Here is a 72,089-nt window from a genome sequence, read left to right as displayed (position 1 = left end):
AAACGTGTGGAACTAGCCAGCGACATAACGAGTAAATGCAATTAACTTTTTAAACAAAAAACACAATGATGTCACCGGCCTCATGGGAATGCAAAGCGATAAGATAAACAAGCCATAAGCGCACTAAACACCGTTAAACATAAGTGCGAATCCTCGGGTAGATAAATGCGAACTAAAGTGTGAAGTCCGGGTCCTTTCTTCACACGTTCGGAGACAGAGAAGACGCACGGTTCGTGGCTTCGCACGCGACATCGCCTCACACGTGGAAAGAGATCGCCTCGGCGTTTTCGGAACCGTCAGCGACGCCGCAGGCACCCTGCTCTTCAGGAACGACGTCGCGCAAAACACTGAAGACACTGACACACGTGCGCGAGTCTAATATTTCTCAACTTTTGGCTGGAGTGACCGAAAACTGCCTCCTCTCCCGGCCATCTCTCAAGCGCAGCCTGCGCCTGCGGCCATGTTTTTAGCCGGGCTGTAGACCTTCCTCTGCAACAGGAACGAAAGTTCGATTCTCGTTCCTTCCTAATCCAAGAACCAGTTTCCGTTACAGGTTATTGTAACGCAAAAAAAATATACGTTAAACCTCTGAGAAACAAGAAAAAAAAAGGAACGTGTCGTTACGTCAACGATACATTTAGCTTTTTTATATAAAAATACTGTGCTGCTCAATTCTGAAACAACATAAAGTAAGGAACTTAAAGCTGACATCAAGCTACATATACTATATAAATTCTACACCAATGACAGATGGTCATGTATAGATAAACAATACTTATTTATATCTCCGAGTCTATTTTATTATTTTTTTTTCAGAAACCAACGGCCACATTACAAGCATATTTAACTGCAATTTGCGTGCTCGTCAATTTGAAATACCACACATGTGGCACTTTCCAAGACAAACTTGAAATCTGCCGTAAAAATACAGCGCTTGAAATATTGAAATATCCACCCACGTGCCAATATAACTAAATTTCTTGGACAGGAAACCATCTAAAGGGAAAAAAACTTAAGCGTTTAACGAGAGCTGATTCAATATCTCAATGCGAGTAGAAAAAAAAAAACAGTCCACGATACACATTTGCAGCTTATTGACGTCTCCTTTTCACTGATTGATTGATATGTGGGGTTTAACGTCACAAAACCACCATGTGATTTTGAGACGCCGTGGTGGAGGGCTCCGGAAATTTTGACCACCTGGGGTTCTTTAACGTGCACCCAAAGCTGAGCGCACGGGCCTACAGCATTTTCGCCTCCGTCGAAAACGCAGCCGCAGAAGCCGGGATTCGATCCCGCGACCCGCGGGTCAGCAGCCGAGTATCTTAGAGACCACCACGGGGAGCGTCTCCTGTTCACAGTCGACTGACATATTTCCGAGTATTTCTCTCTGTGTTTTTCTGTCTTCTTCCCGCTTTTTTTTATACATCTTGCTTTTTATCCGTCTCTGTAGTCATTGTCTCACCTTCTTTCTCTCCTTCTCTTTTCTGTCAGTCTCTCTCTCTCTCTCTGCCTCTTTTTATACTCGTGGTCTGATCTTTTACTTTCTACTCACCCTCACCACTCTTTCCCAACCCACTGCTATACTGTACAAAGCTCTTCCATGCTCCGCTAGCGCGCGCATGTTGTAAAGAAACGCATAACCAATAATCTCCTCGGCATCCCCCTACCTTAGAGTGGTCACACAGCTAAAAGCGACCCGGCTCCTAATGAAACTAACAGTGGCCATCGTAACCACACGAGCGAACGGAAAGGCAGCCACAATTATATTTGCATAGGTGAATCGCTTTTACATTCTCGCCACCTTTGTAGTGTATGGTTGTAAAATGCCGTTACGCGATATATTCGCTCTAGATACGAATGTTGATTCTTTAGTGCTGTGAGTTCGGGGTTGTGCCGCGATGCGAGTAGAACGAACATATCAGTTCTCTGTCTGCATTGAATTACTTGAAAGTGTCAGGCCTATGGTAAATAAATACCACGAAATAAAAAAAGTACAACTGGCTAACTCAGTGGTCACGACGCTCGCCTTGCGATCGCAGATAGGCGGTTTCGAACCTCGCCTCTCCGCCATTTTTTTTTCGCCAAGAATTTCTTTTCCTCCTTCCTTGTATCTCTTTCCATCACTCCCCTCCTTTACCCGTTGTCTCGCCCATTGGAGTTATTGCCTCCCACACCAGACAAATCAGCGCCCGTGTTCTGAGGGTGAATCAGAAGAGGAATAGAATGAAGAAAGCGTGTTCGGATTCATGATGACGATCATTCTCTTTCTCCGACAGACGGCGAACCTCGAGCAAATAGCAGTTGTGCTGTCGAAAATCAAGTGTTCCTTCCGCACGCGGTCTCGACGTCGCACGCATCCCTGCGCCTCTGACGGGCCTGCATTTCAAGTGAAAACCAGGACACGGACCATCACTTGCCTAACGCGGTTGGATATCCACCCTATTTTGCATGGTGTGCCTGCGCGCGCCTGTTCGATTCCGTGGAACGTTTAGAGAAGGAACACCGTTTCCCCCTGCCGTCTCGTCCTGAATGTGAGGCATTCCTTTTTGCCGTTTAGTCATAATTGTAACGAGTCACCGTTACAGCTCCACCGATCCTGAATGGCTTTCTTCTATAAAGCAACTTAATTGTTTCTGAAACGCCTTCCTTGGAACGCCGTTCCGTATACAACACTGGTTCTTGGTTATACCACGGCCGTTGGAATATGATTTTTTTTTAAAATCCAGCGGCTGATGTTATATATATTTACGGAGGCTTTATAGATGAGGATTCTCTCTTTTCAGAGCTGTTGCCCGGGAGCCCAAAAGCCGACGTCACACTCTCGGCAGTGCATTTTCGGGGGTGGAGAGGGTCCCGCATGTTGACAACAGCCCAGAGAGGACTATGGCGGCGCATAGGAAGCCTTCTGTAAAAATTTCTATAAGTACATCGGCGACGGACTTTACAGCGGACATTGTGCGAACGCGACGCAGGCTTTCTCCTCCCGCCAATCTCCTGTCACTATATTGAGCAAAATACACGTTTCAGCAGGCGCTGGAAAAGCGTTATGAATAACATGCATATCGGAAACCAGCGTTAGCCAACGATATTCGTGGGCGGCGCTCGAAAGGTCGCCGATACTTTGCAAGGAAGAGAAAAAGAAATTCTAAGGATAGTACGAGAGACCAAACGGTAAGTACATTAACGGCGGAGAAGATCATCATATATCAAACAGGAGATAAGTAAAACTGTCATTTCTTTAGAGCTTAGCTTAATTCTAATCCTCGTTTTTACAACGTGGCCTTCCCAAGCGAGACCGTTCGAACGAACGCACAGGCGAAGCCGTCGCTAGAGACAGGTGCGAAAGTTCTCACCAGCAATACCAAACTTCGTATATAGGTATACATATTTTAAATGAGCTTTAGTGCTACACGATAGCCACTGTACGGCCGACGCTTTGGCCACCATTAGGTGGGCGCCATTATGCATACTTAATTTCTCCCAGATGGAACATCGAAAACTGCTGCGAGCAAGCGTGTGCACATCGCAGGTCTGAAATACAGCGCGGCCACTCAGTGAAGCAGACGAGGTTTCAAAGAAACGGCAAGGTCAGTATCGTTCACTCGTTGTAACCCAGTTTTTTTTTTTTTTCGAAATTGATGCTGGCGTTTATTCCCTCACCACAAAAAATAATAATAAAGCTATTGGTTGGCTATAGTCGCCGCTTTCACTTAATTTCTGCAGGCGGTTACCTGTAGCCATAAAACGCGTACAACGCGACTTTCAGTGCGCAGCCACTTTCCCAAGCTATATAGTGACGAAGACAAGTACCAAGAACTCGCTTTATTAGAATATAGCTAGCCAGCTTTAACGGCGGCCGACAATCCAAAAATAGTGCGACTGGACGTTCTGTCGTTATATCAAAATCTGCTTGACCGAGTTTTGCAGTACCAACTGTGAATCAACGAACATAGCACAGCCAAACAACTTTTCCACGATAACATTAAAATTAGGCTGGGATAGAGCCTTGCTCTCGAAATGTTCATTTTCAAGCACTGCTTTTTTTTAAGTTGTGCTCTACAGTGAACATGCACAAACCACCATCCGTATAGGAAGGAATTACGAAGAAGGACAAGCAAGAAATAGCAGCGTTTCTCAGACCAAAATCCGTCAATCGCGAACAGTGAGCCAGCAAATGGTGCACGCCAGCACCGTATAGACTTATTTAATGTTCGCAAACAGCGGTATAGGCGCCGTCGACATTGCTGCTGCTTCGTTGACAGTTGTGACGTGATCGTAGAGGGCGGCGAAAAGCTTTGGGCTGGGCGGAGCCTACGCACCGCGACGTCGCCACAAGCGCCTCACTATGTCGACGGCGCCTACCACTGTTTACCAACATGGAATAGGTCTATACATTACGAAAAAACGCGCGTTGTACAGTTACGAAAAAGGGGGCGCGCTCCCGCATCACCGAAACGATCTGCACCCTCGATTCCCTACTGGCTGACCACTTCATCCCGGAGCAGCACGCAAATGCCACGCATAGAGATGTCTAAAGAAGCTCCGAGTAAATGTCCGCCAGACACACTTTGCGATGAATAGAGCCCACACACACACACGCACGCACGCACGCACACACGCACGCACGCACACACACACACACACACACACACACACGCACACACACACGCACACACACACACACACCATTCAGGCGAGGACGGCCGCCCTTCGTCTCCGCCATCACCACCGTTCAAAACCACACCACGGTGGGAAGCGCACAAGGGGTCGCGCCAAACTCAGACTCCTAGCTGAATAAAGTCGAGCACCACTCGACCGGCGCGCGCCCAAGCGAGCTCGCTGCGTAATTACGAATGCCCCCCCGCCAAGGGCACCGCGCGGCATGTTGCGTGCACTACCTTCGTAGCTAACTCCCGAGGATCAGCTCACGTAAACAACCACTAAGTATATATATTGGCAGCAAATATGTTGCACAAAATCAGAGACATTGCAGTATACCAAACCTGTCATGGCGTTTGCGCGAAAGAGTAGGAATCGGCGGCTGTAAAAACACGTCTGTGAGAAGCGTAAAAGAAGCGGTAAGCATAAGCAGAGCTACAGCACATCTTCCCGCAACAGGAAATACGCAAGTGCACAACGCGCTCCCGTTGTGCGCGTCGCCTACAACATACTGCACGGGAACGACACAGGAGGGCAAACAAGCCACGCGCCTGGCGCACTTACGGGTGACCTGCAACCTCGAACAGATTCTGGAAGAGATAAACGGGACCCTCTTGCAATACATTCCCGAACACCGGTGCCCTGTCGCTTTGAGAGGAAGTTTGCGAGGATCGAGTGCGCACACGTGTCGGAGGAGGGCGTCGCTGAGGGGGGGTCCGAGAAGAGGTCGCCAACGACGCGCACTGCGGGTCCCCAGAGGTTCCTGCAGGCACCCGACGGGGCTGGAGCAACAACCATCCGTGCGAGAATTGCAGGCGTGTCGCGGCGCTGCTACCGTTGCGGCGAGGAAGTGAAGACACAACAATACTGCGTGCCTCGACAGCGTTCGTTCTCATTAGGAAGCACCGCAGGGAGGGGAATAGGCTGTGTACTCACTGGTCCTACTGTTGATACCTTCCTTGACCTCGACCCTAAGCTGGCCCGTTAATGAACACAACTGTCAGTCGAAGGAGGGCCAAACGCGGGACCTGCACTCTTCCGAGCTGAGAGGTGTCTGTGTGTGTGTGGAGCGGGATGTGCAGAGTGGCACACACGTAAGTACACACGGAATTCAGTGGGGCTTGTAAAAGGAACCGCTAAGTACAACGGGCACCGGAGTATGAAACTAAAACAAAACAAAAAATCACGCCATTTATCCCACTGTGAAAACTGCCCTAAGTTGGGAGCAAAAGAAGATATAATGGGGGAAAAAAAAGAAAGACCTTTGCGAGTCATGATGCTATAGCAAGCAAGCATCGTCGCCATCACGCGCCATATCGACCGACATACGAGAACACATCTCCAAGTTAGGTACGGGATCATAGGGTGACACCACAATATTTAATTAACGGAGGTGGGGGGGGGGAGACTTATTTTACACGAAGCAAGAAGCTTTTGATTTTCATTTAACAAATGAAGTTTTAGAAAAGTAATAATTTACCGACAGGAGTCCCTTACGCGACGACGTTTAACCCGAAACTAAAAGCAAATGTGAATAGAAAACGCCAAAGGTTACAGCATCACTTTGAGCAGATTTGCGTTTAAACAACAACAACAAAAAAACAAAGAATACGGTACCGCCTAAGTTATTCAATGAATATTCTCGCTACACACTGCCTTTTCTCTTTTTCTTTTTTCTTTTTTTTTCTGCTTCGAGAGCAGACGCGCGACAACTGTTTCTAACGGCACTCGGAATCCGAAAGCAGCACTCACTAAAAGCGGCACCGCCCACCTCGATAACCTCAACCCGACAACGCGAAGCAACGGCACGAAAAAGAAAAACGGCCCGCAGCGGGCGCCCCAGCGGGGGCGCCGCGAACAAGCGTACGCAGCTGTCGGGTCCACTTTTGGCCGGCATAAATCTCCCGGCAAGCTCCATTGCCGCCGTCTTCTCAGCACCCACACTACACACGCCGAAAAGGGTCAGGACTCGAGTCACGGAGGCGCGTAAAAGGCTGGATCCGACTCGGTCCACTTTTTATTATTTTACTTTTCGTGTTTGTTTGTTTATCTTCGGAAATATATTTCACGCCAACCACTGCCGGCACGACACACAGGCACAGCGAATTCGCTTGCCCGCGGCGACATGCGAGCTTTGTACAGCACGGCGGTAACTTTGAGCAGCCCGGCAAGATGCACGCGATACGTCAGCCAGTCGAGCAAAACAAAAATGAGAGAGAGAGAAGAAAAACAATAACAGAAAGAGAAACCGAGGTAGAGGTACTCCACTGTCCATCCTTGACCACTGAAGTCGGCACAGCGCCTCTGAAGGCAATGGTCGGGCGTTTACATCAGCGACTGAGCGCGGAACACTTGGTAGCGAATCGTAGTCGCCTCGATCCGAAATAGAGATTCTTTGAAATCACTCACTGACTGATCCTGAAGCTGGACAACTGCATGTAAGTCGCAAAGGCACTAACGATCGAACGTCACGTTTTATCCATCTCGGCGTGGAGGTTACTCAAGTTGCACATCGGACTTGGAAACGATGAATATCGCCTGGATCGACCGGTAAGCGTGCCGTGCTCTTGTTGGGCGCTTGTATACTCTGCAGCAGATCACGGCGCAGGCAGTAAAGTGGCCAACTTTCGGCAGCTGTCGTCATTTTGTCCTGCTATGTCAACTCCAGCAGCTTGACCTCATTCAACACCCCAACGATTTCTTGTTTGCAAATGGTAGTCCAACTCTCTGGCTTTTTTTTTTCTTCAAATACAAACACGTGTGTCTCTGTATATGTACGTGTGTGCGTACGTGCTAGTGCACGATGTAAACGACAAAGTTGCCTCCGAAACATGATCGAGAGCACGTTCTGATTGATATGTCGGGTTTAACGTCCCAAAACCACCATATTATGAAAGACGCCGTAGTGGAGGGCTCCGGAAATTTCGACCACCTGGGGTTCTTTAACGTGCACTCAAATCTGAACACACGGGCCTGCAGCATTTCCGCCTCCATCGGAAATGCAGCCGCCGTTGCCGGGATTCGATCTCACGACCTGCAGGTCAGCAGCCGGGTACTTTAGCCGCTTACCACCACGGCGGGGCATCGAGAGCACGCTCAGCGGAAATATTGCAAGTTCTGTTTTAACTTCATAACCACTAAGTCCTCTTTTCACAAACTCTAGAAAGTACAGTCAGCGTTCGTTACCGACTGGTTGACACGCCTGGCGGAACAAGTAAACTGGGCGACAAAGCACTATACGCCTTGGCCAGCGACACTCTCAGCAAAGCCATACCCTTCGCTTTTTTTTTTTTCTTCGCACTACCGGCCCAAAGCGTCACCTTGGAGTGACAGCATACCGGTCGAGAATATTAGCTCGATACAGCACGCTGCTTGAGTTGGCCTTGGTGGAACAGCGGCTACGGTGCTAACCCGACGGTCTCGGATTCGACCCTGGTCGCGTGGGCCGCATTTTTACGGAAAATGCTAGAGGCCCGTGTGATATGGCCACATAAACACGATACTGTTGAAATTCCCGGAGCCCTCCACTACAGTGTGTTTCATTATCATTGGCACGCTGCCGTGGTTTTGTCGGCTCTGTATGCGCGCTTTGACACGGCGACCGCGTGATCTGACACCGCATAAATTTTGGAGGCGAAGCTCCTTACGCCATGGGTCATATGCCCCGTGTCGTCGTAGTAGCCAGTTGCATTGCATTGCATGTTAATAAAAACGGTGTCACAGCATATCCACGGAGTGAATAGTGACGAGTGAGGCGAAGCATCCGTCCTCCTGCTTCGCCCCACTCGTTATCATTCACCTCGTGAATATGCCGTGATTTTTTTGTAGTTGTTTAATCGTGTGGATTTGTGCCCCACGCCAAGTTTTTCATTCACCCATGGTTGACGCATCTACGAGTTCTAGCCGCGAGTCGGCGATACATGGTTGCAAGCAGAAAGCCCAGCAGATGAAGCAAGCTTTAGCCATGCAGCGACGATGCGTTAGCGAAAGAAAGTTCAGAGGAAGCGCACAATGGTAACAGTGAGAGGGCGGCGCGGGTCTATGAATAAAAGATGAAAGCGCGCGGTCACCGGACTCATCGTCAGGGGAACGGCAGCGAAAGAAGGCCGGGGATTGCGTGCGAGGCGCGCGCGCGGTTAGCGACAACGGGCGCTAATGCGCGGCGCTGCCGGCAATTAACGCCCTCGCGCGCTCCCCGTCGACATGGGTGCGTGAGAACGGTCGATTATCGCTCGGTAACGCGATAAGCACTGCGCCATGCCGTGATTGCGACGGTAGTCCACAGAGTGACTGCACTAACGGAATGCGCGGCTACCGAGTGCACAGAACTATAGTATATAGCATCTGAAGTTAGGCAACGCATTATGAAGTGCATTTACTCTCTCATTCCGTACGCATGTTGTCGCTACGGGCAAAGCGAACCTAGATATGATGCAACAGTGCTTTGCTCGGCTCACATCGGGGTAGATGAGACGGTTGACAGTCCCGATCAGGGTATACACGTAGCGACACAAACAGACATGTCTCACGGCCACACTTCCATCCTTCCGGTTCCCGAACGATGCAGTCTACCTCAAAAGCATGCGGACTACTCTGCAACTTGCGCATTTCTCTCTTTCTCTAGTTCAAAGAATCAGAAGTCAGCAACCTAGAAGTCCCTTAGAACCCTCTTGCTCCCCCTGTGGCTTCTCATCTGATGGCCAGCATGGAAGTTTCCACCTGAAATAATGCTTTTGCTAGTAACTTACGTTTCTAAACTGAAACTTTGAGACATGTGTGGCGAAATGAAAATGGCTTCTCTGCTAGCCTAACACATTACTGCAGATTCACCAAGGCTTTCTTTTTTTACCTGCAAAGCCCCCACCCCCAACCCACCCCAATTACAATTTGCCATGTGGCGCCCACCACGTGATTTTTCATGCAACTACACCATCCATCTAAAAACGTAGCAGACCCCTGCTGTGAAGTGTACGACACAAAAATGATGCGGTTTTGTATATCCTTAACAACTATAGACGCAAAGTGCTACGGTGGACGCATATAAGGATCGAAATTGGTGGGTCGCTTTATTCAACGTTTAATTACCTTCCATTGAGTCACGATATAGAAAAGTAAGGGTAACTTTCACCTACGCGTCACACATAAGATCATCTATAAACGGACTCGAGCTATAATCGACGTTTCAATTAAAGAAAGCTTGCGAACAAAATAACGACAAGCGACATTGCATGTATACGTGTTCGACGAAATGACAACAGGTGGATACAAAAAGAACATGCTTCCATAAAAGAAAGCACGATACTGAGATGACCAACATTAAAGCCAGTCATTTGTTTTGTTTTGTTTTTCATCAAAAGACTGGCGCATACGGCTGTCACTCAAAGAACGTCGACGCCCGTCAGTCAGAGCAACTATACTGACAGCTCATACAAGCACACCCGAAAACAAGGTAGAAAAACACAGCAAAAAAGAAAACGAAAGCAAGAAAGGGCGAAACCTAACCTATTCGTCTGTTCTATACAAACACCTCATCCAATTTTATTTTTTTTCAAAACCAGTGCAAAGGCTTGCCACACAGCAGGACCCGTTGGTCCGTTTCAGTGCGAATTGAGGCAAGAAAGCAAGGGAATGATGCAGTGACAACCCCATCTGGCCCAGTTTTTTTTTTTTTCAAACAAAAGCAGCAGACCGAAATTGAGTGGAAAATGTGCTCTGACAGGTTTGGTAGATCATACTATTTCTTACGATGACAGCGAGAGCGACGGGCTGGCCATCGTCGTATATGAGTCACGCAATTGACGCGCCTACGTCGCACGTTTACATAAAGTGTTGTTAAACGCATCGGTATATATGGTATTACATCATGGCAAGTCAGGTTCATTGTCATTAAGCGAACAACTCTTGGCAATAAAAAAAAAAGGAAGAATGGGGGTTGGTGATTGTTCACAGCTGAAACGTTTGAGCGAAGAATCGCCGAACGAAAGAACAAACGCTCCTACAACTTCTACGGAAATTTCACCTCGCTCTGACCTGTTGAACTTAATCTTGAGGGCTTGCTTAGCACAAACTATATAGAAACACGGAAGTGCAGACAGCGCAACATAGGATCGTCCTACGCAATTCAGCAAAAGCCCCATGAGAATAACTCTGCGGTAAAGAAGACGGTTTCGGAAAGGACAAACACGACTTTAGTATACAAGGCTGTTATGAAGCCCAGTTAATTGGAAGCAGTCAACCGCGGCTGAGGAGGGGCCTCGGTATACATCTACTTCGTTTTATCTTATAGTTCTGCTAATAATAACACACGCGCGCTGTATAAGCACTATGAAGCGCTAGATAGACCATACTGCCTGCAACAAAGGGAGGAATGATGAAAGGGGCCGCCGCTTCCTTCAGTCACGGACGTCACCTGAAGCAGTACGTTCTTCTGCGCAGTATTACAGATGTCATACAAAGACTGCAGCACCGGAGTCTTCGCAGCGCAAATGCAGTGAAGCGTAAAGACAACAACCGACGGCACATCGATTCCCTACAGGTCTGCCTGACAGTACGTTTCGGCAAGCCGGCATCTAGGCGAGCTTACCTAAGGTAAACGATTACTCGCTTTGTGACGCAGTGCGTGCGCAATCAAAGTACGCGGAACTCGGTCACCCGGATTGTATACATAGTTATACGGTTTGTTCACGTAGATGGGAACTACCTATAGTCCCGTGAACGCGTCGTACTTGGCCACATTCGATCAGTCGAATTAACGCACGCACACATGCGTCGCCTTCTTATGCCACTGATCCGATAGAAGCGGACAGGGTGGGCCTAGGCGAAGAGTATCACTCACCTAGCCGTTCTTCTGCTTTATGCATGCGCTTACATCTCGAGGTCCCCGTAAGGTCGGTTCATCGTCCAACCCATAATGAAATGCCGGCATCCCTTGATCAGCTGAACGAACATTTCATGGCGCCCACATGGCACGAAGTTAGACCGAATGAAAGTCACCGCCCATCTTGAGCAAGATACAACACCCATAGAGTTTCTCAAAATTAAATAGAGGGCACTCTGACGCTGCGATCGTTCAGCGACCATGGGAATGATGGGTAGTACACACATTTTCTTAGTCTTCGTACTTGCGGGCGGCGAATCGTACTTGCGGCTTCGTTTAATACTGGTTACGGTTTTGTTTTGAAAGAAAGAACGAACCCTTTTGAACTTAGTGACTTGATTCGAAATGACAAGCCTAAAACAATAAGGTTATGAAGCACAAACGGTGAACATTTGCTAATTTATGTTTTCGTGAAAAAAACAGCTCCAAGCCACACGAACACACACGAAGCCAGAAGCAGGCCAGAAGTACGAAAATTAGACAAATGTGTGTACTACCCATCATTCCCATATTCGTTGAAGCGCCGTGTGTTGCAACTCTCATAGACACTAGCGCCAGAGTTCCCTCTAGTAAGTATTGTGGGAAACTCTATGACAACACCCTCTGGACTTATGACGTAATCTAGTGTCACCCTATAAATGAATCAGTGCATCAGCTTCAGCGGGCGCGGCGTGCGTATACTGCCGAAGCACATCACTTACTAAGCAGCTCTGCTTTACGTATATAGGTTAGTTATAGCTACATTTACTAGCAATTGTAGTTTCTTGCTTATCGTGCGCGACCACGAGCTACAGTGTCATAAAACTTGTCACGAGCGTTTTGAAGTATACTAAATCTTTTTTTTAGTGGTGATGTGAAGGAAATCCAGGATTATAATGCTGAATCATTGCATGAAGTTCTTGGGTGTCAAAATCTACTGCGAGAGAAATGAGCTTACTTCAAAACTAAATCAAGAAAGACGATAGCTGAGGTGAGAGAGTTGTTTCAACATCTTGAGGTTTCGGATCTCAAATATAGTAGGGCTGGCTCGAGCTGTCTTGAGAAATCAGTAAAGACGTTCCATGAGTCGGTGAACAATCACGATCGCAGGCTCATTGACACTGAACACAGAAGTACGGGCGTTCAAACATAGTTATCCACGATATCCTCGAAGAGCCAAATGATGCAGAAAGTGATATTGAACGCAAAGTAATAACTGAAAAACTCTAAAGTACGCTGTATTAAGTGCGTCCTCACTGACCGTATATTCACCGACTTGGTATGAATAGACCAAAGAGACCCATCAATGTTTTTACAGGATTGCAACGAGAAAGTATCGATATTTAAGAATGTCTCAAAGCTGAATCGAACAACCATTCCTATTCATACTGGCTGGATACCTCGCGCAATACTGCCGCCATCTGTCGGAGGTTGGACGAAGCTAGCGATTCGGCACCATGTTTGGGGCTTGTGTGAGAGCCTATTGCTGTCGCTGGTATAAAGTATCTGCTTTGATAGTTGGCGATCAGGACTAAAGAACGTTAAACAAGTTTGTAAGGGCGCCTTAAATGCTACCGAAATTTCTTAGTTATTATGTGTACAGAACTCCCCTCGCAACGAGAAATCCCCTCGCAACGAGAAATCCCCTCGCAACGAGAAAAAGGTGCAAGTTTGTCACCAAGTAGAATGTAGCCTATAGGCTGGCCATCGTTGAGAATGAAGCTTTGCGCTATAGGTTACAACTTCTTCCTTTGTTTTCACTGCAGCTGATAGAGCGTTGTTAGTTATCTGCATATCAGCCGTGTAGTGTGTGTAGGATGGTTGGCAGGAAGCTGCAGCACGCGAAGCGGCTTCGCACAGCATTGATAATCACCCTTTGCCTTGTAAGGCTACGCTGTAATATGACTTTTTTTTTATTTCGACGATGAAAAAAACAGCAATATTCTTACGCCTGTTGCTTCTATCAGCATCGGATATGCCATACAACACACTATGATCACGTTGCAATGGAAAAATGCGAGGAGCCCGCTTTACGCTGAATATTCAAACAGCGCGCCAAGCACGGCGCGGCGGTCTTCGTATAAACGCCCGGAATCCTTGAGGGCACGGTAATTAACCGGTGATGCACGGAGTGATCTCGATGACGTCACCTTCAGCTTGCGCGTGTACGCCGTGAGCGGGCGGCAAATCGTGAGCTAAGCCCGTAAGCAGCACATGTTCAGCGGCTTTAGGTGACGTGACCGGCGCCGATGTATAGAAGACGCGGTTGCAAAAACACGTCTCGCGGTGGGAGGCGATTATCACGGCCGCTGATCAAAAGACAAAATGAGCGAAAGCGCAAAGAAAAACATAAAAACTTGGCGGCCATGAATCCCTTATCAAGCGCGGCGAGTGGAGGTCGTTTACTCCAGCGCAGCGCTGCGTGCGCGTGGAGGCGCTGCACGATACTAAAGCATGCCGCACACGCTTACGCCCAGGTGCACAATTTCGGCCCTCGCGGTCGTAATTTGCCGGAACTGCGAACGCGGCCTTTAACTTTTACGCTCACTCGTACGATTCTCTTCAGTCTATCGGGGCCTCGTACGACATAGCAGCGTTCTCGAAAGAAAAAAAAAAAGAATCAGAAAACGAAAATTGAGGGTTCCTCGGATGTTTCCAAGGCCCCCGACAAAGCAACATAAATTAATAAAGCATGAGGCCATTACAAAACTGATTGATTGATATGTGGGGTTTAACGTCCCAAAACTACTATATGATTATGAGAGACGCCGTAGTGGAGGGCTCCGGAAATTTAGACCACCTGGGGTTCTTTAACGTGCACCCAAATCTGAGCACACGGGCCTACAACATTTCCGCCTCCATCGGAAATGCAGCCGCCGCAGCCGGGATTCGAACCCGTGCCCTGCGGGTCAGCAGCCGAGTACCTTAGCCACTAGACCACCGCGACGGGGCGCCATTACAAAACTCCGACGGAAAATTGGCTTCGAAACGTCGGGTTTCTGAATACAAACCGGCTTCTCTTTCACGGGAAGTATTTTCAAGCACTACGGCAAAGTTGAGCGTCTTCAAGGCCTCGCAATGTTTGTTTCGAAGGGGTTCTTAGAAAGCTATACGGAAACACGTTACGGAAACACGACACGGTTCCTTCCCGTATGCGCGCACAACGGTCGCGCATGCGCACTCGTCAGCCGGTTCCGTGTTGCCGTCTTTCCATAACCTGTTTCCGTAGCTTGCTAAAACATTTATTTATTTATTTATTTTTATTGGTGGGGTTTAACGTCCCAAAACCACCATATGATTATGAGAGATCCTATAGAGATTATGAGAGAGCCGTAGTGGAGGGCTCCGGAAATCGCTGGCATCGAAAATGCAGCCGCCGCAAGCGGGATTAAATCCCGCGACCTGCGGGTCGCAACAAAACCAAAGTTATAAAAAAGAGCTTCCGAAAAGAATTTGGAAAAAAAAAATCCGCGAGCCACCATGGACCAGGACGTATATTGAAGTCACGGCGATGCTTCGCTTTGCATTGTCACAAAAAGAGACGTGCGCGCTTTACGAGTGTGCGAAATGACCGTCGACGATCGCCTCTCCATGCGCCACAGATCCCGGTTTGACAAACATGCTCAGATTCTCGTGGCACTGCAGTGGCCTGAGTAGACGTTAGAAGAGGAGCCACGGAAGCGAATATATTGTGACCGCATACAGCCTCACAATGCCGCAGCTCATTCGACGATTCAACGATGCTCGAAGGCGATTAACCTAAGTGCCCGACCGATAGGCAGCGCCACACTTGTGAATCATTTGTGCACACGCGTTAGATCTCTTTCAGATTCCCCTCCCATGCGAAAACTGGCAAACGAAAAAAAAAAACAGACTACAGTTAGGTTTACGGAAGGAATAAGGCGCAAACGAGACGGACACAATAAGAGACATGGACGAACGCCTTGTACTGTCTTTTCTTGTGTCTGTCTCGTTGGCATCTTATTGCTTTCCTAAAACATGCATGCCCAACAAAATTTTCTACTATAGTTGGCCTCGATGACTCGGCTAAATCGCGTTGTCCGACTTGGTGGATCAATGGCTGAGGTGCTCGGCTGTGGACCCGAACGTCGCGGATTCAATCCATGCCACGGCGGCCACATTTCGGCGGAGGCGAACTGGTGGAGGCTCATGTATACTGTGCACGATGTCGATGCCCGTTAACGAACACCAAATAGCCCAGATTTACGAAACCCTTCCCTACGGCTCTCTCATATTCATATCGCGATATTGGGACGTAAAACTTCAGATATTATCGGTACTATCGGCTAAATTGCAATCACTCCCTTGTCGCAGCCGTTAATTATATTAGTCTACGACAAGCTGTATTCTCTAACAGTCGTTCCGCTCGTACTTATGTAGGCCACCCAGCCGGCTACATCAGCTGCTTGTTCTCCACAAAAAATATGCAAAGGCCGATGCAGTAATAATACCCTACACAGTCATACTGCATGCTAGGTTCTTGCGCTATAATTCAAGCATGAACGTAAGCTTGAATCTAACTTGAGGTCGCCACTGTTGTTGTGCCACAGACATGTTCCTCGTTCGGGAGCACGTCTCACGAGATCGAGCCCTGTTCCGACGAACTGTCTCCCCCCCTCGCAGCGCCGCCTTCCGTGCAGAAGAACCGTGTAGTTCCGGGGATAAGGTCGCTTCCTCTGCAGAACCACTTTGCAGTTCCGGGTATGGCAGCGTCTCCTCAGCGGAGCCACTGTGCCGTTCCGGGAACTGGTCTCGCAGAAGAGTCCCAAAACGCTATTGAAGGCCATGCCGGCCCCGTGTTAGAAGTATTTTGCCCCAGCCGACGTTGTCGTGCTGGCCGGCTCTGTACAAACGACAACCTGCTACAGTAAACGCTCCTTTTGTTGCTGTTTTCAAAACGGATTGCCTCCCTGTTTCGCCTTCGGGCTAAGGCTTCAGCGAAGTCCGCTCGACTGCTCGCGGCTCTTCGCCACCGCTACCATCGCGACAGAGCAAAATTCCTAACACTGTGGACAATGATGGCGTCCACATCTACGCGCTCCTCCGCTCTAGACAAGTGATATTCCGTCTGTACGCAACCACGAGCCGGAACGTATGTGGATACGGATGAAGCAAAACACCGTCCAACCAATTAATTAATACAGGGTTTCCGCGTCATTAATCTCTACAATCTCTATTATTGCGTAAAGACAGGGCTACATACAAAAGGATACCTAATGAAGTTGGGCAGGAGGTCCCGGAATGCGTAAGTGAACCACACGTGTGACCTTTCCGGCAATCTGCAAACCAAATCGGGTTGCTGCTGCGATTCGACAGGCGGCAACCGCGGAGAAGATAAAGCTGTCCGAGATCGGATTCCGTATAGGCCAGGCGCACATAAAAGAAAGGATGCCAGAATCGATTAAGAGGTCACAGGCACCACGTACACGCGAGTATTGTTTGCGTTAATAAATATTAACTAACACGGGCGCACCGATAAGGAAGACTGTAACAAACAGCTCGCGGGTAAATTTTGCAGAAGCGGTTCCCATCGCGGTCTCAGCTATATGCTACGGTCGTAAATATCAGTTAGCCTCTGGTGCGTTCATTAATTCAACACACGAGCAATAGAGGGATGTACATATACCACATAAAATAGAGAAAAAAATAAACGGGATGAAACCAGAGTGGAATAGAGAGGAAGAGAGAGCCTAATTCGTGTAATAGTATATATTGTATTATACTGTGTTGAAGGTGTCAACGCTAGCTGCCCTTTGAACAGACGCGCACGCACACCCACACATTCTGCCTGTGTCTTCACGTTGTCACCGCAGAGTAAACAATTTAAAAAGGAAAAACTGTGCAGGCATCCCAAACCTTGGCTTGTCTGTCTGGTGTAACTGCGTTCGCACCTTGGCCTTCCTATGTCATGGTGTGTTCCTGGGGTTAACTTCGTTTTACGCGTGCTGCCGAAGCTGATCTCGGAGACCACGCAGAAGGAACTTAGTGGTTGAGATCCACTCCGCCAGATGCCGCAACAGTTACAGCTGCTCACAATATTTCAATCAACTCAAACAATCAACTTTAATTGACTACCCGGCAGTTGATCAAAACTTATATCAAGGGAAGTTGTGCGCCGATGTCACATGCATCCGATATCACTTACTTTCAAGTGCGGCTGGGAAATGATTCACACTCCAACCAAAAGTTGTTGGTTGGTTGAAGCGCATCTAAAGGCTGTTTCACATGCCGCAATCGTCCCTAAAACCTAAAGAGATCGCCCCACTCACTGTATTCGCCTGTTCGCAACCACCGTTCGTTTCACATGCGAGCTGCGAATGGTCTTCCACTTTTACTCGGCGTCTAGCGCGGTGATCAGCGTGGCTCGCTGCCGTAATCCGTTGCAGACACTGCAGAATTTTTTTTAATGTAATGTAGCAATCTGAGCGACATGACAATATCAGGTTTTGATGAACGGTAACGAAAAGCACGCGTATTAAAGGTCATTGAAGAACGATATCTTTTCTAATTTTATCTTAAAGCGCGCAAAACGGCAATCACTAGACAGTTATAGTTTACCGGGCTTAGCTGGATAGCGGATTTGCCGGGAGAGCGCGATCAAAGTTCGCATGCACAATAACGTACGTGACCCGTATACCACTCACCATACGCACGCCATTTTTCAGATTTGGTGGTAGTGGTTAGAAGATGAGAAAAGGCACCTAATTTCTGCAACCCGGTCGGGAGCACGGCGCTGTGCCTTTTTTTTTTTTAGATTTGACGTTACCGTGTTAGTGTGTTTTACATAGTGTAGTAAAACATGGCGGCGGTTTCGGACGCCCACTTCGAAGTTATTTTGGCACAGTTGTTGAAAGATTCACTTCGTTCGCAGAAAACGACTGTTTAAAATGGCTTCGCTTGCATTCAGTTGGCTTCGATGACCGAGTATTACAGATAAGCAAGCGTAGTTTTTGAGATAGCTTCCCATTTCGATCGTCTCTAGGTCTAAGTAGAAAACCAACGTAAACAAATCAGCAACATAAATGTATTCGTGTTTGATGCATGGTTCATATTTACTTTTTTACTTTTCTTATTATTAAAATAAACTTGTAACATTGCTCCGCCCGGTGACACAGGCGAACATTCTCGTTTTCTTTTCCTTTTCCCTGTTCTTCAACTTATTAACCCTCCGATAGGGTTAACAAGTTAATAACTCAACCGTCCCAGTTGAGGCACGTAAACGCTATCCCGCTAAGCTTTAAGGCGCTGTCCTTAACGAACATTTGCGGCATAGTAAGGCTATTCCGTTAACTCCCGCTATCCCGCTAACGGTAAACGATAACTGTCTACTAAAACAAAACAAAAAACGACGGAATTTCAACGGCTCGAGCAGCCGGGCCCTATTTCGACGGGTCCTGACCGAAAACTCAATCCGCCGCTGCCAACAGAGCAAAAATTTCAAACATGTTCATCGCTCATCGCTGCGGCGGAAGCGAACCCACCTCCTCCAGCCCCCCCCCCCCCCCCCCCCCTATTTTTCATGGGCGAAGCTCCTCTTAGTATAACATTGTCCTGCGTCAGGCGTAACCGGCAGTATCTCCCGAACAGTGTAATAGATGGCGCTGCCTCATCTGAATCATCACCATTACCCGCTCATCACTATTACCCGCTCATGGCATACGATTATGTGCCACACGTTTCCGGCGGAAAGTTTTTGCGAAGTACGAGACGGCATTGTCACATTGTTCATGTGGTAGCGTAATTTTAGTCGACACGGTCTCATCAATTGTGAGGTCCACGAGACAGCTTTTTGCTCTCCCAAGTACTCTAAGTTGTTAACGACTTTTTAAACACGTGATAACCACCGAGTCAGATTTGTCAAGCCATCTTACCCTCTCATACCAATTTTGGTTCACCCCAAGTTAGAGGGGTGATCCAGAAAGCACTCAAACGAAGGCGGCTAGACAGACAGACAGATGTCAGACAGACAGACAGACAGACAGACAGACAGACAGACAGACAGACACAGATAGATAGATAGATAGATAGATAGATAGATAGATAGATAGATAGATAGATAGATAGATAGATAGATAGATAGATAGATAGATAGATAGATAGATAGATAGATAGATAGATAGATAGACAGACAGACAGACAGACAGACAGACAGACAGACAGACAGACAGACAGACAGACAGACAGACAGACAGACAGACAGAAGAGGGACGGACGGACGGACGGACGGACGACCGCTTCACCCCACTAAATCATTCACTCCGTCGATATGCTGTGATTGGTTTTTCTGCGAGGCTGCGAGCGAATTCGTATAGCCCGAAAACCGCTGCGTTTTGTGCGATTAGACACGGTCTTAAGGCGTCGCGTCTGCAGCACGTAGAGATGTTAATTAGGGAAACACAAGGTTCTCGGGGCCGACGAGAAACGACGTTAACATGCTGGCAAAGAACAAACGTGAATCGATTTTAAACAGCTCTTTGTATATGCTATGGGGATGAAAAGGTAACATAACGTTGGCCTCTATATAAACGAAAAAAAGGAATTACAGAGAGTAACAACAAGAACAAATAACGCTTTATGTGCGATGCACACGGGAGCCCATTAAGAGATCCGGCGGCGGTAGAACGTAGACGAGACGCTCGTATAGTGAATGGACACGAACGGCCCGCTTTGCGTGTACGGCCACCACGCGTCTTACCGAATCCACCTAATCAACGGCAGCAGGAAGGATCGAGGCAGGCGTTTCGGCAGTGAACAACCGGCGCTTCGTGCCGCCAGATCCACCGCTGCGGCAGACAGAGCCGCCTCAATTAACGAGGACGCGTGGAAACAGGACGCGTCATACGCCGCGAGCGCTTTATGCAACAGTGTAACTTCATTAAAAGACGGGTAAAAATGTGTTTATATAGACTATTTTCAGTAAGACATCTGGGCGCCACCATCTTGTGCTGTTAAGCCAATGTTTCCTTGTTTTTTGTATATCGCGACGTCAATTAATAAGTACATGAAACAGCGTATGCACCAACCCCACCGTTTCAAGCGCATGTGTCTACCGTAACGGTTGCAAAGTTTTAACAATATTCATGTAGATGCAAAACACACAGGTTTACCAGCCCGAAATGACGGCACTCAGACCCATTCGTAAAAATGTCCATACGCACCACGAACTGAGAATGCAGGCAAACTTCAAGAAATCTTGTATTTAGGGCTTGTATTTTTTTTGTTTTATGGCTACGATGCAGATCTTTGTGAAGTGTTCACCAACTAGCAGCATATAAAGTTCCTCATGCAGGCAAATATTTTCGTGTGCCAGCAGCCAGCATATATACTTGAAAGAATGACGCACACAAGTTATACCAGTATGTCGCAGACAAGTTTTTCTCAAGCTTGAAAGTTTAAAACATGCGTGCACGCAACATGAACCAGCTGTAGTTCTCTCTTAGCACACACACACACACACACACATGTGTGTGTGTGTGTGTGTGTGTGTGTGTGTGTGTGTGTGTGTGTGTGTGTGTGCGTACGTATGTTACAATATGAGTGTGCGTGCATGTTTGTGCACTTAAACGTGCAGATACCATTCCTAGAAGCGCAGTTACTTACGCACGCACGATCATACGCACACGAAACAGACGATTTTATACTTCTGACAGGGAAAAAACTAATACCGCCGTTTACCAGTCGCGACTCCGCATATAAAAGACGCCAGACTATATTTAAAACGAATGCCCTTCCTTGCCGCGAACGCAAGTGCTTCTTTTTCTCTTTTTTTTTTCCCCTCTTTGGATTCGACAAGAGAGCGGCCGCCGTTGGGACAAGCAGAGTGAAGAAATCCATCCAGGTGTGACGCGTGCACAAATTACAACAAAAGCAGCAGCTGCACCACTGTATTAAACGAGAACAATTAACACCAGCGACGAGGGAGAACACTATAGTGCTGTGCGTTGCAGCTATAGGCCCGCGCTAATTTGCGAAAGCTAAGCGACGAGAAACACGCGGGATCGCTTAAATGAGGGAGCACCCGGCGGTAATGTTCGTTGCAGGTTGCGCCACAAACCGCTATGCGGCTTTCACAGAGACGGAAAAAAAATTGTCGCTGTTGCTTTTAATTGTTTGAATTCTGCTTTTTTTTTTTCTGCACCAGAGCGCGCATCAGACTGCAAGGCAAATGAGCAAGTCTATTTGTCGCCGTCCGCGTGCTGTGAAAGTTGTAAAATTTTTCCAAAATGAAACGATTAAGATACAGTCAGTGGCACGGAGGGTTGGGCAAAGAGAACAAGCCGAGCAGATACACCGTTTACACGGGCGTTTTGCATATCCCGTTGGGAAACTCGGCAGCTCGCTATTACAGAAAAATGCAAATATAGAAATTAAATGAGGAGGAGGAAAAGTTTCCGCTTTACACAGGCGACCACCCACAAAAGAAAATTAAAAATAAAAGAGCACTCAGCGTTAAATCCGTCACAAGCATTCGTGCATTGCAGGGACCTCTGACAGTCTGCGGATGGGGCCCCATGCTGCCTGTCTCACGCATGGTGACTTAAAAGGTATGCCTACGGGCCATGCAAACGTGGCTAGAAGCATAGAGTTTCCTAAAATTAACTAGAGGGGACTCTGGCGCTGCAATCGTTCAGCGGCCATGGGAATGATGGCTAGTACACTGATTTGCCTATAGTCTTCGTACTTGCGATCGGCGAATCGTACTTGCGGCTTCGTTTATTGCTGTGTTTCGGTTTCGTTTCGAAAGAAAGAGCAGACGGTTATAAACTTCGTGAGCCGATTTGAAATGATGGGCCTAAAAGGTTAATGTAGTGAAGTGCGACCACCAAATATTTGTCAACTGTTGTCTCGTGAGAAAGCAACTTCAAGCCACGCGAAGTGAACCGAAACAGGAAGTACGAAAATTAGACGAATCCGTGTAGTACGCATCATTGCCATGCTTCCTGAAGCGCCGCACGTTGCAGTTCCTACTAGCGCCAGAGTTCCCTATAGTGTATTTATAGAAAACTCTATGACCATAGGCATTCTTTTTTTTTCTCATGATGCACCCTATGCGGTCGCCATTTTCTCATGATGCACCCTATGCGGTCGCCATGTGGTGATTCATACTGCAGTAGCACGGATAATTGGGCTAATTAGTGCTGATTCATTTTAAGACTGGACAAGGCGCGCACACACACACGGACTGAAGAAGGGCCCGTAGTGTTAGCGTTCCCTTCTTGAGTCCGAGTTTGTGTGCACAGCTTGTCCAGTGTCAAAATCATTAACCACAATCGCGCGCGTCAAAAACTCGGAGCTACAGCATCCAGATTTCCTTATTCAGCAGCTCCTATCGACACGTAGCTCGAAACCTTACGTCAGAAGCCCTATACGAAGTGGCCAAATATATGAAATGTGGGAGTGACGGAAAGCCTTCCATCAAATCGCAACGTTAGACATCATTGCGTTCAACCCCCGCCCCTCCTCCTAAACGTTCTAATCTTGCGCTCTAAATTTTACGCTATAATCTTCACAGCTTCGGCTCTTGCGCGTAAAGCCACTTCCTGGCGTCTACCCACCAGCTGAGTTTAGTTCGAGACCACCGGTGGTTGAACCAACGCAGGAGAAACGCAAGCGACCCTCTCACAGCCTCGTCCAAACAACGTCGATATCACCCCAAGTCACCTCTTCTGATAAATGCCCGTCAACAAATGTACCCAATGCTACGCGAAGGGCACAAGGCACAGTATGCTTCCCCAGAATGGTCACCTACTTAATGCATACAGTCAAAAACACACCGACACGGGTCAATAGACATGCAGGTGAGATGAACACACGCGAAAGCGCGCGGCTGCGGTCAACAAGCGCGACAAAGTGAGTATACGGCCACGCGAAGTTGACGCGGTGCGGCGACGCGCTTGTGCGAGAGCCTCGCGCAGAACCGCAGCGCTCAGGAAAACGGGAGGCGCCGGAGGAGCCGGTAGGACATCGACGTAATTGGGGACGCTCTAGCGCATTTCGCGGACGCGCTCCTCGCTTTATCGCGAGCCGGCAGACAGCCACTGGAGCGCGGTGTGCTGCCGTTAACCGCCATGCACGTATACACATAGGCCTGCGGCGCCAGCCGAGCCAGGAAAGCGAGAGAGAAAGAGGCGAGCGTAGAGCAATAGTAACTGCAGTAATAACCCACAATATATATATATATATATATATATATATATATATATATATATATATATATATATATATATATATATATATATATATATATATATATATATATATATATATATATAAGGTACAATGTGCTCTATCAGGCCTTCAAATCACTTTACCACGACAGCAAATTAAAACAGCTGTGTGTGTCAGCGTTAGAGCCCTAACCACACTCTCCAAACTCTAAACACGTAGTACAGCCATCACCTTCTAAAAATCTAGGGGGTGTTGGTACAGCCCTAACCACACCGTAACCGCGCAGTGCGTCACGAGTCAGCGCGTGTCATTCCCCCTCCACATGCCCGTCCTCTTGCCATGGAGGAAGAGTACACACACCTATGTGGAGTCACTGCATATGCTACCTTCACTGTATATGCTATCTAAAGGTATACCGTATTGAGTAACTCTACACGTATACGTCACGCGCTGATGCACTGTAACGCGCGTGTGTGGTTAGGGCTTAGAACTATATAGATATAGACGGTTTCAAGGTTGTACCGTCAAAAACTTCCGGTCACCCCATTTACCAGCTCCTATCGTCAAAACTGAAATCACGTTTTCAAGTTCTTTTCAAGGTGAGCAAAGTCTCTCTTTCGTTTTTCACATAAAAAAGACCGTGCGTAAAATACAAGAGAATCTTTTTATATCTCAAAAAAGCATTTATTCGAATATATTTCGCCAAATAATGGAATAAAACTGTGAAAATCGGCGGGCTATCTTCCAAAGCTCTTGTTGTCCACCGATACTATCAAGGCACATCGCTGGACAAAACCGGATGTCATCAAGGGCCTGTGTTTGCAAACAGTGAAAGGGTCTTATCTTAGGAGCCAGAAACTATATATATAAGGACCGCAGTGATGACGGTAGCAGTTCGTGTTTTGACGCTGTAAGCGCGATGCTAACCCGAAACGCGTGGCATTATAACGAATAATCAGTAATGTTTCGAGCTCATAACTTCTACCGGTATACGGACAAGGCTGCAAGCAGAGCTACACAACACGACCCTTGGGGTCACGACACGTGAATGTATCACGTCTGACACAGTTTGCGAAGTTCTTCTACATACCCGCGTAATGAAAATTCATGGCGCGGCCTTCGGGATCGAGCGAGAAGCAATCGCGTGGGTCGCGAACTTTCATCGGTCGTGACGTGCACTTTGTAATTGTCGGTCAAACCCACGTGGCGGGCACAGATGCGGCGCAATTACGCAGTAGCATTAGGCAGCCGTATAGCGCGTAAATTGAAACGCGAACGGGGCGGAATCGGCGCTAGCGGGGCCTGTCACGCGTGATTAATGGATATCGCAATTTAGCAATGTGCACTATCGCTACATTGTGGCATACGACAGACTGGCTGTCGGTTCGCCGAGCGCACCGAGTCGCGCGAAAGCCACTCGCAGAACTGACGAGAACGAAACTGACGCGCGAAACTGACTCGCAGAACTGACGCGCAACGAAACGGTGCTTCCTCTTTTTTTTTTTTTATTTTACCTTTGGCGCCTTAATCTGAGCGTGCGTCGTACATCGACGCGTTCGCGGTTGCATTACGTTGCACGTGAAGGGTGCGCTGTCACTGGTATAGACCAGAATTTTCATCGCTTTTAAGGGCCAGCCCTATCTGTAGGAGAGGCGGGAGGCAACGCGGGGCTAACTGCGGGACAGGTGTAATCACCACAATTCCTTCCGGACAGCGCTTATCGCACGCTTGCCACCAGTGTTGTCTCGATGTCAGCCCGGGCGTTACCAATCCAGCTGTATCTGTGCTAAGCGCGCCGGCAGGTGACAGCTCGAATCACAAATTCCACCGGACTAACGTCACGAAAATGCGGTGGCGCTCTCTTGGTAGGCAAAAAGACGCTCTGCTTACTGCAGCTTCTGCTGGGTTTTCAATGGTGCGTGTGGTGTTCTCAGCCAAGCAACGAGGAAAAAAAAAAGGAACGGTATGCCGACGAACTGCGTCGCGGTTGGATGTGAGTCGCGACGCACAACTTAGTTTTGTTGGTTGGCACACATGGCAGCCCTCAGCTAGAGTGTACTAGAACTTTTCTACCTCAGCGCTTATGGCGGAAGTTACGTGCGGACGTCGCTATACTTTTACTCATAATGTCGACATCGGCCTACCTGTGTTTACAAACAAGGAATGGGTCTATAGAGTTCAAGTGCCTACTCGCTAAGCCACCTGAACTTCTTGCCTCTGTGTCGTCGTTTTGTTCTGGCGCTATAACTATCATGCCATACCAACTAGCCCAAGCTGCCACACTTCTAAGGCGCGTAAAAGCCACGCAATTATTACGGCGAAAGCCTTTTGAAGTCTCGTCAAGACAAACGCGACAACTGACGGGCGGGCGCCCCGTGTTGGTGGGGCCAACACACACACACACACACACACACACACACACACACACACACACACACACACACACACACACACACACACACGCGCGCGCGCGCGCGCGCGCGCGCGCACTATCGTGTGATGACGCCAACGTAAAACGTCATCCCAACGTAACAGATCGCCAACATAAGTGACGTCATTTGAAGTCATCATGACGTTACTGCGACACGACGTGACGTCACGCGGTAACGTCATCACGTGACATCACTGCTTGGTCAAAGGCAGCACTAAACACTGTGTAGTGCAAGGTGAAGTGCACGAAGCTTACAATGCCTCCGATCCCGGAGGCAATGCGAAACCACGTTAGTGGCAGAGCGCTTTCGGAGTGAGGCGCTGTAGGTTCAATAGACATAGAAAAAAAAATATGCTTTTAACTTTTGAGTCTATCGAAGCGGATACATAGGAGACACTCCGAGTTTTAAAATTAGCTTGGGTGAATATAACTTGGGCTGACTACTCAGTATGATTCGATAATTCAACCACCGGTTTATTTCCCCGTGCTGTTTGGATGGTACGAAAGTACAGCGTCCCTCGTGCTGCACCCAATTACCCAAGACCTAGGGAAGTTATAATCTTTCGAAACCCTCAGAAACGAAAGCTCAACGTATCCGACAGGCCTGCCAATACACAGTAAGCTTGCATAGCTCCACAAAGTACAACGACAAAACACGCAGACAAGAACTGAGGTAGACCACATACTTATCTCTGCACACGGCCTGCCTATATAAGTACGCGCATCTATCAATACCCGACGCAATACACAACGAAAAAGGCACACACACACGGAGACAGGCCACGTACGTATCTATACACACGGCCTGTCTATATCAATACACAGGAAGCGTAATGCCCCCAGGGCAAGAACAAAAGCGCGCGTTGACGACATCTCGAAATGGGGCAGCGGCAAAAAAAAAAAAAAATGCAGCCAGGACGTTGTCATCCGTGCCACACGGGCTGCGACGAAGCGGCGACTCGACAGAGAAGAGAGGCGACGGTGGAGAAAATCCGCCACACGAGCTGATTCTGCTGCGGGGAGAAAGCAGGCCTCCAACGAGCTCAGTCGACCGCCGAAATAATACGCTTTACGCGCGCCGTTGCTTTTCATATACCTATCGTCGCTTTTGACACCACTTTTCCTCCAAGTTAGGAATATATATACTCGACGCTTTCATCTATTTCCTTCTTGGGTGGCATCGATTTCAGCCTGATGTGCACCAGGTGTCGAGGGTGAAAAAAAGAAAAGACGTCGGGACCTTATACGGCGCTAGTGAGATGCTTCTCGGCGTCGAAAAGCGTGCGCGCAGAAGAGGGGCGCTTCACGAAGCGAAGAAGTGAAAGAGAGAGAACAGTTTGAAATAAGTCAGTTATGAACCCGAAAAAGAGAAGCCCGGGACAACATGACGCTGTCTGTGAAACTCGAAACCAACAGCACCAGCCCGTCTCTAACCCTACGTTCCCATCTTTTTACATTCATCTTCAATTTTTTTTTCAACACATAACGCGAGGTATGAAGAGGCAAACTCTTGTTATAAAGCGCGAGTTTCAAGAGGAATATTAAAAGAGCGAAAAAAAAAAACGATGCGCAAGCTAAGCACCGTTTTCTTAGACGTTGGATTTAACTCAGACATACATTTTTTGCATTTTTGTTAACTAATTTAACACAAAATAAATAACAGAGATATCATGAGCGTCCTCCGTGATTCTAAATGAAGGGAAACTAGGACGCTATTTCTTTTTCTTTAGTTCTTGTAGTTCTGCGTCTTTGCCCATCTTCGTCCTCTTGCTGAAATGCAGCGTATACGGTACATCTTATATACATGTATAAGCAAGCAAAAGGCTTATCACGACCGAAATCACGGTCTCTTCAATCTTACTATACGAAAAAGTGCGATTACAATTTCGAATGGGCGGCACTAGCAGAGTGCACATTATTATCTCTAGCCCAAAATTCTATGGGCAGCGGAACTTTGAGAACATTGATAACGTTAAAACATACGGGCCTTCCACCAGCACTTAAGATATCTTCCGGGGCTACGGCCCACGCTTATGTTTTATGCTTAAGTGATTTTATGCAATGCATTTGAGTTCGACCTACGATCACTTTATTCTGGACAGTGATTTATGTTTCCTGGTAACATGAGCAACGAGTTATTCTCGTCTTTCTTCCGAGCACTTCCGGTCAATGTTTTACTTCCGGCTTTTTGAACATTCAAAAAGAGGGTTCTAAAAATTAAGAACTTCAAAGGAATGGATGGTTTTGATTCACGTTAGGAGTTATATTGAATACATACGATACCGGAGCATAGATTGCTTTCCTATTAAGGTCAATCAAGTGCCACAGCACTTACTGAAAATTGAATGAACTCATTAAAAAAGCAGACGGCTTTCTTGCGAGCATCTGAGACCGTTGCGGCACCTGGTGGACCAGATGCTAACCAAGGACTCCTTTCTATGTGGCCTCTGAGATTCTCTTCGGCAGCGCGCCGAAACACGAAGGCGACCTACCAGGGTACACTTAAGCCGAGGTGAGAATGCCACTAGCAAACACCGAAGTCTGAAGGGCTAGGGCTGCCTCCAATTTTGTACTGGTGTTAAGCTTATGTGCGTTACAAGTTGCCGGGTAAATTATGGGGACAGATGTACTATAATAAGGCGAAAGTCGCTGTCCGTAATGTTTAAAAAGTTTAAACATTAGTTCATGACTCAAATACAGGTGGGGCCAGAAGGACAACACTAAAGGTTCCCAGTTCACTATTGTGACAAAGTGTGAACCATTAAAATGGAATAGAATCAGATATTCAGCAGATTTACAAGAGCTTTCAAACTTTGCAATACACAATTCTACAGTTAATAAACAATGACGTCCACAGACTGCAGTCCTCCTAACAATCATGTCGAAACTATGAGTGTATCATCAACAGAGCAGAATATTCACGCTAGAGTGATCGTCGTACAGTTTTTTTGTGCTAAGACTTTGCCCACGGGCATGAAACTAGTTGTACATTTTCACCAATTTTGTGCCCATGTTAGCGCAGTCAAAATACAAAAACATTTCTAAACTATCCCGAACATAGTTTATATAGGCTTAGGCTATTTTAATCGATGCTCGAAATTTGCGAATGTCAACACACGCTTAACGACATCCAGTTACAATATTGCACTGAAACATGTCAGTTCTTCTTAAATGAAGATGCAATGCTGTGTGTGTGTGTGTGTGTGTGTGTGTGTGTGTGTGTGTGTGTGTGTGTGTGTGTGTGTGTGTGTGTGTGTGTGTGTGTGTGCGTGCGTGTGTGTGTGTGTGTGTTTTACTTACACCTCAAATGAACTGATGATGATGGCGGCATCCGTTCGTTGCGGTGTCCACGTACCCAACGTCGCTCAAAGTCTGCGCTGCTTCTGTCCTATTTCTAGTTATCCCAAGGCGCCTATCTTCAGGCGTTATCGCACTCCGCTCCAACTGTTAATGACCGTAAACGTAAACGGGCACGCGTATAGCTATAGCTACGCTTCCGTTGCAGGCGTTTTCTTTAAAAAGAGCGCTTGTCTGCGAAACATATAAACTTATAAAAGGAAACATGCATATATGACACGCGGGTAAAGTTAGCTGTTGTCGTTATTACTCGCTAGTTTCGAGTCTTCACTTTCGAACTATCCGCATATTTGTTTTACCGATGAAGCATAAACTAAAAGTAGACACCAAAAAAAATTGTGACGACACGTACAGCATGTCCCTTCAAAAGCTTAGAGACGCCGTCAAGTTGACCATTTCGCGAACGTGAGAAGGTGAACTAGTACTGGCTCTCGCCCTTCGTATAGATATAGTTTCCGGCTTTATAAACGTCATCCCTCAAAGTTCTGCGTGAAAGAAATATAGCAATTTATCCCAATAAATTTACCATTACCCTGGCTTTTCTTTTCGTTTTTGTTTTCTTTTTTTTTCTTTTCGTTAACTGCGCACTTTCACCCATCGAGTTAGTGCGATTTAAAGACTGGCACCATGCACCACGACACGCGGAAGCCTGAAAGCCGCAGGGTAGTCTGCAAGAAAAAACGTTTCAGTCTGCAAGAAAAAACGTCAGAAAAGAAAACAAAGGCAGAAAAAAAAGAAAACCATTTCAATTGGCCGTGCGACAGAAAAGCTCGATGAAGGGGTCGCGTTCTCAATCAACCTGCGACGCAACGAGGCGCTAAGCCTAATGGAGGCTTTTCTGAAGCACAGCCTCAGAATGTGATTACAAAGTGAGCCTCCACGAAAGGTGAATGATGCCATTACAATAACAAATCAACTGCATTTCTCAGTTCTTTTCTTCAAGTTTTTACTTTTTATAACCTCCAATTGAGGAAATTCTTCACTGTAAACTGCTTCCTCAATTTGTTCTCGTAGCCAAGGATCACTTCTGGAGAGACCGATAAAAGTGATTTTCCAGCCTTCGTGAAAACTCAAAACAAAGGGGCGCGAGGAAAAAAAGAAAAAGTGAGGTCACTTTTCCTCCCAAAGTCGGCTACGCGACCGGCGCATCCAAGGAAAGCGTTCCGAAGAGAGAGCGACGGCGAGTAACGGCCCCGCTATATATGGTATTTACGAAAAAACGGCCGCCAACACAAGCAGCACGCACGAGATACGTCTCCCCTCCCCTCACCCTTTAGGCTTTCCCTTTCCCACGCCACCATAAGGACCATTAAACGTCGACAACGACACAAGTAGGCGTGAGAGTCGGCGATCATCCATCAAGCTACAGCATCGGGAAAATGAAATGAACAAAGGCGTCAAGGGGAAGGGGTTGCGGTGCTTTCTGAACCCGAAGAAGAAGAAGAAGAACGCGACAACCAGAGGGCGGCGCGGGCCGGAATTTCGCCGACCGGCGACGACGGGAGAGAGCGAACGCTTTCAGCGGGATTGGAGATAAAAAGGTGACTCGCAAACGATGACTCGGTGTAGATGCGGAAACGGAAAGGACCTCGCCGAGATTAAGCGGCACGGCGGTTACGCCAGCCGCACGAGAGGCGCACGCCTCCAACGTTTTGATCGCTTTGTTTTCTGTACATAACTCCGGAGGCGACACACCCCCGACTGCGGGACATTCGTTATATACGCAGGGCAAAGAGTATACTAGTCCGTGCCGGTTGTATAACATGGCCATGACTTTTGCAAGCCATCCTTGTGATACACAAGGGACAACACTGTAGTACATATACGCTGATACGCACCATATAAGAGAAGAGGGGAAGTCGATATGTTATACACAAAGTAAGCTCTCATCAGTAAGCATAAATCAAGTTAAACCAGAATAGCAAAGCACTGGATGTATTTAAAAATGGCATTAAAAGAATGGGAGCACTGAAACAGAAGGCGACGGAAACACATGAACGACACTTTTTTTTTAATCTGATGTAAGGAGCTGTTATACATAGAAGAGACGACAACCTAAATTCTAAACAAGCACACTCCGAAGTGTATACTTGAAAGAATCGGTTCGAACTTGAACAGTCGTTATATGAATTTATATAAGTACCTCCTCCTATATACATATTTATATATGAGCTCCACGATCGCACAGCGTAATAGCACATCGTGATAGCACATAGTCATCGGCAGACGAAACCGCGCAATTTTTTACAAAATAAAAGTTTGGTCAGCCACGAAGAAAGACAGTGACAAAAAATAATAAGTAAACACACACGTTCTTCAGTGTTTCTTCCGCGTGGAAGTCATTATCAGCCAACAAAATAAAGCACAATCCGTTCAAAAACTGAGTCGGATAGATCCCGACGAGTGATCATTTCAAGGAATGCCGGTTAATTACTCGCACAACGGCGGAACTTTCCACAGTGGGGAGAGACGCGTCTTGATCCCGATCAAACGCTGACGTGTGTACGTTTGGCTCCGGCTACTTACCGTGTTATGACCACCTCTTCAGGTCCTTGGACCCTGGATCACACATCACACCAACTGTAAGTGGACCTGGCACCCATTCGACACCTTGTTGGGATGTGATAATGCTCCTTGAGAACAGTGCTGACTGTTTATTGTTCAGCTCGACCGCTTCCGCGCTAGGCCTAACCGCCGGCCTAGTATGAGTGGAGGCGCCCAGCGCGACGCGGCCAGCGTCGCAGCGGGCGTCGCTGCTGGAGGCGACGCCGCTCGCTCATGGCGTGCTCTACATGCTGACCTTCGTCCCACTGGTTCATCGGCTGACACCTGCGCAGCGGATCTGAAGAAACCATCTTCATGGGAGCCTAAACCTCCACCACTGCCCGATGCGGACTACAAGGTGATTCTTCGGATACGCGGGGGTCTCGACTGTACCAAGTTGCACCCCTGTGTCTTACGACAACTCGTTCTCAAAGCAGTTGGACTTCCCATCAGCAGCCCTGATCAAATCAGGGTCAATCCCACCAGTCACACAGTGCTCGTGAGTACGTCAAGCATGGACCGAGCAGATTTATACCACAACATCCGGACCTTAAAGTTCAACGGAGTCCCCTACGAAGTCGTCACCCACGTTGCCGACCCTGTAGATTCTTGTCGTGGAAGGTTTCATCTCCCTCTGGATTACGCTGACGAGGAAATCCTTCCAACCCTCCAAAGATGTAATCCAGCCATGACCATTGGGGCCGCTCGCCGACTGAGCACCACCGAAACCATCTTGGTTGTTTTCCGTGGCACGCACGTCCCTTTTTACATCAACTACGAAGGCTGCACGCTTCGCTGCCGCCCATTCCGACTGAAGGTGGAAGCCTGCACCCGTTGCCGAAAAATTGGACATCGCCAGGATGTCTGCCCCTCTACTCCCGATGCAATCTGTCACAAGTGCGGACTGAAGGATTCCTCAATGGACCATGAATGTGAACCCGTCTGTGTCGTGTGTGGTGGAGCTCACATCACCGGTTCCCCATTGTGCAAACAGCGTTACAAGACTAAGACACCTAAATACCAGACACCTAAGCCCTCAGAAGTTCCATCATCCCGGACACCGAGCCTTAATCGCTCGCAAGAGCGTGGCCCACAGCGGGGTCGCAGCAAGAGCAAGAGGCGGGGCCCAAACTCGACTCCCAAAGAACTTGACTTCCCGACCCAGTCAACGAACCCCCATTCCACCAGTCATCTGCCAAACCCATTAAAGGTAAGCTGGGCACAGGCAGCTTCCTCTAACTGCTCCTTATCTCAAAACATTAGCCTAGAAAAAGTTCTAGCTGAAAACGCTAGCCTCAAGGCAGAAATTCAAAAGTTAAAGCTCGAGCTACAATCCCGAATGCCCCTTAGCAATCTTTCGCAGCATTCCGAACCACGATCTTTCATTCCTGCTCAATCGCCCCCTGCTGTTGAACCCACGATACCTCTTCCTCCTACTGACATGGACACTACAATGCCTCGAGACACCTCCCAGCTGCCACCCTCAAATAAGCGCAAAACCCCTGCCACACCACGCGAAGAAGAATCTCTCAGCGACACAGTTCTAACTCTTAACGATAGGATAAACGCCCTCGAAAATAAAACACAGAAGAAATTCGCCGTCATTGAAAGTAAGATTTCTCACATAGAGAGCAGATTCACAGCTCAGGAGACGGGCCAAGCTGCCATAAATGACAAACTTGACAAGTTTCTAGATTTTGTACAAACTCAAATGCAGCAGACCACTGCATGGATTGCGGCCGTCACGGCCAATAATCCAAATATAGCCGTACCCGCCTTCTCTCCTACACCCCCTCCCGACAATGGCTGCAAACCCTAATCGCTCGAACTTTGTAGTATGGCAATGGAACTGCAGGGGGTTCCGCAAAAAGAAAGCGACTCTTCAACAATATTTGGCCTCCTGCCCCAAACCCCCTGCAGTCATTGCCCTACAAGAGACCCACGGAAACATAACTTTTCCCGGTTACAGTGTACACCAAACTAAATCTCTAAATTCTCCCGATACTGCAATATTAACGCAAAAACATTTGACGGTAACTCACTCTAATTTCGACGGCGTCGATGTGGAGCACAACTTTTTGGAGGTCCTTCCTTGTAAAACTCAAGAATCGCCTTTATACGTATTAAACGTCTATAGTAGGCCACAGGCGAAACACCATCGCTTCAATACTCTCTTTGCCCGAGCCATTGCGGCCGCGAAACATCACCCTCTCCTAATACTTGGTGATTTTAATGCACCAAATCAAGTATGGGGCCACTCTGTTTCTACACCCAAGGGTAGGGCTTTGTGGGTTCACATACAGGATCACCGCCTCACCCTCCACAACAATATAGACATGCCCACTAGATTAGGTAATAGTGTAGCTAAAGATACATCTCCCGATCTTACACTCAGCCATCGCGTTCACTTTGTCACATGGACCAACCTGAACATTAACTTCGGTAGTGACCACTACATTATTCAAACTACCATACACTTCCGACACAAACCTTTAGCTCCCAAGCGCCTGAGCCTTATTAACTGGAACAAGTTTCGCGAGGCCCGTCACTGCTCGGCGCCTACTGAGATAGATGATATCTCGGAATGGGTACAGCAATTGCACACTGACACAAAAACGCATACCACCATGTTACCACCTGATACGCCTTTTACAATAGTTGACACCCGACTTCTTCACATGTGGGAAGCTAAGCAATCTCTCCTCAAACGCTGGAAGAAGAGGCGACATAATCGCCGACTGAGACTGAGAATTGCGAGACTCGATTTGCAAATTCAGGACTATGCCATACAGCTTGCTTGTCAACAATGGACCCAGAAATGCGAAAGCATGCATGGCCACCTAGACAGCAAGATGACATGGCAGCTCCTGCGGCATTTATTAGACCCTACCATATCACGTACCGCAAATAATCATCACATTAACAAACTACTTCACTCGCACAAAGGTAACTTAAACACTCTTTTTAATGATCTTCGCGACAAACACCTACCCAGCGCGTATCGATACGATGCACCTGACTATATCGGACAACCAAATGATGATCTCAGTAGCCCCATAACGGAGGCTGAGGTTAGACACGCGCTTGCGAACCTTCGCACCTCATCTGCACCAGGCCCTGACCTCGTCAATAATAAACTTCTCCGCAACTTAGATGAAAACTCAATTATAGCCCTCACTAAATTTTTTAACCACTGCTTCGACACTTCTACCTTGCCGGCTGCGTGGAAGGACGCCAGAGTTATTTTCATACCAAAACCTGGTAAGCCCATAAACACAGCCAACCTACGTCCGATTTCCCTCACTTCATGCATCGGAAAAACACTTGAACATGTAATCCTCAACCGCCTTAGCAAATTTATAGAAGAACACAACTTATACCCTCACGAAATGATAGGCTTCCGTAAATCCCTTTCCAGTCAAGATGTCATGCTTCGACTGAAGCATGACATCATTATCCCTAACTCTAGCCTCGATACTCAAGCAATTCTCAGTCTCGATCTCCATGGGGCTTTTAACAACGTCAGCCACACTGCCATATTGAGTGAACTGAGCGCTATAGGCGTTGGTAAAAAGATTCATGATTACATATCTGCGTTCCTTTCGAACCGTACGGCAACTATTTACATTGGGTCTGAACACTCTTGTTCTTACTCCTTGGGGAGTTTCGGCACACCTCAAGGATCAGTGTTATCACCTTTCCTTTTTAACATCGCGATGATGCCGCTGGCTCGAACGCTGAGATCCATATCAGATCTCAAATTTTCACTTTATGCAGATGATATTACCCTCTGGATGACAGGCGGCTCCGATGGTCACATTCAGGAAACTCTGCAGACTGCTGCTGACAGGGTGGTGGTTTGTGCGGGTAACATGAATCTGACCTGTTCACCCACTAAATCTGAACTGCTCCTCCTTCCTGCCCATCGGGGCTCTGAAAAGCACATCTCTGATATACAAATAACACTGAACAATACACCCGTGCCTAAAGTTGACAGACTCAGGGTGCTTGGACTACACATACAACGAAATCGACTAAACACACACACCATTAAAGCACTTCAAACAACTGTGGACCACACTCTACGCCTTATAGGCAGGATATCTAATAAGCATGGCGGGCTACGAGAGGCAGAGCTCCTCCGCCTCATCCAAGCCTTCGTCCTCAATAAAGTGACTTATTCTCTCCCTTATCTGTTCCTTCTGAGAAGAGAACAAAATAACGTAGACACTTTGTTACGTAAAATCTACAAATTCGCTCTCGGAGTCCCCATTCGAACGTCCACCGCACGGCTCATGGAGACAGGCACATTGAACACCTTAACTGAACTTATTGAAGCACACTTAACTTCACAATATGCTCGTCTTTCCAACACACAGACCGGAAGATACATACTCGATACCCTCAGTATCAGGCCAACTCCAACCACTAACGCCAAACACACTATTCCGCGTGAAATACACAAGAATCTACTCATTCCGCCGCTCCCTAAAAACATGCACCCTGTGCACCACGAGCAACGTCGACGACAGCGTGCAAAAACTCTCGAAAAACGATTTTCTACTTCTAAAGAAGTGCTCTACGTTGACGCTGCCGAATACAGTACTCGTCCTTTTTTCGCCCTCTCAGTTGTGAATTCGCTAGGTCAGATATCTGCTGCTGCTTCTATTTCTGCTTCCTCTTCTGAGGAGGCGGAAGAAGCAGCCATAGCTCTGGCCCTTACAGTTCCAAATTATTCACTTATTATTAGTGATTCAAAAACTGCCATCTACAATTTTGGAGCGGGTAGGGTGTCCAAAACAGCCCTCTCCCTCCTTTTGGCCCATCCCCCGCAACAAGACACGGCTTTAATATGGACTCCCGCGCACGCGGGCCTTGCCGGTAACGAGGCGGCTCACGCCAGCGCCCGAGGATTTACGTTCCGGGCGCAGGCGCTGGAAGAGCCAGGCCCCGTTTCGACAACGGCACCGTTTGCTGCGCGGGATCGCCTTTTAACATTTCACGACATCTGTAGTCACTACCGCCTTGGTCGTTTATCCTTACCGCCGCTAACGTCGAAATCCATACGAAGGCGCGAAGTACTGTGGCGACAGCTGCAGACTCACACCTTTCCTTCTCCTTACATTCTTCACCTCATGTACCCTTCTCTTTACCCGTCCTCCTCCTGTAAATATTGCCCCGCACAGAAAGCAAATCTTAATCATATCATGTGGGGGTGCCCTAAGCACCCCCCTCCACCGTCCCTTCGAAAACTAATTAGTAATGAGGAGCAGTGGGAGGCTGCCATGCGCAGCTTGAAACCCGACGTCCAGGAGGCCATCCTGGGTTGGGCAGAGAGGGTTGCGGAGGACTATCGAGCGTAGCAATCTCTCCTCATCTCTCTTCCATTGCACCTTTCCTTTACAAAGGAAAAATAAAGTTTATACCTACCTACCTACCTCCACAGTGGGAGGGGGGAAAAAAGCAACGACGCCAAACTATAGCTCCGTAAGCGCGGTTTAATTGCGAAACTGCTTCAGTGCTCGTCATACCAAAGAAACGCTGCAACGCCCGTTTTGTCTCGCGCTACAAAGCATAGCCACAAGGCGGCGCCAAATGTGTTTCCCGAAATGTTATTGAAATAAAGAGAGCTTCGAGGCGCGGCAAAGACTCAGTGCCGAGCTATAATTTGGCGACAGCTGCTTTAGCCGCGGACATGCGCGTCTTCTCGGCCTTCAACAACGGTATCTGTTGTTTTTCGGGACCTAAACAGACAACAGTGTACAAAACAATCAAGTATGCCTGTCCCTTGGCAGGATTAAATATTATTTTCTTTTCTCAATTACCTCTTTTTCTTCCTTTTTTTTTTTGCCAGGTCGCCAGCCGGAGCCCACTGGAGTCGCAACGCGCGGGTGTGCATCCAGTTTTACGAAAGGATTCCGCAGCTCGTAAAGGCTTCTTACAAAATCATTCTTTACGTGATAAAGATATCAGGCTTTCTTGCGTGCGCAGTTTGTTTCGTCAAGTGTATACGCGAAAACCACTAACTGCGCGAGAAGCGAGCATTACGCGTATAGACTGGTCTGACACTTTACGACTGCAAAACAAACGGTCGGCACGTTGGTTCGTCGCAGGTTGACACGGGGTTATTTACACAACAGTACCCATGCAGAGAGCTTTCATAGGGATGTCCCTAGCGGATCCAATACCGAGAAACACGGTATTTTCGCAAGCGATCGCTCAGACACCAACTGGTACTTCCCACACGGAATGAGCCGGCTCCGCGCGCCGCTACACTTACTATATACTAAACGTACGCGCACATTTAAATGCGGCAACTTTTCGCCAAGTATAGACGCAGTATATAGTGAAAGGTTCATTGCTGGTTTGAGGCAACCTATAACGCTACTCCGGTGTGGCGCGTGTCAGACCTGTTGCGCGGCATAAAACTCCCGAAAATTTTCGTGCGTCCCCAATTTCGCTGAACGCGTGGCTTCATCTCGAAACACGAGATACAATCCTGAATTTTTTGTACAGTTATCGAGAGAAAATGCGCGAAAGAAGAAGACTAAATGTTTGTTGCAGCCGTCTTTAAACAGACAGCGACCTTTGCGCGACCTTAAGAGCGTTTGTACGTAACGAACAAAGTGTACAAAGAAAGAAAGCAGCAGACGTTGCCAAATTGGTAGTGCCATCGAAAACACTTGAATCCTGTTAGGCTCGTCCCGCAGCGTTCTTCCAATGTCTTTCTTCTGTAGATGGGTTCATTAATTGCTTTAATGACTGTTTGTGTGCGAATGCTTTATAAGGCTATCGACTGAAATGTCATGCCCGCTAGAGTGTCGCGCCGCGTTGAAAGCGCCGCTTTCACGCAGCAGCATTTGAAGCAATCGCTAATTGTCGCTAACGACATCTTCACTCGCAGTTAAGGCGGGCAACGCCGAGTGCGTTAACCTCGAAGTAGTTCCCACTTCTCTCGTAAAGCGCTACACTAAAAGCGCACGCAAAAAAAAACCGATAGATATGGTTCTAGTTAATCGAGCGTAAGTTTACTTAATGTAAGGGTCAATTAACACTCAGAATAACAGATTACAGTTGATTGGTTGAGCGCTTTTCTCGTCAAAATCGGGTATCGTCGAGACACCTGGCGGAGCAGGTCCGAACCACGCACTTCCTTGAATGTGGCCTCTGGGACCTGCTTCAGCAACGCGACGGAATAGAACACTATCCTAAGGAATATACCAGGCCACACGAACACCACCGTGCTAGAGCCACAATGAGAAACCTACGAGGATTAGGGCCGTCTCTAATTTTTCTTTACATAGCTATTAAAATCACACTCAATAATCGATAGGTGACTGACTGATTGCCGCTATATGGATAAACTAAAGGGGCAGAATGACGTATAAGAACACGTGCAGTGTAGCGCACGCCATATTGTATTCAGGATTTCGGTTCAACTTCTGGATACCTGTCGACACGAAAGCGAATGTAAGTATCAACAGACAGGCGCTTTTAATACTGTCCCCATGGCGGCGTTCAAATCAATTACCACTTACTCATTCAGCAGTAGAGTGCCATGGAAGAGCGTTAACAAAAGCCCGCTTCTCGCGGCATGATTTCATAGGATCTCTTTTTGCTACGCGACTTTTGTAGTGATTTTTCAAAACAAACAGCCGATTTCTCTCTCTCTCTCTCTCTCTCTCTCACACACACACACACACACACACACACACACACACAACTATGCTGATCTGGACGCTTCTGATATAAGTCCCGCTGCACTCTAAGATCGTTTAACACAAAAGCGATAACAACGAAATGAGCCGAACTAACCCTGCACCTTGAATTTCGTAGCCGTTATTACCAAAAACAAGCATGAAGCCTCACGTTTTCGTCAAGAACAACGTTGCATTCGCGTAAAGTGCCGCCACTGGCCGCTCCGCAGAAGTCCCACTGCTGTGAATCGCCCTATTAAAACTCATCTGTCACGGTCGCAACCGAACCCGCGACATCGAGCTTCCAAGCGCGACACGCTTGCCACTGAGCTGCATCGTGTGTTGCGATGTTTTGTTAAGGGGAGGCAGACTCGGAAGCCAGAAAACAACCTGAAATGGCGACAGTCATGTGCAGAGAGAACAGAAATGCTGACAGCAAACAACGTCTCGCAATCCGCAGGAAACGTAAGATATCGGACCTTACTTCTACACATATCAGCCAACTGATGTACGCGCAAAAAAAAAAAGGAGAAATGTAAACCTCAAAAATAAGAGGGCACAAGTGAACGCGCAACAGACTAGCGCCGCTGCGAAAGCGAGTGACAACAACACCAAGCGTAGCCACTCGCGCGCGTAAAACGTCAGTCGTGTGCACGCGCTGCACGCAATGCACGGGTGCAATGCAGAACGCACAACTTGCAGGGGGAAGAGGAGATGCGCGGGGCACGCGCGCAACTTAAGTAAGGCTGAGGATGAGATTGGAGAAACGTTAGAAGCGGGATGCGCTGCTACTGGAAAGTGCGGGATATGCCCGAAGAAAAAAAAAAAAACTGGCACGGAGGGTAATGATGAGGGGAGGAGGGATTTGCTTGGGGTATAACAGCGAAAGCACGACGTCACCTCAAGGCGACAGATGCAAGACGACGACGATCACGACGAAGCAAGTGACACCACCACAACCAGCAGTCACGACGTCCCGGACGAGGATGGGGCAAAGGTCGCACTGGCACGACAACGCGCACGCACAACAGCACAGGGAGATGTGCAAATCCGCGCCTTCCTTTTCCTAGACCAGCTTCATTTCCTTCCTACAGAGGCCAGGCACGGGAAGAAAGAAGTAGCACACTGCTTCCGTGCAGCGCTTCCGCGACGTCGCCGGCGCGCGCCGATAGCGCATGTGCTCCGGGTTGCACCAGCTGCGGGCGCGGGCCACCGAGCAGCGCGTCAGGCGCGCCTCGTCGTCCGTATAACTGCCGGCATCGGACGGGCAAGTGTGCAGCGCGATTTGCCCCTCTCTCTTTCTCTCCTCCACCCCCCCCCCCCGCCTCGGCAACCCTTTGAGCGAAGAAACATGCCTTTCCACCACTCCTTTTAACCTCCCTTCTTCCTTCCGTGGAGTTCACAGCCCGGAGAACGCGATGTGGAAGAGGTTTGGGGAGGGGGGTGTGCAGAACCCGACGCCACCAACGCCACGGCGATCAATGGTTAGACGGCGACGACGGAAGACGCACACGCGCTGCCGCGGAGCAGCGATCGTGCGCGTTGCGGAGAGCCGTCGCCGCGCCGCGTACGGATGGGAGTCGCGAGGCAAATTGACACCGGCTCGAAGGCACGCACCAGCATGGCACACGACTTCATCGCCGAAAGTCGCAAGTGGGCGGGGGGAAAAAAAAGTGGCTCTGAAGAAGGCGCCTTAATCATTCATATGGGTATAGCGAACCACGACAAGGACACACAAGATACACACACACACACACGCACCACTAACTCACAACTAATGTTTCATTTGGGATCAAACATGCTATTAATACAATACGGTAAAACGTAGAAAACATCATATAAATATACAGCACAGAACGTGCACGTGTCATCAGCGATCGCGACAACCTGCGCTCGCAAACGTCAGAGCGAAAATTCCAGATACTTTAGCTGACAAAGGTAAAGAAGCCACACTTACAAATTTTTTTTTTCATTTATTCCGTCGATTACGCGGGCTTCAATGATTTCACGCGTAGTTCAGTCACTGGCCCTATAAAGAAACACGGGTGTTTTGAAACAAAGGGACTCAACCACACCTCTGACAGTGAATACCCTAATGATTAGAGACAGCTCTTTCTGCGTTTCACTGGTGTTCATTAAGTCTTTGGTTAACACGCCTTCCAGTTCGGCCAACGTACACGCCATCACATGTGAAAGGAGTGCAATAGACAACACCTCGACTACGATTCACAAGTTTTTCCCGGTGCCCGATCTTACAATCTCGTTCCCCGCTACTGTCTGCATTAACCTTTTTGCACATTCCTTGTAACCAATGGGGAGCAAAAAACACTACGTTCGCACAGGCCTTCTTCGCCATCCTTCGCAAGTTATGGGAAATGGCACCGGTGCTGACACGCGCATGAGCTGTGATGTATCTTGCGTGCAACAATCTGGTCTCACACTGTGGTATGTGTGCATCTCAAAGTTTTGCAAAGCAACAGCACTCACTAAAGAAAGTTTACGACAGGAATTCCAGAAGGTTTGAGGAGAGATAAAGGCAGAGAAAAAAAAACAAGTCGATTAGCGAGCCTTCAGTTATAACGGCGGAAGCGGAAATCCCATCACATATTCCGGTGCCCCACGAAAATGCAGAAAATAGTACCGAGTATACATAGCGAGCCAACGTGAGGACGTAATCTTAAAGAATCTGTGAATTCGATTTGTCATATTGCTCACGTAGTTGCAAGCCAAAGTCGCGTTGATTTACATATGACTTTTGGCCAAGCAACAAATCAGTTGGCATAGTTTAAACTACTAATTATACGGTGCCTCCACTAAGTTATACCTTCTAAATAAAGATGTTTGTTTCCTCTGACTCACCCTCTCTCTTATTGTGTGGGTATCCGAGTTCGTTCTATATATCGTAGGCACTCATTCTGACTTTGCCAGTGTGTGTAACACGTTGCACTAACGAGCACCAACACGACCAAGCGTATCCCTCTGTATGAAAATAATAATGACAAACCAGCTTTGCCAGCATTTTAGATGCGGAGCATTTTGCTCGAGGGTATGTCACGCGTCAATAGTCCGCACTCACGCTACGCATGCGCGACTCCGACAGCTGTGCGTTACTCTCTCCACTTCTCTCCGACCACCTGCTTGCACTCGCTCCCCCGTGGCGCATGGGCGTCCCTTCCCACTCCCTTCTCTCCCACGCACCCCCACTGCCGCCTCGCAACGCCGACGCAGGGAGTGTCTGCTAGCGAGTTTCTTGGTTGAAAAAACTGACTGCTTGCGCTGCACAACCGCGATGCTCCACATCACCCCATGGTCCCCTTCGGGAAGATGGTGTAGTTCTTACTACAACAAACACTAAGCAAGGAGTGAGTATTGAGATATACAAGAAGGTACAACGAAACAGAGAAAAGCAGTAAGATACTGAGTTTCAGTACCCTGACACGCAGCAGTGTTTTTTTTTGTTTGCTCCCTTCTTTCTATCTCCCTATCCTTTTATCCCTAATTCCCTTTCCCCAGTGTAGGATAGCCAACTGGGCGCGTATCTGTATGGTCGACTTGCATGGCCTTTCCTTCCTTTTCTTCTTCCTGCCGGGCAGCATACAAGGACAGTGGAATCGCGTGATCTGAAACAGCTCTTGCTTCGTGAAGCTTTTAAAGTATAATTTGAACAGATAAGTACTCTCACAGTAATGCAGCATATTGCGGCTGTGATTAACAACGTGGGCACATACATTCACTCACATGTATGTGTCGCTACTCTCCATCCCTGCAGTGTGTAAATGGAGCACAGAAAAAAAATACTAAGAGAAAATACAAAAGATATTTCACGGTATACACATTCAGCATATTTACCATTCACCATTCACGCTGAGCACGGTGATGTATGTACGACACGAAAGAGAGCGAAGGCAATGAAAACAATCGACACAATATACGGCACCAGTATAGTAGACAGCAAGCCGCATAACAGTGACGCTTACTTATTATAGACCATCACACATATACGCAAGTCAAAGCGCAAGCGAGCGTTTCGCCCAAAACCACACGGCTCTCAAGAAGCGCTACCACACGTTAAATGTGACACAGCCCATCAGCGTTACAGGGCCGTTAACGCTTAGGCACAGCGTACACAAACTTATACCACCACGCATACACGCCATTCAAGGGAACAAGCGAGGGTTTCGCTCAAGTTCTCTCAAGAAGCACACGCAGCTATGGAGGCAACCACGCGTTAACGCTGAAACACGCCTGCACCCTATAAGCGTTGCAGAGCCGTTAAAGCTAAGACACAGCGTAGGCATGAAAGCAAAGACGCATATGCAGAGCGTACACGCGCGCAAGCTGAAGAAAGGCGCGTGCGCGATGAGCCGAGGTCTCCGCTTTTCGAAAGCCGGGACTCCATAGCATACGGAGCGACCTCGTTTTTTTTCACTCTCATCCAAAAAAAAAAAGGGGGGGGGGGGGAGATGACGCCTTCCCAAGGCAAGCGAGGGGACTGCAGCGAGTGGCGAAGAGCTCTGAAGATTCCCATCGGTTTCCGGAAGCGAGACGTTGACGACGACTTTCAATACAGAAGTAAGGTTTTTTGGACCGCTGCCCGCGCGGGGGAAACGGGACAATTTCCACGAACCCGACAAGACTGGCGCGAGTATGCATGTCGACAAATAACCGACATAACTGAAAGAAGAGGCAAGGGACCAAAACATACGTCGAGCCGTGTCGTGCGAAGGAGACGAGCTATACAGAACGAAATCGCGCAAGCACGGAGCCGGAGCGCTGCATTTTCTGAAGCAATACGTGAACGTTCATCACAGGCGCGGTCATATGCGCCCTCGTATACTTGCTGTACATGTACGCGTCAACCTACATGGGGCGACGCGTAGCGGTTAAATGATTACGCGGCTGGCGCAGAGACACTGTCCTCATGCCTGCGTTGGTGCAATGGGCTTGGCGTATATATAGTGATCCTATAGATGATGGGGCAACAAGCTATGCAGACGCCCCGGCGAGGCCAAAGAAGACACGGACGAACTGTTTGTGCACAGACTGACAGATACTTGCAACATATGCTTGGTCTCAAGATCAGAGCCTCTCGACACTTGCTCTCGCTAAACGATAGGCATGCAGCTATTGTACTTTCTTACGAGATATAATAGAATTAAATGTTGTAAGTGCTTTTAGACGCTCGTTCTACTGAAACAACGTAATGCCAATGACACACACAGCGGCATCGCGACGGTTGTTTCTGTAAAAGTGACACTTAATCTATGCGGCGAGCTCGACTCAAGGAATCCCTCTACTCCTGTCTGGCAAAAACTTGGTTGCTTTATTGCTCATACCCCGGAACTCATTATATAGGTGCTGCAGAACAGACCTACGTTTATTCCATTTCGTATTTTGTGGTATACATGCACGAGACAACGATGTGCTCGAATAATGGAAGGAAAAGCAACCGAGATGAAAATAATGACGCTAGCCTCAGCCACCCTGATGCCGAAAAACTCGTCGTCTCCATCAAGTTAGGGAGTGTTGCAGATGGTTAGTGAATTAGTATGAATGGAGACAAGACCGAGAGAAATACAAGGCCCCAACATCAAGTATTATCAAACTTAACGAAAAAAAAGTGTTTTACACAAGTCACGAATTAAAGCCACACGGCAATATCACAGTATAGCGGGTTTGTTGCGGTCAACGAACGACAGAAATTAAACGCAAACTGTAGCGGCAATAAAATAACAACGGCACATTTGTCGATGGAATGCGATACAGGGTACATTATTATATATGTTCCCTGTTAGTTGGACCGTGCATCGCCCCTCCCCCCCCCCCCCTTTCTATACAAAGCGCGCAACGCATGCACCGTGAGTGACATGGTGGGCCCTTTTTCAAAACTATCAATGACGGCACTATTATTAGCGTTCGGCTTCACCACCTGCATAATTTCATTTATATACTATAATGCGCGAACACACTATCCTTAACGTACATGCTCCACAGTGAAAGTATATATAGCAAAACCAAAGCGGAAAATTCACACGGCATACGGCAGAGAAGGATTTATTTTTCTAGTTTAACTGTCGCTGGCATCCACTTTCCTTTTTCGAAGAGGTAAATATGCTAAATGACCGTAATTTCTTATGTGAAAGTACACACCTATACGAAAAATCTGTAGTCAACACACCAATGTTTTAACAAAACGTTGACGTGCGTAACAATATCCGTACAGCAGCGGGTGGGTTACTCCATGTTTAAACGGAGAACGGCAAGACAGAAAATTTGAAGAGGTTATCTGAATGAATCTATAACCTTGTTTCTGTTATCTTAAATATAGACAGCGCGCGAAAGAGGCCATTCCATTGCTGTTTGTCTTGTTAACGATAATGCCCGTATAATTATACACGTGACGCCTAACACGCGCAACACCTCACACAACCCTTACAAACCGGCCTATATACACGTACCACGCCGTAAAACCAACGTGCTAATTGCGCCGCATTTTGAAAATAGGGAGACAGCTTAAAGTAGGCATCCATCCAACTAAATAAGTTTTGACCGATTTCGTAACAGCGCGCACCGGTAACGACTGCTATACGCTCGACGCAAAATATTAGACAGGCTGGCAGGATTCCAAGGCTTTGACCCTACAATCGCGGATCTTTATACACAGTATACGCAACCCACACGTGCAAATATTTTGCGCTGCGCTTAACGACCACCTTTATATTGTCGGCGAAATGTGCTGCGGAGTACGGGCCTTTTACAGCGAACACTAATGCACTGGTTGGAAAGGCGGCACTTTTCTCCACAACAGCCCTGACAGCGATGCGTTTTTTTTTAAACATCAATAAATAAGGGACATACAGTATTGGCGCATTCAAACACGCCATTAATTTTTTTCCTTTCAGTATAACGACTGATTTACGCGGATGCTCGAAATTACCACGTCATGACGCGACGAATCTGGTATCTAATGTAGGCTATTGTCTACACGAGTTCGCGTCGAAATGCGCCCCATCTGAAGACGGTAAAAACGAAATCACGTGCGTTACCTCAATTCTCCTATTCGAATCCGTGAGTAGCTGCATACGCATTTGTGTGAAACCGCGTGCTCTGTGAAGTACACCGAACTCACTCTCGTAAAGTCTGGCTCGAGCCACTGTCCGCTATTGAAGTAGTGGGTAATACCGACGTATTTCCTTTACTTTCTTTACATATATAACGCTTCGTCACGAAGCAGTACGCTCAATAAACGGAGAGCAACAAACCGAAGTCAAGGTTCGACGACTTCTGCCGGGCTCGCGTGTGCCGCTGAGATGGAGACTGCGAAGACAAGCACGCTGAAAAGGCTGAGATCATGCTGCCACTGGCGCAGATCATCATCATCATCATCATCATCAGTGATTGAACCAGCCTGACTGGTGATACCACCATAGTCACAGGTTTCGGTGTGCCACTGTTGCAATGCAACGTGACAACGGCACCGCATCTCGCCGCTTAACCACCGAGCTTGTCAGACGGCGAGACGCCATTCGAGGCCGCATGGCGACACGCGCGCATTCTGATGACGAAACAGCCAGGCGCTGCACGTACGGGAAAAGACTTCCAGCGCCAGCGTGAATGCCAACGTTAGCGTAATTGCGGATTTCACACATGGCCGTCCTCAATCATGTAATGTGCAGCAGAAGGGCACAAAATAAAACCTGGCGCACGAAACAAAAACTGTCGCGAAATTGAGCGCCTGTAGCCTGCAGATCATTAATGTATACCGACGTAAATGGTACGTGCTCGAAGACAAAGCACGGCGAACAAAATTGCAAAGAGAAAGGAAAGTCGAATGAATTCAATGGCGACCTTCATGGGTCGTTAGCTGTCGACAGCCTTTTCCTCTCTTTTTTTTTTCTTTGTTGTAAAGGGCACACTGTATGGCATATATTTAGGCTTTCGTGGTGGGCATTGTGCCCGTAATGATATCGGGTCCCCGAATTTTGTGGTTGAAACAAAAAAACAAGGTTAATGCCATTAAAGTTAACCGGCTGCCTTCTTGCGAACGCTACAGCAACGTAAAAGCGTGCGCCGCAGGCTATTTTTAATGCTTCTCTCGAAATGGAGAGCTTAATTTTTTTTCCTTCGTTCACTGAGGTGCTAAATGATAGTGTGCTGACGTGTGTAATAAAGAAAAAATAGAATCGTCGTACGCTTGAGCTACAATAAAACGTGTTCATCACGGTGACGCAACAAAAAAAAAAAACTGCGCACTCTTAGAAAGAACACCAAGTGAGCAACTGACTGACATTATGAAATGTTTCATAGCGGGCAATCAACATCTACCGGCACATGAAAAGAGACTCATGGGATTCATGTCGTGAATGATGCAGCCATGTGGGTAAAAAGACACCGACAAGCACCAAACAAAACAACAAAGACCACAACAAGTTCGCCATAGTGATCATCAGCAACGAGAAGAACAATAATACTCATACGACCAATACACCGAATCAACTAGGTGTCGTAAAGTAAGCAACATTAAATTCAATTAGGTTTTCCGACATTACAATACGGATGGGAGGTTCGTAGAAAAAATGCTTCCCCACGGCACTTTGACGATTCTACAGATCTAACTTTCAGCAGCGTGTCAGGGGTGCAGTATCCAGTTTCATTCCAACAGTTAGTCAGTAACGCTGGATTTTATGGCGCAAAAGCAACAATAGATATGATGCGCCAGACACTAGGTTCCAACGATACACCTGTTTTGTTTACGGGCAATCAGTCAAATTAAAATAGTACGCCTGGCATATCGAAGAATCACCAAAAAATACAGGGTGCGGTAATACGTACACATTCTAGTAAAATAAGCCACGCCATTTAAATAGAATGTTTGAAGTTCCTCACGCGAATGCGAAAACAATAAGGAAAAGCTATAAACAAGAGATCACAGAGTATAATGAAGACGTTCTGACAATTCTCGCCACAACTTCTCGAATGAACTAATGCTTTTTTTTTCATCTTTATTTATCACTGTTTTTGGTTGGACTAACTTGCTGACGTCGGTTTTATTATTTTTGACTAACAATTTAATGATGACGAACTTAACACTTTATAAGATCGCGGGACACGCAAATCGATCGACTGACATGGTCGGGTGTAGGCAGAATGCTTTTGACGCGTGCACGCGCACACAAACACAAGAAAGAAAGAAAGAAAGAAAGAAAGAAAGAAAGAAAGAAAGAAAGAAAGAAAGAAAGAAAGAAAGAAAGAAAGAAAGAAAGAAAGAAAGAAAGAAAGAAAGAAAGAAAGAAAGAAAGAAGCAACTAACCATACTTGTGCAAGGCCGTTGTTAACCAACAATGCGGGAACATTTAACCACGCAGTAAGTAATAACACGGCCTCATTATTTCTCCCGACGCCGGGGAGACCACACGTAACACGTTCCGTACTCCGTACCATTCTACGAGGTGTTTCAAGGAAGACAGTTTTTTAACGACCACCGGTGTCTCATATACCTGACGTCCATAAACTATGCACCCTACATTCCTTCACCACGCGTGCCTGTAAGTATGCGGGGAATCGCGAAATCTTATCTAAACTTTATCCAAGGCACCGCGTCACGAAATTCGAGAGCGCCCATCTTGAGAAAACGCGGACGCAGGAGGCGACCGCAGGGGAAAAAGAAAAATACCGTATATACGAAACGGATCGCGGCGCTGACGATAACGCTAGGAGCCGTATATAAATTTACTTCGTGCGTGCCCCGTTAATAGGCGCAAGACTGGCGCACGCACAACGTCCATACGTGCAGCTAGCAGCAAACCTCCCGGTGGCAACCTTGAACGTTAAACGCACAGGCAGAGCTATGTAATGGGGCAGTAATTTCCGACATCCCGTCGGTGGCCTTCCGTTTTGCGTGGCCGGTGGGTCACGCGGTGCCCGTCACGTAAACACCGCTACAGATTGGTCAGATGGACAAACCGTGATCAAGGCGGATACGTTACGCTGCACGGTACCTCACTCTCTCCTAACTCCGAAGGCTCGAAGATATTTGGCGCAGCTCCAAAGCGATGACTATACACACAGCGCGCACCCCACACGATGCCTTTGTCGTAAGAACAAGCGATGCGGCGCACGCGCTTTCCGAGACACGGCCGTATGTACGGAGTAACAGGATAACACGACGCGCTTATTAATTAAGCGGCGCTGCATGAACGTGGAATAGGAAGAAGACGATGACACAAGCCAGCTCTTCGGGCGGCGCGTATTGCGAGCAGAAACTCTCCGACGGGCGCCGTCTGAGCGCCACATCGCGGAGTGTTACGAAATTTAATCGCGCGGCGCAAGCACGCCGTGCATGGCATTCATTGCTTTTTTTTTCTTTCTTGGCACTCTCTCTCTGCCAGGTTCATTAACTGTAGCCGCAACGTGCAGGGAATGTTGCGTATGCGACAATAATGGAACTCTGTGTTGGGGGTGGGGTGCCCACATGTCACCAGCACCGCCAGGAGGCAAAAAAAAAAAAAACTTGGTACAATGAATACTTCGGATCACAATGGAGAGCACATGAGTGAATAATAATAACAATATTAATAAAGTGAACAAGAGGGAAGCCACGAGACCCAGACCGCACATTGGAATGTGGTGCAAGAAAAAATTGGGGGACCCCAAAGCCCCGCCTTTAAGAGTTGAACGCGATAGCGATATCGTGTTCTATAGTGCATACTTGAAGCAATTAGTGTAAGAAATCTTTTCGCACCCACTACGTGGCCTTTAAGGCTACCGTAGCGTGTGTGCCCTTTGTAGTGGGTGACTGGCTTTAATCTATGAAATCACTATGATAATCCCATGTTCTGACGCCAGATGGCAATGTACGCTTGTACCACACATCACTACGGCTCTGTATAACGTTGTATCGTGAGGAATGTATACAGGACGCGTGTGTTCGTAGAGAAAGTTACTTTCACTGTATTTTAAAGCAAAGGAAGTTATTTTCCGCTGTATTCACAAGCAGACACGTGGTTGTGTGGTAGAACACCCTCTCGCCACGCAAGCGACTCGGGTTCGATCCCCACTCAGACCTGGAATTGTTGAATATTTATCTCATTCGAATCTTTCTCGATCTTTCGGTCATGCCATAGGATGATGATTTTTCGCTCGCAACCAACGACGCCGACGCCGGAATTTCAGCGAAACGAGCTTTTTAACTCTATCACGTTAAAACACCGTCTGCTCTTGCGCAGACACACATTTCGCAGGCGCCTTGGCAACAAGCGGTTGTACAAATTTTAAGTGTGAATACACTTTATAAGCGACCCCAAACCATCCACCGCCGTCGGCGGCGTCCGCAGTCTTCTCTCTATCTTTAAATGAAAGAGGACTAGGCGGGCCGCAGCGCGACGCTCTACCAAATAAGCCACGGACGCGACGCTGATATCCCCATTCGCTTGCTCCTCCGCTCTCCTCGCTCGCTGCAGCTGCGCGCACACCCCTCTCTCTCGCGCGCCCGCCTTCTCTCTCACTCTCCCGTCGAGAGCGGGTCGTGAGGGTGAGTAGAGTTAAAATCCGTTGGCATTCGCCAGTGAGTTAACGTAAACTCCCCCGTGTGATCAAATTGCGATTCCCAGGAACCATTACACCATAAAGGCACCATAGTGTGATTAATAAATATAATAGTGCGAATTAATAAATACCCCTGATAGCATCACCCCGTGCATTCGCACTTAACCATGTTCACCCTCGGGGAAATGCTTGGGAGTTTTTTTCCTACTGGAGCGCTATCTGAAAACTTTCAAATCGCACCCATTTGTGAAATTTTCTGATTGCAGTATTTTAAGCGAGCCGATGAGGCCGTAACACAGCTCTTGGCCAGTGCAAGTTGACCACGGAGTTTGACAACGTAAAGAATAACACCACTGCACAGTTCATAAATGTCAGAAACGCAGCATGCGTCTACGCTTCGCTGACAGATGACACCATCTCGGGAAGTTACGGGCAGTCCAAGAAAATCACAGCATATCCACCAGGTCAATGATTAAGTGTGGGGCGAAGCGGACGGACGGACGGACGGACGGACGCACTCCAAGTACCAACATCTCACATCGTTTCATCACATATTCACCATATACAATCACCGCCATCCGGCGGACATTCTAAGGACTAAACGAGGGGTGGCTACCTCCTACTATTACATGGTAAATACGACCCACGGCGTAAGGAGCTTCGCCCCTAAAAGACAAACTTCTGCGACCGGCCCTCGACAAATCAGTCGTCCAATATCAGCTACTGACGAAAAATACAGAAAGGTGCTTTCCAGTTGCCTAGCGTAAAACAAGCGTTGCTTGTTGGTTTTCACGTGAAAGAAGCTTTTGACTATAACAAACGTGAGCTTTGCACGCGAGAAGCCTCTTGACTCACTCACTACTACTACTACTACTACTACTACTACTACTACTACTACTACTACTACTACTACTAATAATAATAATAATAATAATAATAATAATAATAATAATAATAATGTGGAGTTTGACGTTCCAAAACCAAGATATGATTACGCCGTTGAGAAGCTCTCGGGAAATTCCGACTACATTCTGGCGTTCTTTGCACTGACACCGCACAGAACAAGGGCCTTTAGTAGTTCGCCTCCGTCAAAATGTGACAGCCCCGGCCGGCATCGAACCCACGACCTTCGGGCGACAGCAATTCTGCATTGTCGTGTTCGTGACGAACGGGAGACGACTTGGAGCTTCACGTTCGGGCAGCTGTGATCTGTCCCCATGGCGTTCACAAAAAGAGACAAATAAGTACAGCGCCAGAGCTCTGGGCCAATAGTATTCCGGGAGCAGCACGTGGACAGGCTAAAGAAAAAGTCTAACATTCAAGCGGAAGGAGACGCATTCCAAGCTATTCCATGAACGATAGAAAAAGAAGAAATAAGTTATTCGTTCTACGCAGTGGAACGCTCGGAACCCAGAGCGCTCTTCTTGTCTATGGATAAGCAAACACTGCTATGGCTTCAGCCGACTTTTCATCTATTTTAACGCATAGAGGTTTCCTTCAAACTTATGCTGGGAACGTCTACGAATAAAACAAAAAAAAATTAATCCCGCAACTTGAAGCAGTGCTTTTTTATATCGTATAAAAAACGACCGACACGAACAACCACGGCTCGCGGAATGTTGATTCGGTTAAAGCTACTCGCCAAAATGGAATTCTCAAATCCATCAGCAACCACGACACACTCTAGCAAACAGAAAGAAAAAGATTCGAAACGATAGAACATTTGCTTTAGACTAAGGCCACGTGGTATAAATTCGAGCAAAATGAATTACAGAAACAGCATGCACTCTTCTAAAATGAGCATTCCGTCTGTGAATGATGGGTGGTAGTGGTTAGAAGAGGAGAAAGGAACCTAATTTCTGCAGCCCGGTCGGGAGCACGGCGCAGTGCCTCTCTTTGAATGCGTGCATCCTACTTTGCACTTTATCCCACCTCAAGAGTGAGTGAGAGGGTGCGTAAGAGAGTGAGCGAGGAAGTAAGTGAGCAAGCGAGTGAGAGAATGAGTAAGCGAGCGAGTGAGAGAGAGAGCGTGAATTAGTGAGCGAGTGAGGCGGGTAATATCTACTGTTTCGGATCGACGTTCCCTTTCATCTAATTAAACGTGCGAAATCGTATTATTAGAACCGGCTGGTACACGCCCACCGAAAAAGAAATGGCCCCGTATCTGCATGTTACACTGCAAATGTCGTCGAAGGACTCTTGCGACTAGAGAGAGCGAACAAAACGTTTATGTGATGTTCTGCGCAAGAGAATCGGTGAATGATATTATGGAGGCACTGCGTTAGAGTGCCTCGAGCGTGCAGCGGAGGCGAACGAGCGCATCAAGTCACGCCACACGTGAGACATGAGCGCTATCTGGCAGTTATCCTGGAAAACGAAGCGCGCGGCGTGCGCACCCGTCTCGGAGGTGATAAGGTATAGAACGCAAAGCGACGGGTATAAGAGCCACCAGCGTGTCGTCTTAGCTAAGCGTAGGATACACTTGGCTTTTTGTGCAAGCATTGCATGGACAGCGCAGCGTGATAAATAATACGGTCCTTAAGATTACTTATGTATGCCTTTTCTAGTAAAAGACACACATACAGAATATTGACGTGTTGCTATGTTGCGTCAGATGTGCGCAATAATTGCTTTTTAATTGTCAATCGCACATGTATGAACGCTGAACCTTGAGCAATATTGGTGGGCGCTGCGGATTGGGTCGGCCATTTGGGATACCGTATGGTGCCTTTTAGGGTACCGTTAAGGGCGGACAAAGAGACAGACAGACCAAACTTTTGCGTCGAAGGTTCCCAAGGCAGGGACGAACGAAGGGCTAGGGGCCGGTCTGTTTGCGTTCATCGGTTCACGCTCTCTCTCTCGTCTCTAAAATGTATAAGCATATTGAAGCGTGAGACAGACGGTGCAACTTTGTATGCGATGCTGCATGCGGAAGATCCGGCACGCGGCGTACAATGTTTCGCGACACATGTGGCGAACAAGCAATCAGCGGCAGGCTCCACCCTATGCAGCGCCCCGGCATGCACATTTAGAAGGCTTTGTATTCTCGTAATGAAGCAAAAAAAGAAAAAAAAATTGCGCAACCACGCTCCGTTCTACGAAAATAATGAATAAAACGCCTTCATGAACGACAAGCACGTGGCAACCGTGGCAACAGCTCATTATTCACGACTCCGACATGTCAGCCTATAGCGTGGTGGGCACCGGCCATCGTCTGCTCACGGTCTCGCTAATGGTTTCGAAACTGGCGCTGTCTTGCAGAAATGGCATGTTGAAACATCACTAGAAATCACTGAAAAACATCCCTTAAAGAACATCACTTGAAACATCACTCTATTCAATCCGGAATTATTTCACGTCACAAGGGAAACGTACTCAATTGTATCCCACCGCCGCAAGCGGCGATGTCAGCAAATCTAGGCTCGCTCCACTCCATCGACTCGTCTTGCTCAGGATGATGACAGCAGCCACAGGGAGATGGCGCCACCGGCGGCGTTACAACACATGTCTCCCGAGCTGTTATTCGCTACAGCCATGCGATGATCCGACGCGGCGACGAAAATTTGGTTTGATTCCCGCCGAAAATGCGATGAGGCGATGCGATGAAACATCACTCCGGCTGCCGCCTCGTCGCGTCGCACGCGGCATTGCATGCAAAATCACACCGTATGGCTCCCGCTTTGTGTGACGACGCGAGAAGACTGCCCGTCATCCCTCTGTCAACTAAGACGATTAGCGCTATAAAACAAGAAATGATTTAAGCAAAATAAGATTTATTGGCAATGAGTCCAGACTATCAGTCTCCGAACGCCAGCGTCTTCAAAACTGGTCTAAACAAGCCAATCTTATTTCTTTATTGAACGCGGCTTTCAAGATATGAACATATGTGAACCCTACTATAGCAATTGACCCGCGGTGAAAAACAAATGGAAAGCAAGGTATATGTAAAATAAACACAGAAGGAGGATGGGGGCTGCACCCACCCACTCTCGGTGGTTCCTCTGACGTCATCCCAACAAGCGAGAATCTGTGTAGATTAACTTTTTTATCCGCATGACATTTCACCATAACCATTAGGACTACACTGAACATTTCACGTGTCGAGAAAACGTCACCGTAGGACACCATACTTGCCGTACCTTGTCATCAAGTACGCAGTATAAACAAAAAACGGTGAATCCCCCACGAATTTCACCAAGTCGATCATCAAAGACGCGGTAAACACTGTACTAAATTACGCCATATATCCACGAAGTGAATGATTATGAAGGGGCTTGCTCCGTCCATCCGTCCGTCCATACCTCCATCTATCAGTCAGTCTTCCAAGCCATTTTTCTGTCTGGAAGTTTGTCAGTCCGTCCATCCGTCCGTCTCCTATCACCCTAAAGTACGCGCCTCCTACACATCAGAGTGGAGTGAGCGCCGCACCGCCATCTAGTGAGCACTCCGAGTACTAGGGGTGGTTACAGGGGATGGGTGATGCTGATGATTATGATTAGTAGAGGGAGTAGCCTATACCCTAAGGAGCTTCGCCCTAAAAGAAGTATGATGGGGTCGGCATGCGCAAACTCCTGCATAGATTAAGTTGAAACATGTACACTCCAGAAGATGCGCCTCCGGGTAAACTGGAACGCGTACTGCTTGCAAGGAAGCTATGTATTTTTCCAATCTATACTTGCATTTTCTGACCCTTCACTCCTCTGTCAAACACTCGGTCTTTTGCTGGACGCTTCAGAACTTAGCAAACCTTCTATGTACACAGTAGCGAAGTTGTCCCAACATTGTAGCCAATTTTCTAAGGAGGGGATGGCCTCCCCAAATATAGGGTAGCAAAGGTCCGAGCCTAACGCCAACAGCCTCAGGCGCTGATCACTCAACAAACTTACACTAGACTCGGAGGCAAAACACCGCGAACGCATACGAAGACTGTAAACTCCCAAAGCCCCAATCAAAACGCCCAGCGGAAGCAGGCACGCACGACAAACCGAAGTTCTAATTCATTGATTTTCATCCCACTCGTCGAGCGACGCATCAGAAGAGCGTTAAAAGAAACATGGAAAGAAAAGGCGAAGTAGGGAACCACAATGCGACGAACTCGAAATAAGTCCGTCTTATTTCCCACTTCGATTGACACAAACAAACACGTCCCGGAAGCGGATTTATCAATAAACACCACGCACGGATAGAAAAGTAACACGTTCGGAGGGGAACTTGCAAAGCAACAACAACGGCATTTATTTCTCCCCCCCCCCCCTTCTTTCCCCTGGGTATGTTATTTTTTTACATCTCTTGCTAAAAAAAAGTAATGGTTTTGGCAAATACTGCATGCATTCTCATTGCCGCGTTAACGCGCGCACGCATTGCGTTAAAACGGACGAGCGAAAATGCCTCACGAGTGGCGTCCCGTAATATCGCTTAATTCTTCTCCACTCTACCTCTACACCCGGATTTTACTCGCGCGTCCAAGCGTGCGGCGACAATAGGAGAACGAAAACACGGTAAGGCCCCTACAACCCCGGGCCTTTATATCATTTATCTACAAACACGCACAATCAATTTCGGGCGGATGTCAGGTAATTCAAGTTCCGAGAGCTGCAGCTGGGTGGAATAAAGAGAAAGAGAGAGAGGAATTGGTCGAGCCTGCATCTTCCAAGAATGACGAGCAATCACTTTCACGGTTTTTTTCGCTGTTCGTCGACAATTTCGTATAAGCCAGCATTGCGACTGTACAGCTGAGTATGCATGCGAATAATGAAAGGTTTCTTTCATGTTTGCGTATTCATCGCGTCATTCGGAATCAGAATTTAGGGCCCCGCCGACTAAGAATAGACGGAACGAAGGTTAGGGAGGAAAAATGACCATCAATGCCTGCAGTGTGCTTGACAATACAGAAGCTGTTCGCAAAAGGATACGCTAAGCCAATCACAATGTCTGGCGTGTTATTAGAGGGAGCAGTCAACCAATAACAAGACAGCCCTTGCGGAATAAAAATATTCGGGAATGTGGGATTCGCTCCCTATAGCTTGCACACAGTAGTTTTATGGAAGGAAGGTAGCGGGATTGGGGTGCTGCGATAAGCGCGTACTCTATGTGCCAAATGTTGAAACTAATTAGCTAGTACCTCGCTTGCAAAACGCCGAGAAGTCGACAGAGGGAAAAAAAGAATCATATGTATCAGGCATCTAAAGGCAATGGAGTCTACGGATACATGACGTTTGATGCCAACCCTATAGGAATTTATTCCTTAAGTTTTGTCGATGCAGCATCATCAAGTACGAGGTCCCGAGGACGGCTTTCAGCTCTCCCATAGTAGAGGACCGAGTACTCTAAATCATTAACCACTTTTCCTAAATACACCAAAGACACCAAGTTGATTAAATTGCAAAAAAAAAAAAAAATGCGCAAGGTCTTTCCCGTTCATCCACTAAGATTCATCCTGAACGTTCGTTCTCTCACGCCAATCTTCCGTGTACTTCATTCTTCGAAAAACTGCGAAAAGCCAACCTACATTCAACGCTCTTTTTGTGCCTCGAATCGCAGTACGCGATAGAACTGCCGGTTACGCATATAAGAAAAGCCGCAGAGGAAATAGTTTTACACATCAAAGTATTTTAAAGATTAAGTTTGGCAAATGCGGTTTAATGCGATCGTAACCTGTCATGTACACATGAAGAGTCTCAACGAATCTTCAACGGTAAGGCAAGTAAAGGTTCATTGAGACCGAAAGACGCTTCATTTGTGCCGCTTTCGCATGACGGTTAAATTGCGGCTGTAAAAAAAAATATCTAAGAAACTGATTATTCGCGAAGCAAGGAACTCCACCGAGCCCCTCACGCTATTGTGGTGGACCATGCCGAAGAAGTCAAAGGCGCGGGAAGGAAAGTCTTGCGAAAAAAAAAAAAAAAGTTGGACGTGTGTTGGATCGTGTTCGCCCGAGTTGCTCTTGCACGGAACAATATTACGAAATCGCGCAATAGTTGCGCTTGAATACGACACTTCCTGACAACTGGAATAATTACTTCATAATACGCCCAGAAAATCTTTTTTTTTAATGGCCGTGCGATTTTATATCATTCATTCATTAACTTCTGTTTTTTTTTTTTCCGCCCATGATACAATATCTTACTTCCCAAATCAAACATTTCGTTGCTACAGAACACAACGCAATCGGGTTACACGTCCATAAAGAATAAACAAGCGCTAGAGAAAGACACCCATCGACGAAGCCTATTTATATATGATGACGCGAACAGAGCAGGCATATGAACTACCAATATGGCATCACTCTGTGTCGTTCTTCGCACCATTTACTGGTCTGCCTAGCCTATATCTGGTTACGACGCAACGGCCGAACAGTTTCAAAAGAACGATTCGACAAAAATGTGCACAACTGAAAAAAAGAGAGAGAAGGTCGACTGCAACCCACTTCCACATAATTCCGCCTAAGAAATCTTTCTCGGGAAAGGAAAAAAAAAACACACGGAAAAAGAAGGCGAAGAACGTTTCCGTAAGAAAATCATTCGGCAGACGATTACCAGACGTCAAAATAAACGGCACGCCATTCCTGAAAACAGGAAGATTTCGGTTAATGCAAACCTGTAAGTCCTTGCATACTCAACGATCCAAGAGACTCCATTTCCGCAAGCTCTATATCCATTACGCGTTAAAACCGAGTCAAGCCCCCTAAATGACCTCGCGAACCTCCTTCGGCGTATATCCTTGAGTATATAAATTTCTCTCAATAGTTTGAAGATTACCGACCTGAAACCACGTCGTTTTGCACCCTATTTGCTACACCGAGTTCGTAGTACATAACGGGCGTACTTCTTTCTTCACTTAACCATTGCTCAAGCTCGTGTTGTACGGGGTGAATTATACGGGTTAGGTAAGTAGTATGGCACGCTTCCTTATTAACTGCGCGCGCAGCCAAGACAAGTCAGCCGGCTTCTTCTCGAGTCGTCATCGCTATTACTCCAATCACGGCTGCAGGCAAAGCCATTAAGGGAGTGCGAAATCGAGATTTGGCGAGTCGGGCGCTTTTTCGCGCAAACGCTTACGTGTGTGTGCGTGTGGGGGGGGGGGGGGGGGGTCACAACGCATTCGGAGGAAATTATTATCCACCAGGGAGTAGCATATGGGGCAACCGCGAGAACCGCTAACAGAAGAAAAGTAGGCTGCTATAAACAAAAAAAAAATGAAAATATCCCATACACCGGACGTAATGGAGACAATTATTAAAAAAAATTACATGAAATGAACGCGGGATAATTATCTCAGTGGCGTTGGCGGCTTTCGTTTTAACAGTGCAGCTGTTCTTTCCCGAAATCTCAATACGAATCCCCCCCCCCCCCCCAAAAAAAAAACACCTCCTTACTGTCCGTTCAACGCATAAACTTCAGAGAACGCGCAATGGTATTCCCAACGATGTCGAAAATGTGATTTTTCTTAACGAGGTGAGCAGAAGATACATGGTTGTTGAAAGCCAGTGCATTTCAAATGGGTAACGCGATGGAGGCCTCGAGGTTGACACCTACCTGGAAGTCACGTGGTTCGAGGTACTGCAGCACATAACGTTAAGCACCAGTGATGCAACGAGCACCGCGGGCAATTCAAACAACCTAGAGAATAGAAGGTAAGAGAAACGCTGTACGAAACATCCGTGCATATGAGAAAAGAAAATTGGTGCGTCAGATTAAGAATGACGGCACGGACCATCCATGGTGCACGATTTTACACAGCGCAACTATACGCACAGCGACTGCGGTACCGCAGAAAATTTCACAGACACGCGCTGTCCAAGCCTCAAACACTGCCTCATATCTATAGTGCACGTGAGACATCGTTTAAAGATCGTTCCAGACTGTTGTGTACCCGGAAAAGTTCGTGCTTCTTTAAACACAGCGATTTCCACAAGGACGTACCATAGCCTTCTCATATTAATCAACGTTCCACAAGATGCTTTGAGAGTTTGAGTGGCTAATATGAATGTCACAGTAAAAGCATACGCCCGGAACGACAATCCATGTCTGAGAAGAAATGAAAAAAAAAAACTTATCACAAGTGTGCGACATCCGTAAGACATACAATCCTACGTGACAACTGCATGGAGGCGAGGTCCAAACAAAATGTCACTCTCCTACCGCCATCCTCGCCTGCTTCATTTGAAATTCAGAAATATTCGCACATCGAAGCGATCGCCTACGCCTGAAGACCGAAAGGGCTTGAGGAGATAGTTAATAAATATGGAAATTAGGTTCGACGAGAACGAAATGGCGAACTGATTAAAATTTGGGCGTGGTTGAATCCCGTACTATATAGCTGTGCATTCCAGTTGAGATCGGTGAATGTAAGAAGTGTTAAGTTTACTTCAACGTTATTCTAGTTGGACACGAAGGTGTCCACTGCGCGACGCGTCCTCGGTCATACTTCATACTCAACGCTCATCAGTCACTCGAAATGAGCAGTGGATTAAAAAAAACGCACTGGCTCTAATTAACGAGAAAGCGCGCACAAAAAAGGAATAAAATGAAGAAAGAACAAGCGTCAACTTGGTCGCACTTATCAGAAGCCTCATTTGCAAGCGTGATTTTCGAGACTGATCACCATCGCAGATCGTCCATCTTTCCCCTCGTACACTGCCCGTATATACATATCGGGAACGAAAAATGACAAAACCACCTAGTCGCAAACACCCGGGATCTCTTATATACCCTCCCAACACCCTCAGAAAATTGATGAATGGGATATATACGCCATCTTTCGGGAAGATCGAGCAAAACAGCGATAATCTAAGTGACTACATCTAACGCTTCGAGAGCGGAGCTTGTTTCGAGAAGTCTTTACTGCGTGCGCAAAAAGTAACGAAAGTACACCGGACGGACAATTAAATTGCGCACATTTTTGTTCGTAAGTAAGTGCGCCTTGCCAATATTGGACGGCTGTATTCATTAATGGTATTTTAAGTAGCATGGTTGGGTAAGAAATTTGCTCCTATAGTGTAACAGGTCTGTTTGAATACGGGTACACATGTTCATAGTAAGTGCGTGCAGTGTCAGACTATAATAATAATAATAATAATGTTAATAATAATAATAATAATAATAATAATAATAATAATAATAATAATAATAATAATACAAGTTTAAAGTCCCAAAACCACTATACGATTATGAGAGTTGTTTAACATGCACCTAAATCTAAGCACACGGGCCTTGAGCATTTTTGACTAGATCGAAAATGTGGCCGGCGCCAAACTGAGGTCGTTCCTTCCGAAGCTCTTCCACATATATTAAAATGCACAGCACTCTAAACTCTTTCCAATTTTTCTAAGTACGCAGCAGGAATTGAAGGCCGAATGTTGCAGCCAAGCTGTCAAAACGAACAACACGACGATATATAAAAATATATTGCAGGCTCCGCGCCGACTGTGCGTTGCCTTCCTCCACGAAGACAACCTAAATAATAGCAGGAAACATGCATTTTTCTTTCAGGAACAACAGCAGCATACCATTCATCTTTTACTAAGGAAATGAGGAACAATGTCAATCCCTTGGGTGAGTCGTGACGTACTTCGTAAGTGACTCCCGTTAAATAGACGCGATAACACTCTCTTGAGTATAACGACGACACCCCGAAAGGAGTATATACGCGCTCCTTAAAGAGGTTACGTGCCTCTTCGAGGAGAGTCAAATACGTAGAGAGTCAGAATTGACTCAATAAAGTCTATTAGGGGAGAAGCTCCTTAGGAGCGCATAATGTCCCTTCGTCGATACACCACCGCTCAGCGTCTACAGCAGATGTAGAAACCGAAACATCCGTGAAGAAAAATGTTATAAAAAAACTGTTAACCAGGATCAACTAAATAAAAGGCCACCACACCAAACAGACATCGACGTCATTCAAAGCGTATGACAGAGCAAAAGGTCAAGACGAACAAAATAAAAAGCTATTAACCAGAACAAAAGAGAAGGCCGCGATTCATGATCCAATACGCACTGAATGTCCCCTTCATCATCAGCATTCAGTTCGTGGATATGCGTGTGCTGTCTGTGACTTCGTAAACATAACTTTAAATTAAGTGGCGTTGATTTTCCTCACGCTGTAAGAACGACGATAAATATACCGGAACCTTCGATCGAGAGTTTGAATGTTTGAACAACAACAACAACAACAACAACAACAACAACAACAACAACAACAACAACAACAACAAACAGAGTGCACAAAGTGAAGTACGACAAGTTTCTCACCTATCGTGTTTCACTCCTTACCTCCTGCCCCACTCTCTCCCTCAAAAAAAAAAAGAAACAAAACATCTTTTCTCGTTACTGTATCCCTGCAGGAAAGAATGAAAAACACGAAGGAAGGAAAAAAAAAGAGAAATATGGCGCATTGTGGGCTGTGTAGAAGGAAGCCATGGCCACACTAAGTCACACAAAGGGGCCACCTGAGCTGGCGTGTGCTGCTGGCCCACAAGACGCGCGCCGCTATTTCTGCGGGCGCAGAAAGCTTGTAGCGCGAAAGCAGTGACCCCGCCGAAAGGGACTATTTTTGTGTACGGCCAGGTGTCGGTGGCGCAAGCACTTCCATCCTCCCGCTTGCCATCCCATGCTATTCGGGAACAAAGGAAGGACCCGAGAACAAGGGGCCGCATTAGGAGGCATCGTCTCCTCCTCTCCGGCTTCGCCGCTTCCCTGGCGAAGCTCGAGGCCGCGGAGGGACTCCATCCCTAGGGATTACGGAGAACACGACGGTCTGGCGGGGAAGACACGGGCAGAGCGTAAATTGGCCGCACTTTACGCACGCCGAGGAAGAAGGAGGGGAAGAGGAAGTGGGGAACCGGAGGACGGGCTATAACAGCAGGCCTTGTCGGCGTCACGGGCAGGCGTTGTGCATGCATCCTCTTCGCAAGAGGACAACGTCCCCGCTCCACCTTCACTAGCAGTCGCATCAATTATGCATCCCAATCGCGGGACCAGGGCGCACACTCGAGTAAATCGAGCTGGCTGGACACAGCCGAAATGCTGTCGCGATCATGCCATGTCAAGGTATACCACCAGTCGTAGTTTCCTTACAAATGCACCAGAAGGTACTCTGGCGCTAGTGTCTATGGGAGCTGCAACGCATGTGTGCTCCAGCCAGCATGGGAATGCTGGGTAGTACACGGATTTGTCTACGCTTCTTTCTTCCGGCTCCGTTTGGTTTAATTCACGTGGCTTGAACTCGCTTTGCCGCGAGACGACGTTCAGCAAAGTTTCAGCAGTTACTCTTCGACACCTTAACCTCTTTAGGCTCACCAATTCAAATAGAAACACGAACGGTCCATTCTTTTATTCGAAACAAAACCAAAACACAGCAATAAACAAAGCCGAAACTGCGTTCGAAGCCGACAAGACCAGGAAAATCTCTGTACTACCCATCATTCCTATGGTGGCTGAGCTAACGCAGCACGAGAGTCCCTTCTATAGTTAATTTTTGCGAAAGTAGAGGTATCAGCACTTTTTTGTTTCACTGCAACAACATTAAAAAAAAAGTATCGACGTTTAGTTCGCAGGATTAGCCTGGCCTTTACCCATCGCCGTCAACGACTTCAGCAAGACCTCAGTCGCAAAATAATCACAAGAGTAATAAAGTATAAAACATTGCCTACGTGTGACAGGGGTATTATTTAACGTCCTTGCGACTACGCAGCAGCGTGCGGTCGCGAGAATCAGGACACTTTGACAGCTTTGCTTTAGCGTTGATTTGGCGCAGGGTTTCGTGTCGATCACAAACGCCGAAAAGGCAGTGTGTGGTCACACCAGTAAAGCCGATTGTCACATTTTCTTCTTGCCCTATCTGTCAACACGTATTGATAAAAGTATAATTATGATGATCAAGATGACGATGATGATGATGATGATGATGATGATGATGATGATGCACAATTACACTAGTCCGGCGCAAGATCCCGGAAAGCTGACCACCTTCGCGAACCAAACAAAATTAGATCAGCGAAGGTGATCCTTTCAATTACGACGTGCTTCGAACGCATTATAGACGATATATCAGCGCTCACGACATTGCCGAAACGTGGGGCTCGACACGACAAGAAAGAAGACTGCCGCACTTTCCGGGGTGCTCGGGTTCACCCGTTAAGCAACGAATCAATCACTCAGTGTAATCGGGGCGCACGCAACAAACTGCGCACGCGCACAGGCAAGAAGCGGGAGCTACACCGAAAAGCCAACGGTCGGTCCGAAGACACGCGTCTTTTCGAGTCGGCAGCAGTCGATTCCCCACTGATGAAGCGGCAGCAAGCCCCGTCGAAGTCGGCACACCCGCACAGCTGGGAGGTTCAGTGGCCGAGTGCGCACCCCAGGCGGATCCGCGCCTCGTTAGCGAGGATCGCGCGAACTGCCGCAGCGCAAAAAAAAAAAAAAAAAAAAAAAGCTAGAAAAGAGTGTAGGAAACAGAACGGAACGTACACGCACGCGCGGGCATTAGTTAGTCACCGCTTTAGCGCCGATGGTGGAAATGTACGTGATAAATATGGCGCAGCCGTGCCTAGCGTACAGCGAAGCGGGAAACCAGAAGTGTGGCAGCTTGGGCTAGTTGGTATGGCATGACGATAGTGATGCCATACCATCATTTTTGTCGTTTTTTTGTCACATGGTTACTGTCTTCTTTATATATATTTTCGTGCTCTGCGCAATAAACTTAGTTGGAAGTTAGCGCTCGTGTCCTTCGTCTCCTCCTTGTCTCTGTGTCGTCGTTTTGTTCTCCCGCTATAACTATCGCCGGGACACCAGAGTTATGGATTCGATTCGTGGCAGTCACGGATATCGGCTTCTCATCCAAGCGATGGTGCCTCGAACAAGAAGAACAAAAAGTGGAGGGACAGAGGGAGCACAATAAAGATTTTGCCATGCACCCACCACCCACTGAAAAACCAATGGTTCCTGTCGAACTCAGACAAGAGGTTACCGCTGATATAACTTCAGAAGATTTTGTATTGACAGAGTGCCCCGTTTGTCGCACAAGTTACAGACACCGCGTCGTATCGAAAATCACCTTCACGTTACAGATAACTGTCAGGGAGGCTTCGCTCAACGCACCTCTTTGATGTACTTTGCGTTATTAAATCAGCGTAACAGAAGCAGGGGTTACAGGGTACATCGGAACGAGAATACGATCAGCCAGCAAATAGGATACCAAGCACGTTTTTTTTCATTAGACTGATGAGGAATGTTTAATCAAAGACTAACCGAGTAAAGAAGCTAACCGAGAGCTCACTGAAGCTAACCGAGAAGCTAGCCGAGTAAAGGTACATGTAATAAATTTTAATAAAAAAAACTATCACAGATAATTAGGGATAAGTGAGCCAGCGCTGATTTTTTTGACGACCTTCGTATTACTTAGGCGACCAGTTAAATGTGCTACTCAGTAATATGCTGAAGTCGAGGTGACGTAGAAGATGACACGCTAACACTTACGTCTGAGAAAAACGGGCATACCAAACGAGCAGTCCGCAAAAAGAAGGACGTGTCAAGGGCACGATGCAGGGTTCGTCGACTCCGCAAAGGCGCGCTCGAATAAATAAATAAATAAAATGAACCTAGGAAAGAAAGAGTCAGTATACATGCGCAGCGCGAGCCTTGCGCAAGCGCAATCGCCACGTTTCAGCGTACAGTTTCAAAAGCGGTACATATACCTAAAGACGACAGTTACGAAACGACGTGGTCTCCGTGGGCGCGCCCTCACCGCCTGTTAGCGTGGGGTATAAATTTAGCCCGCAAACGCGTCTTCACGAGCCCACTCTACGGCTTCGTTTCGTTGCTTCTCCGAAGCTCGCTCGTGTCCTCAGGCTGATTCACAAAGGACACATGCAGATGTTGTCGGTTCAGACCGAATAAGCAGGCCAACACACTTATCTCTTTCTCTCTGTCTTGTTTGCCTCCTAGTTGATCTTGCAGCGCGCTTAGCTATGGAATATTCCACGGATGAATGAATCCCAGTGACACCACGTTGGGTTGTTAACCATGCCGTCCTGTATCCTTAACTAAACTAACAGTGCAGCGGTAGACGCCGACGCGTGAGATCGGCTGAGTCGGTGCATTCTAACGGCACATTCGACTGGTCGTTTTCGAGCGATCCACAGCGCTCTGTCAACGCGCGTTAGGTTCGGCTGGTCCGTATCGAGCCATCTGACTACGTTCGTCTGGTTCTTTCAGGGCGACCGGTTCCTGCTCAGAGCGGCTCTGAGGAGCCCTTTGACCTCGAAGCACGACCGAGATGCGATCACGTAACTCCCGCTCCTCTTCTATTCGCAACAACGTGTTTCAATATTTGGTACAAATAAAATTCTGATTGACTGAAATGTTTCCTCTTCTTGCCTCCGACTGCCCTGGCGAATTCAGCTTAGACACACGTTGTCTGGTTCGGAACAACAGGGGACCACGCATTGTATAGCGACCCAGGTCAGAGCTTGGTGGCACCCAGTCGAATGTGCACTACAAGTTTCGTTGAATTGTTATTTCGCGTCACGACGTACAAAAATAAGAGAAACATTCATACTGCAGTACAGGTGGCTTCGCCCACGCGTGAAAAGTAAGAACGTCTACACGACGTGCTGCAGGAAGCGTACGAGCGATGTCCAGAGCCACTGCCAGAGTTCGTGCCGGCCTCCATTGCTCACAAGGCGCAATGCAATGAGCATGACACACACACACATATTGACTCGCATCCGCAGCGCCACGCGCGATGACCTATACCACATAGACATAATGCATCGATAAGGCAGCGTCACAGGAACCTCGCGCCAAGTGACATGCCCCGACCTGGCGAAGATCAGCTCACGTTTCGTATATATGCGCGCGATGCATGTGCGACCGAGTCGGATGTGTCTACATCGTCACGCATGCGTTGACACCGAAGGACACGATACACATGCATGATGCCCTTCTCGGGGCCACGTCCATACGTGTTCTTGCATACTGTCCGTATACGGCAACAAGAATGGAGATGCGTTTCGAGCCAATCGACTTGCGCAGAAAGCGACGAATCACGTGATGCGACGGCGCGCTTATGCGCGACTGCGTCCGTACATATGCATCTGTCACGGTGTAGTGGTATAGATGCGCATGCAATGCACGTGTGGAAGCGGCGTAGGTGCTGGAAACGCAAAAGCGCTAACACCAGGGTGCAGAGACGGCGTTCGTGCTGAAACTCTGCATAGATGTCACAATCGGGCCCTCTCTTTCTCTCACCCGCATCCGCTCGAGCACACGATAACGCATGCACGGCGGAATAACCGAGTGATGATTTCCAGAATGCATCATTACTGCGCGTACGACCAAAATGACTCCACCTGGTGTGAGAATTTAGTAACGAAAACGGAAGATATATCGAGGTCGGGGATGGGTAATGCGGTCACGAGAACGACGTCCACATTAAGACGACCATGTTTCTTAACACGTATAGGACCAGCCCTAAAACGCTTTTCTTCACCATATCTAACTTTTGGTTTGACATTCTTAAGAGGACAAGAAGTATAACATAAAGCAACTTTCATATCGGCAAAAAAAAAAAAAAATATGTAACAGCTACAAATTCAAACTCAAGAACGCTTCACTGCGAAAGACCTGGTCGCTGTACAGGCCTCCTTTAAGACCTCCTTTGTCATCACCAATACGTTCACATATACCGACGTAGTCGTCCAACCACGCTCCTGGCGGTGTGAAATGTCACTGCGCCCAGAATTCATGGGAGAGTGCTGCATTCTCAGAGATTGATAGAAACGTGAACCCAATGGCTCCGTGAGCAACCACGAAATACGCGATATTACCACCACAACGCTTAAATTTTCCAGGAAACAGGCACATTTAACCTCCACCTCAACTTTCTCACAGATGCGGAATTGTTCAACATTCATAATGACTACAGCAAGAAATTAAGAATGCCTCAAATTACTTCATGTAGTATAGATTTATACACTTGAATTGAGTATAGAATGACCATGACTAAGTTGTGTACCCAGGCATCGGCTTCTTATGCTGCAATGCATTGTTGATTCCCACGTAACATTTATCACACTGCACTTTATAACGAGACGCTTAAACAGAGCACATGTCGGCGCGCCCTTGCAAATCTATTTACTCCAAAGACAGCTTAGACCTTTTGGTGAGTCGCTTATTTTTTCCCTCAGCCATAATCACCATCTCGTCACCTGCTTATTCAATCATCATTTTTCATTTATTTATTTTTCGATAATTCAGCGTACGCCTTCTTCCTCATCAAGAATGCCCCGCCACGAATGTCACGATGGTGATCTGAAAGCGCCGAGCAACAATTTCATGGAGTCGAAAGCGAGCGGGGACCCTTAATATAAATGACGACCACTGTTCGTTGTGAGACAAAATGACGCCACAAAGTAATTGTTTCTATTTAGAGCGTATACTCTTAAAGAAAAAAAAAACGAGTGTTTGGAAAGTACTTCTGACAAACAATCTAATAGCCCCAACGCAACCTTCTCCGCATGCTTTCCTTACGTTATCAAACCACGGTCACGGCAATTATCAGTCACGAAGAGCGTGGGCACTGCCGACGTCACATCCTCGATAATCAAGTGGCGAGAGCTGAATTTTCAACAAAGGAAACACATTAAAGTGATCCAAACGACGATTACATATGTGTGGCAAAAATGCCTCTCAAACGCCCGATTTTTCCTTTCTTCGAGTGTAAGTTCACCTGCGGCCACCTGTCTGCTGCTGTAACCAACAACCAAAAACAATTGACACGTCGAAGCGAAGAGCGCGCGCGTATGACGCATCCGTCAGTCACGGCACATTCCATCCACGAGGGCGGCGATAAGAGGGAACTGGGCAAACAGAGGACGTGGGCGCATCTGCGGGGGCTATCGCGCCGAGGCACGCTCTAGCTACAAGGCCGCAATCGCGCCGGCGCCTCTACAGTGCACACACGTATACCGCCAGGAAACGAGCGTTTGCCTCCACAAGCTGCAGAGCGACACGCTCTCTCTTTCCCCCCTCTCTATCTCTATGATTGATTGATTGATATGTGGGGTTTAACGTCCCAAAACCACCATATAATTATGAGAGACGCCGTGGTGGAGGGCTCCGGAAATTTCGACCACCTGGGGTTCTTTAACGTGCACCCAAATCTGAGCACACGGGCCTACAACATTTCCGTCTCCATCGGAAATGCAGCCGCCGCAGCCGGGATTCGAGCCCGCGACATGCGGGTCAGCAGCCGAGTGTCTTAGCCACTAGACCACCGCGGCGGGGCCTCTCTATCTCTATACCTTTAATCCTATTCTTCTTATCCCTCCTAACCTCCATCCCTTGTGAGATATATACTGTTGAGGTGTCGCCCCTGATGCAGACAGTTACGGGGCTCGCTTTTCTCCTCTTTTCCCTTTAAGAACCACATAAGGAATGGCCAGAACGATGGGTGGTTTTAAGACGCAGTTGACGTTCCATGTTCCGAAACCACGATACAGTAACAAAAGAAGCCATAGTGGAAATTTACACCTGCTGGGATTCTCCAAGGTGACAGTAATTCCAAGCGAATGGGTCCCTACAGCATTTCACCTTCATCGCGGTGAGCATTCGATCCCGCGACCGTTCAGGCCATGGCACTATATAACCACACTACACTGCAGCGGGGCGATGAGTTTTTTTTTTTTTTTTTTTTTTGACAGAGAACAACGGACGCCACACCAAGGCGCCCAACCAACCGTTATTAAATAACCCAACTTTTAGAAACACATCAGGAACTTATCAGGAATATCTTAGTACGATATCAAAAGTGCTCTTTCAAACCATCTAGAAAACGACTCGAATACGTACGCTACACGGTGGTCTAGTGGCTATAAGGCAGTCGGCTGCTGATCCACAGATAGCAGGATCAAATCCCGGCCGCGGCAGCTGCATTTCCGATGGAGGCGGAAATGTTGTAGGCCCGTGTGCTCAGATTTGGGTGCACGTTAAAGAACCCCAGGTGGTCGAAATTCCCGAAGCCCTCCACTGCGGCGTCTCTGTTAATCTAAAGGTGGTTTTAGAACAATAAACCCCAACAATTATTCTGCTATTATGAAAACGACTGCCCCGGGCATGTGCGTCTCGTTTGACTGCGCGGCGCTGTCATTGCAGCAACGCAATTTCAGCACGCTCCTGTAATTTTTTTTTTGTCTTTCCTCCCAAACACGGTAGCGCTCTTTCTTCATTAGTATTTTTGCGTTCTTTCCCTTTCCATCTCCTTCTCTCTGAGAGCAAGTATTAACCATGATCCGGCCAATGACCTGCGAACTACAGCTATACTCATTGCTCGATGAAAAAAGAAAAATACAATGCAGTGCTTATAGTCTGTCGAAGGGCACAAAAAAAAAAAAAAAAAACTTCCTTATTTTTGAGACACGTGTAAGCTTCCCAGCTGAACTCCCACGTTCTCGACATAAACAAAATATTGTAAAAATGGAGAACCGCCTCAGAAAGAGAGGATTAAGTGGCAGAAAACTCAGGTTAGAGGGATAAATGATTATTTGCAAAAGGTGCTGTTTTTAAGCCACTGTATTTATTTCAACGTTAACTAGTGTAACAACGGTCGAAGTCTGATTTGTTAAACTTCAAGCGAAGACCCCAACAACTGTATGCCAGAATAATGTCAGAAATTTCGAAGCTGTGAGTGTATTCAAGTGTGTTTGTATGTGTCCGCGCAGGTGTGTGTACGTATTTGTGCGTGTATGTATGCGCTTGTGCGTCTGTGGGCGTATGTGTATGTATGTGTGCATGTGCGTGCGCACGCACGCGCATTTCGGTCATTCTGCTCCGGCAACATTTCCTCAAGCTTAGTGGAACACACAATGCGGGGCGATGGTTAAGCTTCAGCTTAAGAACAGAGCAAACTATATGTAGACGTGGGCCCGTTTGTGTTCCTCCGTCGATGTGCTGTTCGCACTGCGTTTAAGAAACGTCCCTTAAAAGTCACTACGCCAGATATCGGGTTTCCTCACAAACTTTAATCACTTGTTACCGATAAAATGAAAAATATGTGCGCCCTCTAGCAGACGCCATCAATATCTTGTGACGTCACGGAGTGTTAGTGCGGCCACTTGAACGCGGCGTTGCTATACCTGTACTTTCATTTCGCGCGTTTTCCGGCTCGTACCGAGCGCCTCCTGCAGGGGCAACACTGGTTGGTTGTTTCGGTACTGCGAAAACAGCAATTTACGAACACTGGAGACCCAGTCTTTCTTTTTCTTCTGTTCCCAAAGCTTTTTTCTCCCATAACTAGTGTTCAAAAACTTTACTTTTATCAGTGAAAGTTGTGTTATCCCCCGCGCCTCGCGTCTGGTCTAAAGCCGCAGAGGCAGCATCTATATACTTGTTCAAGTTGAACACAATACTCGAGAGGAGTTGGGGAGTTCGTTCGCGGTTGGGCACAGCGAATATCGGCGGGAACTTCGGGCCGACGTCGAGAGAAGTAGCAAAAAAAAAAAAAAAACTTCCCTGGGCTCAGATCCACGACGACAACGCTTTCAGCGAAGCTCGACGGCATTTTTTTCTTACCTTTCGATTTTACACTAGGCATCACTCATAGCGCAGAATCGACGAGAGCGATTGAAAAAAACGCGCAAAAAAATAAAATAACGCGGAAGAGTGTTCGAGTGCTCCAAAACTGCGCCCGTGTGAGTTCAGCACCGAGAGCGGAGTTTTTCAAAGCGGCCGCGCGGAAGGCAAAGAGAAAACCGCGCGGCGACCAAATGCAGCGCGGTTTTCTATATACACATACGTGCGTAAGCCCTTGCGTG

At 47.4% G+C, this 72,089-nt stretch overlaps 1 protein-coding gene across 1 annotated transcript; it reads left to right on the top strand.

Moving 5' to 3' along the window:
- Positions 1 to 31,982: 31,982 nt before the first annotated feature.
- On the top strand, positions 31,983 to 36,532 carry LOC142785121 (uncharacterized). Its single transcript, XM_075883561.1, has 2 exons — positions 31,983 to 32,077; positions 32,161 to 36,532. Exon 2 carries the CDS (start codon positions 32,200 to 32,202, stop codon positions 33,856 to 33,858), a length of 1,659 nt encoding a protein of 552 aa, XP_075739676.1. The 5' UTR covers positions 31,983 to 32,077; positions 32,161 to 32,199; the 3' UTR covers positions 33,859 to 36,532.
- The last annotated feature ends 35,557 nt before the right edge of the window (positions 36,533 to 72,089 follow it).

The sequence above is a fragment of the Rhipicephalus microplus genome, unplaced genomic scaffold (assembly GCF_043290135.1).
Source record: "Rhipicephalus microplus isolate Deutch F79 unplaced genomic scaffold, USDA_Rmic scaffold_18, whole genome shotgun sequence".
Lineage (NCBI taxonomy): Eukaryota > Metazoa > Arthropoda > Arachnida > Ixodida > Ixodidae > Rhipicephalus > Rhipicephalus microplus.
Note: the sequence above shows the minus strand (reverse complement) of the source record. Positions and strands in the feature narration are given on the sequence as shown.

What these genes read in the sequence shown, in the direction of transcription:
- LOC142785121 (XM_075883561.1), top strand. Translation starts at nt 32,200, where the DNA reads ATGAGTGGAGGCGCCCAGCGCGACGCGGCCAGCGTCGCAGCGGGCGTC.